This window comes from Macrosteles quadrilineatus, unplaced genomic scaffold, assembly GCF_028750875.1.
Source record: "Macrosteles quadrilineatus isolate MER2022 unplaced genomic scaffold, UCM_ALF_1.0 Scaffold_13__1_contigs__length_4303367, whole genome shotgun sequence".
Lineage (NCBI taxonomy): Eukaryota > Metazoa > Arthropoda > Insecta > Hemiptera > Cicadellidae > Macrosteles > Macrosteles quadrilineatus.
The window spans coordinates 3,699,233-3,768,735 of record NW_026542606.1 but is presented as its reverse complement, the minus strand read 5'-3'; the positions used below and the strand labels follow the sequence as shown (position 1 = coordinate 3,768,735).

Here is a 69,503-nt window from a genome sequence, read left to right as displayed (position 1 = left end):
CACATAATACAAAGTCAGTCATAATACAGATTCTGATAAGGGTAGGAATATATGGGGCCAATGAGACCCAGCTAAGATACTATACTTTAAATTGCTTTAACTATTTAAATGTCAATTGGGGTGGTGGAATTGTACCCCTCTGGAATTGTACCCCCTCGTGTACACAGGAGAAGATGTACGGCCCGGAATTGTACCCCCCCCCCCCCCAAATTGGCTCAGACCTCTTCATGCACTGAAATGAAAATGGACGTGGTAAATGTGATGTTTGATTTGAACTGAATATGAACTCAATTCAAAATAAAACAAATTAAATCCAATGTAGGCCTATATCGTCTGTCTTATCTGTTTGTCTGTTTTGAAAATAGTAAAGTAAATTTTAATAAAATTTAAAAAAAATATGAACTTGAATAATCAACTAGGAAAAGGTATAGGAATTTAAGGAGTATAGAGATCCATCACTTAAACATATTGTTGTCAATACTACAGTTAAAATATTAATAAACCAAACAAAACAATGACCTAACTTCCAAATATTTCTAACAGTATCCACTATCCCGCGAGGTGAAGGAAAAACACCTCTCACCAGGCTAGACCCGTTATATTGTTATATTTTTATCTGTTACATTGTATAGGATTCAAATAAGCCTTCCTACGACGTTTTGTAATTGACTTGGGGCTTGGTCATTTGAATTTTTGTCGTTTTAAGGTGAGAATAAGGTAAATATTGTGAACAAGTTTTATTGAATAACAATACTTTAAAAACAAACCATGCAATAATGTAATTGTGTAGTTTAAGGTTTATATATGGGGAATTCGCTAATACCAAAGTTCCATATCGTCCAAGGCAAATTAAGGTAGTGAATCCAAATCTTTGGACAATCTCTTTGCAATAATATTACCTTAGAACAATCACTATTTTCTGAACAGGCTTAAAACGCTCCAAAATTTTTCTTTTTAGAAGGCATTTCCTACCGTTTCATTAATTCTAGCCGGTAGACAAGCCAAACTACCAGTCCACCCAGTACATAAGTAATTTTATGTTGGCAGGGAGTACAATTCGGGGCCCCCCGTATTTAAATTTCTAATACAACTCTCCAGTTCACTGATCACTTACCTACATTAAGACCTACATTAGATCAGATTTCGTTAAAATCAAAATGTACGGGATGGAATTGCACCCCCTCCAGGTGTGATGTCAAAATTACGTCAACGATTGATAGGGGGCACAATTCTGGCGACCCTGTCAATTATAGTTTCAATTACAATTCCATTAGAATAAAATAAAATGAGGAACAAATCTGTAATGCATTCTGGTCTAAAACATGTTGTAAATTGTTAAATTCTCTGCGGCTCTTGCTTGGTTTGACGATTTCCAAATATTATTTCTGCCGAAGGTGTCACTCTACGTTCAGTGTGAGAATAATTACTTCAATCATTCCTTGAATCCCACTTTTGGAAACTATACCACCTATACTTGTTATAAAACTACATTACCATTAAAACCAAAATTTAGACTTAGTTGATGGGTTTTAGCTTACGCCTAGACTATCCTACTTGACTGATTGATGCTAGTTTATCAGCTTTAATATAAGTGGTTGTACATTGTACAGTGTTAGCACGGCTGTAGAGTAGCGTGTATGTATACGTTGTATCAAGTAAGTACCTTGTGTGTACGTTTGTGTCCAAAGACCAACTAATGATACTTCGCTCACTTTAACAGTTCCTTCTCTTGTAGGGTGGCCACTCAAAACAATAATCAATAGCATGTCAGTGCTACAATGAATAGAAACGCAATGCCTTTGTGAAAAATTCAGTCTAGAAATATTTGAATTTTCGATAGTTCCCACGGCTGCCACAAGATAGACTATTATGAGCGCGCTGCCATGCCAAGTCAGCTGACTAAGTGAGAGAGAATGAGACAAAGAATCTGCTTAGAAAGAGAGAGAAATAGAGTCACGCCTTTTGAAACTTATTATTTTTAAAATTGTATATTTTTTGGTGACAGGTCCAGATAATAATAATACAAAGTAAAGTTCTGCATTAAACGGTAAGCACTTGACTGTTGTTTGCTTTAGTTGTTGGTTTGCCAAGGATTGGAGCTGGGCAAAAACTAAGCAAATAAAGTTTTATAAAGAAATTTTCTTAAAATTGATTTCTAAATTAATCAGTTGTTGCATTCATTTGGATACCAAATATAGTTCAAAACTATACCAAAAGAATATTTTGATGTAAAAATTTAACAGAAGTTAATTTTATTTGTAATTTTGGTGGCGTTTATACAAGCCAGTAACTGCTTGTAACTTTAGCTAGCACACAACCTAATTGAGTTGTCAGGTTTTATAATCATTTGCAAACAACCCCTAGATATTGGCCTTCTACATGAAGTCTACTGGCCTCGTGTAGATGCAGCTTTATATAGTGGCCACCCTATGTTGCTCACTGACCCGTAGTTACCTTTCTGTGGCCTTTGGCACTCCAGACGATTCCATCAGAGTTATCGTACCAACACTTGTAAGGAATTGTAACCAAGCAATAATGTTAATCATGTACAAACCCAAAGTCCATTCTTCCATCTGTGGAGCAAACACTGCTAACTCCACTAACTATTATTTAGCTAATTTATTATTTTAATACCGTCCACAACTAATTAAGATGCACAATTCCTTGTGCGCATCCGTGATTTGTACTACCTAGGACTAGATTAAACACCAATTGTTGAATAACCATCTTATGGCTTGAATTTCTATATTCTATGATGAAAACGTACAATTTATATCAATAAAAATATGTGATACAGTTGCAGTAGTCTTTATTACCTTATTTATTGGAATCAGTTCTATATACAAAAAGTTACTAGTGGTAATGCATTGTACCACAGGGTCTGTATCCATTGTTTGTAGTAAGTGAATAATTTAATCCCCTGAAGAGAGGATTTCTTGCAGGTCTGTTGAAGACAATTTACAGTCCCCTTCAAATCAAATAAATTTATTTCAGAAATAAAAACATTACATGGAACCTCAATTACTCGAACCTTAATATCTTAAATTCCTTAATATCTTCAGTAATATTCAACCTCTGTTTAGCACGTAAAAGTCGAAATATAAAGGCCATGACGTAACATCACTGTCAGACACCAACACCACAGGATCTCAAACTTTTTCGTAGCCTTCATAACTCGAACCTCACTTACTTGAAAAACTTGATAACTCGAATTTTGATCATACCCCCTTCAGATTCCAGATATTGAAGTCCTACTGTATTATGTCAACAAACACTCTGAAATTAGGTCCCTGCAAAGTAAAAATTGAGTGCACGGACCGAGTCGCATCATTAAATGAGTAACACCTTCGGACTCTTTAACGTCTAATAAATTGTCATCTCTGTGTTAAATTGCACTTTGTGAAATGCTATTACATTATCAATATTGAAGTTCTCCCCTTAACTCACCAATGTTTGGCGAAGGTGCATTAACGGAACGGACAGGGCTCTTTAAGATAATAGGAGGATTTGTTCCTATTTATTGAATAGTTTAGCCTTGACGACGGGCTTATGACATTAAAGACGGTTTTGTTAAACAATACATGAGGTTTCGGATCCCTATGGCACCAGAAGAGAAGTTACTTAATCCTCAAGAGTTACATCTCATATACAGTAGAATCCCTAATATCTAGCCTCGGAATACTCACAGGATAGTAGCATGGTTCACTTTGATAGAGAAACTGACTTGGAAAACTTTAAAACTATACAATGCATGAGTTTTGTAAACCATATACAAGTATCTAACTTTTTCAATGAGGGGAAAGGTTTACTATTTATCCATTTAAATATTAGAAGTTACAGTAGGAACATTGATGCCGCATTGATTTTGTTACAAAGTCTAAATATTGAATTTGATTGTATTGCATTTACTGAGGCGTGGACCCATGATTTGAAGACATTGAATCACATCGACGGATACGATTTATTTAATACAGACATCAACTGGAACAGAAACGACGGTGTAATTGTGTACTTGAAAACGGAACTTTGCGGAACAATGCAACAGATAAGACTGGGTGAAGCGACTGGATTACGACTTGACTGTACTCTGGACTCCAAACATTACAGCATACTTACAGTTTACCGTAGCCCATCCATGAATATTGATTTGTTTTTAAATGATCTAGAAACCTACTGCATTACTACCAACAATTCAAATACTCACATTTTCATGGGTGATATAAACATTGACATTTTACCAGAGTCAAAACAAACAAATTTTAAAGAGATTTACTTAAATATAATGTATTCAGCTGGTTTTATTGAATTAATAAATAAACCTACAAGAGAAGTTAATAACTCTAAAACTTGCATTGATCACATTTTTGTCAAACACTATGACTGTAACAAGTTGACTTCGTGTGTACTTAAAACTGACATAACTGATCATTACACTCTTATAGCAAAAATTGAACTTGACAACATTACAGCTCAACCTGAAACCTGCAACATGTACTTGGACTCGGGTGTTCTGAGTGGCTTGATGGCGGTCCAGTCGTGGGATCACGTCCTTGCACATCAGTATGTTAATGATTGTTGTGACGCTTTTTTAAACACATTTTCTAGTTTGAAACTTAATGCAATGCGTGTGATAAAACCCACCCCTAGATTTAAGAAATTAAAGCCATGGATAAACACAGAGTTAATATTTGCTATTACAAAACGAGATAAAATGAGCAAACTGGTTAAAGCCCGACCTTTTGATGAGCAATTAAAATTTCAATTTCAAGCTTTTAGAAACCAGTTATCAAATAAAATAAAAACTACAAAACAAAACTTTTACAGAGAAAAAATAACAGCCTCTGTTGACAACCCCAGATTATTTTGGAAACATATAAATGAATTTAATGGAGCAAATATAAAGAAATGCAATTTTCCTGTTTCTCTTTCCAGCAACCGTCGGACTCAGGTGGAGGGGGTTTGGGGGCGGTGGCTAACTCGTTTAATGAATTTTTCTCTAGTGTTGGTAATAGGTTGGCGAGCGAGTTGCCACCGCCCGTGGGTCCGCCACTGGTCGACGATGCTTTGTTCAGTGTAGGACAGGGGCGTGAACTGCGACTGGAGCCTGTCTCTGACAGTCAGTTGGCCGAGTGTGTGAGGGAAATGCGAGGCGGTTCTGCTCCCGGGTTCGATGAATTTCCAGCCAAAATATTAAAAAATCATCTGCAAGACATTTTACTACCTCTCAAACATCTTATTAACTTGAGTATTACTTTAGGCATTTTTCCAAACAGATTTAAAATAGCTAAGGTAATTCCTCTTTATAAGTCCGGACAAAAAGATGACAAAAATAATTATAGACCAATCTCATTGTTAAGTGTATTATCTAAAGTGTTAGAGAAATGTGTCAAAATTCAACTCCAAAATTATTTAAATGAACATGGAATTCTATCAGAACAACAGTTTGGGTTTAGAAAAGGTAAAAATACTACCGACGCACTATTTCTTATCAATAAAACTTTAATCGAGTCAGTGAATAAAAATGAAAAAATACTAATTGCATTCATAGATCTTGCTAAAGCGTTTGACTCTATTGATAGGAAAATTCTTTTCAAAAAGTTAGAATATTTGGGAGTAAAGGGGTTAGCCCTGGCATGGTTTAAAAGTTATTTAAGCAACAGAACTCAAGTAGTATCAATTAATTACGTAATTAGTGATCAAATAAATGTAGATTTTGGAATTATTCAAGGTTCTACAATGGGGCCTTTACTATTTTCAATTTACATAAATAACATAGATAAAATTGATATTTCTGGAAAAATATTTTTGTTTGCAGATGACACAGCGGTAATCTTTAGGGCACGTACTTGGGAAGAGGTTTTCAATATTGCATCATCAGAATTACAAATAATATTAAAAAGATGGTTCTCAGAAAACATTTTTAACAATGAATGTCAGTAAAACAAAATGTTTGCCTATCGCACTTCGTCCCGCTAGCGAGCCGCCCGCCGAACTCAGACTAGCCTTGCACTCATGTGGCACCGCAGGCAGCAATTGCAACTGCCAAATTATTGAAACTGTGTCGCAGTATAAATACCTGGGCATTATAATGGATTCTAAATTGAAATGGGAAAGTCATATACATTTCTTAAAAACAAAACTTAGAAAAATGATTTATGTTTTTTACCAATTAGGTCAAATTTTACGACATGAAGAAATTAAAAGAATTTATTACGCCTACGTTCAATCTCATCTGCAGTATGGTTTAATAGCTTAGGGAGGGGCTTATTCATCAGTAATTGAACCTTTGTTCGTAATTCAAAAATCAATAATTAGAGCTGCGTTAAGAAAACCGAGACGTTATTCTACTGATCACCTGTTCAAAGAATCCCAGTTTTTATCAATAAGGCAGCTATATGTTAAAGATTTATTAGCTTATTCATACATTCATTTAGACCTTATCGCCTTGCCAGTAGTTCATAACTATTATACCAGAAACTCAGTGATGATAGGATTACGGGTCCCAAGAGTTCTCAAATCAACCAATTTAACAAATTCCTTTTACATTGCTAATTGCTTGTTGCGTAATATTCCTCCAGAAATTAGGGACCTGGAGTGTCACTGAGTGTATATAAGAGGGTTATCGCTAATTGGCTGATGGAGATAGGCCTTGACAATACAGAGTCACTTATCAGCCCAGAATATCTCGTTTAGACCTAACCATCTGATAACTGGACTATCTATTGTACCTTCCACAGCACTCTTACTTGACGGAATCCACGCCTCAGTAAAAAATTTGGTTTGAAAGAAAAAAGTTATGCTTTAATCGGATGTATTGCAAACAATGTGCACCCCTTGTTATTGATTGCACGTTGCATATGGTTTTTTAGGTTATTTTATAACTGTTATAGTATTAATTGTATAGTGTTATTTTACCAAGTTATTGTTAGTTCTTTTTTTTGTATAAGTGAAGTGTGAAGAACTTTTATTTTGACAGCAGACAGCTAAGGACTCTATCACACACAGGTCATTGTGACCCATGTGATATTTTTATTTTTTGTATTTATTGCTGCAAAACAGTGTGTAATAGATAAAGAATTTTCTCTCTCTCTCTCTCTCTCTCTCTCTCTCTCTCTCTCCCTCTCTCTCTCTCTCTCTCTCTCAGTTATCTGTTTCCTGTTCATATACATTTTAAGCTGGTTCACTACTCAGTTGAGCTAGTAGATTTCAAAAAGAGACTCAAACACTATTTAACCAACCACAAGTTGTTATTAGATACACAACATATCTTTTTAATAATAGGTTGGTTTATCCGGCCAGGGGCTCGGTCCCACTTAGGTATGAGGGGTTTTACTGTGCGCCCGCTTATTTCGTCGATGAAAATATCTGTATTTCAACTCTATTTATTTCCATGTTTTACGACCAGCAGGCCAAAACCAAAAAAGATATAAATGAAAAATGTGCAAAAAATGGGTGTGTGAGGGAGCGACTTGTGGCCAGTGCTGTAAGATAACATGGGGAGCGTAGCCCGTCGTTTATTTGTTGCTGCGACCAAAAACAGACCTGTAAACTCCTGTTTATAGGCTTTTTAGAGACAAGTTAAAGAGATTTTTCAATTGTAGAACAAATGTTTATAGGGACAATTCACGTTGTAAGATCAAGGGAGGTTCAAACCCCTGAACCCTACCCCTGGATATGCTACTGGCCGTCTTAATTTGATTTAATGTTGTGCACTTTTATTCTTTCTCGCAATGACCAAGTGGTCAAATGTCACCGTATCTTCTAATTTATAGGCTTGGTTCGACAAATCCATTGACAACTCCACTGTACTAAAACAAGTTATGCTACCAGAATACAGCAGCAGCCAGTTGGGCCAGTTGGGCTTTACAGTAATTTCAAAAACTTGATTGATCCTCAACCTCCCTCCTACTGTCGGGGAAATAAATATGTGCACTCGAGTTTGAGCCTAAATATCTCTGAGATGAATTATCCGATTTTGTTGAAACAAAAATTAAATGTAAGCTTGTTTAAATACATTTTACATGGTAACAATTTAAAAATTTTCCGTTTACCAGAAAAATTTATATAGTTGAAAGATCCTAAAAAGTACCGGTTTTTAAGGAACTCTGCACTAACACTGAACTTTAAAAATTAATTGTAAACAAACCACTGAGCCAATCTTTCTGAAATTTTTATGGCTTATTGGTAGGTTTATTGTTAACATTTCCATGCATTTTAAAATTTTTACTCACAAAAGTTTTTATGCTGCTGTTAATTTTTCAAACCTATGCTAACATCGTTAATAAGACGCTAAAAATTTCGTTCAAAATACCATCGTGTTTGTCGTGACACAAGAAATAACACCAATATGATAGATTTATAATGCGAACAAAGGCGTTTTTTAAACAGATTTATATTTGTAAACAAAAATTTCTCCCGCGACTGGCAGAACTTTATCCGGCCGCCTGGTGTGCGTACGATATTTCCCAGCCGGGCGGGAGCGCGGCGAATCTGCGACGTTGCCGATGTGTATCTGGCCAGTGGCCACCACACTGACATTGCATCGGTATTAACTCACGGCAAACAACTGTGTATATCAATATTTAGTTTGAAATTTACATAAATTTACTAACAAAATATTCTAATTAACTAGTCATGAAACAAATACATTATAATAAGTTAACTATGGTGGTATGAAAAATTAATTTTGTATTACAAGCAACAAGCCAACTGTTTTGTGTTGATTGAGCTAGTTAAAAAATTATAACAGCTAAATGCCAAGTAAATATTTTCCACCAGTATTTATTTTATGGTTTCTTTAATTTGCCACTTTTAAATATACAACTGAGAGTAGAAATCGGAGCGGTCATCACCCTTTCCGGGAAGTGTTGCGTTAAAGCTGGAATATCCGATGAGTAATGGAATGTAAACATTAGCTCCCACCTTTCTTGAACTATGGTCGCTATGAGAGATGACTAACCAAGCTAACCAGTTCGTCTTAGATTTTTAAACCGGTCGGTAACTTCTATTCGAAAATGGCTCCTCGCCGGAATTTTTTCGATGGTGAAATACAGATGATAGTTAGTGCGATTTGTTTCTTTCATGCGGAAAAAGAAAAGTGCGGTGACAAACGTTATCCCGTGTATGATCATGTGGCCAATTGTTTTAACATCGGAACAAGGATAAATGTGGACCAATTTACTGTGGGAGCGATACGAAGGTACTTATATGATTTTTACGTGCAAAAAATGTTTCCAACGATCGAAAAATTAAGGCAGAAGCTAAATATTGATTTTCAAAGTTGTTTGCCGTGAGTGAATAGGCTACCGATGCATGGTGGCCACTGGCCAGGTACACATCGGCAACGTCGCAGATTCGCCGCGCTCCCGCCCGGCTGGGAAATATCGTACGCATATTTTTTTTAGTTTTAGTTTTTTTTTTTTTTTAGTAGTTGTATTCCAAGAACGTTCAAAGTAAATATCAACTTAACAGTAGCAAAACCATGCCTAGCCAGATAAACAGGATATAAGATAGTAGTTAGCTCAGGGTATAAAATAACATGTTAACTGGGCGACACAAGTGTCACCCAGTGCTGAGATTTTGTCGCCCAGTGACTATGGGTGGTGCCGGCATATTTTTGTTATGATTCACATTTTAAATGTATCGGAATTTAAAAAATAACTATATGTAAATACTTTAGAGTATTGAGCTATGATTTTGGCCCAAGAGGTTGTGAAGGGAGCTTTGGCCTGTTACAACGTTCTAGAATACGTAATTAAGTGAGATTATATGGACTATTAACAAGCAAATATAATCGAAAAATGCATTAAAAGATACGTAGAAATGTGTGATTTTCACTTTAACTTTTGCAAAAATTTTCGGGTGGGGTATTCCATACCCCCCAGGCCCTCTGGTAAGTCCGGCGCCACTGTCGCCCAGTGAAAATCCCTTAAAATATGCTCTGAGTTAGCTAAAGAAAAAATACCATATTTTTGTATTGGTAAAGAATTGTGATATATATATATATAATCTACTTTCCTTATTTTGTTTAAAATGTCTGCCATGGCAGTGAACAAGTGCTTCACATTAGTGAGCAAAACCACATGAACATATATATGATTAGAAACTTGGGATTAAGAAGGAACTAATATTTAAGAGAAGCATGACTGTTTGTACAAAAATGTATTTACAAAAATAATATAAAATGCTTTGGTCTTATTTTCTATTTACACCAAACTTGTACAAGTCTAGCAGCAGGTCTACGAGATCGATTTGCTAAATAACAACTACGATTAGAATGCACACTGGTTAGTCTACTTAATAGTTACGATTAAGTAGTATTTAGATACAACATATAGACTATGCATATTTTGTTTAAGTAAAAGTTGTAGAGATACATTCAGGTCACATGATATTCGGAGTCTTAATATTTATCACTATTTTTACATTTAAAAAAAGGCAGAGGATACGCGTCCGGTAACCGGACGTGGATTAGACGTCCGGCAATTACTGTCATAACCTAACCTAACCAACCAAACTTGCTGATAGTGAAAAAATCGAATTAAGGTGAAATTCTTTCTCTATAAAAAAAATTATAAATGCCAAAAATTCTAATAAAAGATGTACAGTTAAGAATAAATGGTATTCAATGCAAAACTCTTCGACAAAAAGTTAAAGTCATCAATGGGATTCGAACCCTGGACCTCTTGCATATCAGCCGAGCACCTTATCCACTACACCACGAACACCGATGGCTGGTCATTGTATTGTTGTGGTAAAGGCGTTCCAGGCTCCCGCAACCCCATGACGTCATTGCCGTACGCCTTATCCACGTCCGGTTACCGGACGCGTATCCTCTATGTTAAAAAAAACTGTAATAATGAGTCTTTAATAATAATATTAATAAAATAATGCTATGCATCTCATCATAAAAAATATTGAACAATCAATAAATATTTTAAATACTTTGATAATTAATTGAAGACAAAAACAAAATTTAGAATATAGTATAGCCTATTTATATAGCCTAGTTAAATTATAATTTTAAAAAATATACATATTAACAAATAAACCTAATGACTTTGGCAGGAATTTGTATAATATTGCTTTACACGGCAACAATCTTGCTGGGGTCAACTTTGATTCTGATGTAGAGTGTATCGTCCCTCGTAAAGTTGCGTTTTCCCAGACTTTCATGAGACACAAACCTAGGGAATCCAAAGCCGAGGGTGTCAGGTTCGCTTGCTTTGCTTGGACGCTGAAAGTTTTCCCATGTTGGATCGGGGACAAAACTCTCCACTATGTTGCAAGCCTGTAAAGATAATACAGAATTTGTAAATAACATTTTTAACTAGTTCAAATGCAGAAACCTAAGGTGTTTAATAGCACATACAGTATTGAACAAATTGAAATAGTCCAATTTAGAGTTTAAAATCTCGGATGTAAGTTTCTCCAAATACGTATATTTGCTGAAATCTTTTTACTTTGTGAAATTTATAGGCTATATATAGAAAAATTAATTAGATTTAAAACACATAAATTAATATAATTACTAAACCTTTTTGTTTGATGTTCTGTTAATGCATCTATGGTGTTAATAACTCATAACAATTCATTTGGTTTATGATCTGTACAGGGGTACAGAAAGCCTAATAAATCAAATTTTCCTATTTATAATTTTAGTTTAGCCAACAAAAAGCTTTAGCAATCTATTTCAATTTAAAAATTCATCAGACAATATTCAAACAAGTTGTTTTTAGTTCAAATCATTGCCTTACTAAAGCAACTATTTAAGCAACTATTATCTGACACACTGTATAATTATGCAATTATTATGTCAAAAGATAAACAAATGGGTAGGTACACCAAAAACTTGAAGTGTTTTATATAGGCTAAAGTGTCATTAAAATAACTGGTCTAATAAACTGGGATTTTCTCTCATCATTCCAATTACTATTGTTACTTTATAATAATAATGGTTCAATTGTGAGAGATACTGGTATCCTACAACTTACTGGTATCCTGCAACTGTTAGTTTCATCAAAAGCCTAAAACTAGTAAAGTGAATGGAGGGATGCTACGAGAGACCTAAAGGTTAAAGTAGCAAAGAAATGATTGGCTATACAGTAACCCTCTTATCTGGACACCTTTTAACCGGACATCGGTTCAACCGGACTTCACTCAGTGGAAATGACATCTCTTTACCTGGACTATTTTTATCAGCACATCGGTCTAACCGTACTGAATCAGCAGGAAATGGGAGGTACTGAAACGACAGTTCTCGTAGGAAAGATTAGTGATCACATGTCTAAATATGTAATAATCATTATCGGCTTATACAGTATGCATTTAAATGGTCTGTTTTACCGAGTTTTGAGGGACGTCGGTTTAACCGGAAAACCCGCTATCCGGACTGGCCTCGGTCCCGAGGAGTCCGGATAAGAGGGAGTCTACTGTACCCTAAACTCACACTAAAACAATAAAATCTGTAGCCTACTTCTATGGAATTGTATTACTTTACAAGAACTCTGAATAAATCACAACGCACCTTCTCGCTCTGGTCAAAGAGTGTGAAGGCGACAGAGTGAGCGAACGGCCACCTGAGCAATGCATCGTACTCGCCAGGCAGCAACTTGATGTACAGAGACAGATGAGTGTTCTCTCCAGCGCCGTTGCCGTTCAGGAACAACGATGCTTGCAGCTTGTAGCCAAACTGAGAAGTGTAGAACGGAGGAGAGACCAGCTCCATACCCTCCTTGCAACGAGCCTCCGCCATCTTGGCACTGAACTCTGTGACTTTCCAGACCAGTGTACCTGTAAATGGATTGCATTACATTAGTTGTGCTTCATATTACCTTACCTAGATGCTAGATTTTTAATAGATTTTTTTCCAAGATTTTTAATATCATTACAAATTCTTTGAAAGCTGCAAGTTTGTTTAACGCTTGTCATAGCACCGCAGATTTGGGATAAAAACCCTTCATAAATTCACCTATTCAAACAGTACTTACTTCAGTTTGTGGCCGGGCTAAGGTGAAAATTTACATTTTAGTGTGAACTTAGTTTAATGTCAGCACAGAAAACATACTACTATAACCCAGAATGCTGACCGTGTGTTAAACAGTGTTAAGTACTCGGAGAGCACCACCAGCATACAATGCACCAGTATAGCAATGGTGGTGGCGCTGCCTACGAATTGACAGGCAAAGCTCTCGAGTACTTAATACTGTTTAACACGCGGTCAGCATTCTGGGTTATAGTAGTATGTTTCCTGTGGCGGCAGTAATGAAAGCAGGGCCGCTATTATAAATGGGCTAAGTGGCGCAATGGTTCAGTAGGAAGGGGGAAAAATTAACCCTCTAGGTAGGTGCAGAGGGGCACAATTATCTTTCGTCAGTTCAATCAGTTTTCTATTTATTATTTATGAATCTCTTGACAAGAGTTTGTAGGTTGTTAAAAGAAGTGTGCAGTGTAGCCGTACCTGTGTGGTTGAGAGACAGCCGGGACAGAGCACTCTTGAGACTGGTGATCTGGTGCTGCTGTCTGGTGACTAGACTGCACATCAGCGCCAGATGTTGTTGGCTGTTCTCCTCTAAATGTCTCTCCATCACCATTCCTCTCAAGCCCTGTGGATTATTTTGGTTAAAAATGTGTAGATTACTTACCATCTAAAGTATTTATCAAGTGGATTACCATTGTAAAATCTGAAGCTTGATTTTTAAGTGTGGTTATGTAACAAATTTTATAACAAATTTTAAACTGAAACACACCACTACATGAACCAGGTGGAACTAACATTAAGATTTTCTACTGCTGATCAATCCATAAGGATGACAAATCTATAAGGAAGTACTGCATGTTTAATGGTTTAAACAAAGATTATACTGTGTAAAATGAGCCAAGGTGAAAATTGCAACAATTAATTAGAATACCTTTTCCAACCCATTAGATTCGGGAATTTTTATATAGAGTATTGATCAGTTACATTGCTTGACTTTTAGGAATGCGGTACTGGATATGTCCAATCTGAAGCAATTTAACACAAATTAAAAACCAAATCCTTCATTATCAGTCATTCCTTGCCTCCCATTGACAATTGGGCATTAGTACATACAAGATTTTCTTTTTAAATGAAATTTAAAAGTGAAAGATTCTCTTCTACAATTCGGTGGAGATAATTAAAGTCAAAGCTTACCTTAAACCTGCAACCCGCCTCTTTGAATGTGCAAGGGGTAAGCAGGCTGGCACATTGGTCCTTGAGATGGCTGTCCAGGTCTTCCCTGGGAATAATCCCCATCTCACATCTGCAATGGGTACATTTTAATGTTACCATCTTTTGTTTGAATAAATCGTAATAATAATGAAATAAAATACAAAGGATTTAGTAATAAAAGATAGAAATCAGAAATTACTGGAAACAAACAAATTCTGGTACAAACAATTTTTTTCAAAATTCTAGAATTTGTGCATTTAGTGTTAATGAAGTACATGGTATCCACTATTCAATATGACTGTTTTAATACAAGAAGATGAAGTTAGTTTGATGCAGGTTGCAATAAAAATAAGTAGCTATTCACAAAAACAAAAAAAATATGTTTTTTGATAACATCTGAACTTTGCTCTTAACAACATTTTCTCTTAAATATTTCTCAGGTGGAAAAATAAGAAAAATTACTTTTAAACAATTATGACTAAACATTTTCTGCTTGATACCACTTCTTTTGGAGGGTTTGGTGAATTCAGATCTCAGTCAAGATTTTGGATACTTTCAAAAAGTAGTAAATCTAAAGACTCTCCTATCTAAAAAATTATAACGTACTTCTGTGACTAAGTAAGCTGAGATCCAAGCAATCGTATTATTATCATGTACCTGTTTGGGCAGGGGACTGGAGCGCGCAGACACGCAGAGTGGTGAGTCTGTAGTGTATCAGCGACGTAGCTCTGTGTACAGTAGCGACAAGCAACGAGCCTCTTGTTGCACTCACTCTGTTTGTGACGACCGAGCAGTCTTCGTTGAAGTTTCATTCCACACTGATACAAGAACAAAGCGTTAAACAATTAAATAGCACAGTTGAGTTTAATACAACAAGATGCAACAAGAGAGCATCAAGACTATAAGGTTGAATATGTTTTCCAGTTTAGCAAAAATTATTTTTTAGTTAAGTGTATTTTTTACTTTTTTAAATCATAGAATATGTATTTTGTTAATGTAGTATAAATTTATGTTGATGTGTAAGCAAACAAAATAACTAGAGAAACCCTTGTTACCAATCAAGCAATACCTTTTGTTTTGTGAGCAGTTCTATGATTTTATTCACATTTACTAAATAGTACGAGGTGATTTTGTACATAACAATTCAAATAGAAACCAACATTTTCAATGTATACTAATTCTATTTCAATTAACATGTTTTAGTGAAATGCAGCCACTGTGCACAACAATTTGCCTATTTCTAAAACAAGTCTTATTATACAATGTTTCAGTAGATGCCTCACCTTGTTCTCACAATAGAGTGGTTCCAGGGGACATGTTCCTGTGTGTTTATCGAGTGCAGCCCCCGGCAGGTCAGTTCCACAGAACTCACAGCGAGCCAAGCGCTCGGAACAGGTGAACTTGAGGTGGTCCTCCATAAGCACTCGCGGGATCTGAGCTCCACAGGCATTAGTGCAGGGGATGGCATCATGCTTACAGGTGTTGAGATGTGCCTGCGGATCAATGTGGCAATCAGTTATCATATCAAACAGTGAAAGATATAGTTGCAAATTTTCTGTTTCACATTCAATTTAAATCTATCAAAAGCGTACGGATATTTAATAGGGGTGTTGACCTAGTTTAGCTCTTGTGGTATTCAGTGGCGTTGCTTGGTAAAATCCCAGGGGGGGGGAGAAGCCTAAATTCTCCCAACTGCTAAACATAGATTTCCCAACAATTTTTTCATCCTATTAAAAAAATCTAATTATTATACTACACTGCAGTCACACTCGATTCAGTATTTATTAACTTGTATTAACAAAACATAGCTAGTTTCACATTTATACAAAATTACTCAATTTTAAAAACTTCTAAAAGTTCTATGGTATTGTTACACACTGCTGGTAGTTTGGCTCGTGCTTGGACCAGTGACCAAGTCGGCCACTACTGACTGAGGAAAAGCCTTCAAGAAACAGTATTGCATGAGAATTAGACAAGACAAGTATAAAGTAGTTGACCCTCTGAGACTATCTGCTTGTCTATTGGTCTCAGTTGTCCACAGTGTTGTTACAACTTTTCCTTTAACTGAGGTCAGGTGAAAGGACCATTTTTTTGTTGTTTTTTGTGTGTATTTGTTTTTACTTAAGTGCTAAAAATGTGTCCTCATCTACCTTTAGCTTGCGGAGTTGATCATTCCATTTACATCCTTCCTTGTGGTGAATGCAGTAAACCATAGAGCTCATGATATCCTTTTCACTGTCAGATATCTGAAACAAAATATGCATTTAGTTTTATTTAATTTATTCTGTGATCTTAACCATTTGTCTGAAAAATAAAATAGATTTTTTTATGACACGGTTTTTAAGAAAACCCCTATTGGCATTTTGGATTCTACAATCATTTTATAAATAGCATAGGCTAATCTGAAACTAGATGATGCTATTATAGCCTGCCTACTCATTTTAACCGTTTACTATTTAATACTATAACAAATACGAATTTAAGAACATCTTAAAGGTTTGTTTGTACTTGTGATCTCATATAATTTCATAAAAAAACACATAGAGACCGGAATGTCGGCAAGGAAGGCTGAGACCAGGACTTTACATTATCAATGCCACCTGTTAGGTCCAAAGGTCCTTGTTTATGAGCTACTTCCGTTCCCAGGTCCGCTGTTAGCATTCTATGCTAATCGCCATAACCTGTAAACACCCATTCCCTCGCTTTCTAGCATTGTAATTCAATCCTTTGTGACATTAATTGCCTTACGTCATATAATTGTTTTGATAAAAGAGCTTTCGAAGCTCGAGGATAATGCATAGGGGTGTTATTTTAACACAATCCCCATCTCTCATTGGTACCTGTGTTATAAAATATTGACATAGCCTACATAACAGGAATTTTAAATACTGAGATTACAAATTTTATAATTGCGATGTTGTGTTGGCTTTGTATTGTCTCGCGACATACTGTACATGTATTTGTACATGCTTCGTATAAATTACATTATTTGTATAAATGACATATAAATGACATACATTGTATAAATGTATTTGTACATGCTTTGTTGTGTTTTGTGTATGAATGACAAAACTGTTGAAGCTCTTTAAACAAATGCAGCATGTTGTTTAAGATCCGGTTCATAAATAAAATAATCAGTCAGCTGTCTTTCGTTGCTCTTTCTCGGAATAGTTGAACGTAATTGGTTATAAAACAGCTGGAAGTGCGGTGTGCGGCGAACTGTCGCCAGTTGTTATATGTATATGGTCAGCGACAGGCCATATGGCGAAGAACAGCTGATAAATACATTTAAGTGGTCACTATTGGTTTATTATCTCTGCGGAACATTAAAGAGGACCAGTCCTTTTTCTGGGTTAAAAGCCCACGCTTTTAGCTCAGTAAACGTTTACGATTGAACTGTATCAGTCCTTTTAGTCAGAAAACGGGAGTGAGAAGAGATTGGGCATACTGGGTGAAAATTGACGACATAAGTTGGTTTGAATAGAAGATGTTTTAAAACAGAATTAATTGTTCTATAGTCATAGTCATAGTCAAGAATCTTTATTCATAGTATACATAGTTGTACATGAATAGTGTCAAATATAGAAAGTTCTAAGTATAGTTTACACTATAGCGTGTCGTCTGCATCGTAAAAAGACGAGAAAAAACTAAAATTTGATAAATTTGTGCGCATGAAATTCACGTTACGATATACAAGGGGAACGTGATTAATAAGATAGTTTTTCGTTTATGTGCTATCTGGGTATCATAGTATACTATGTAGCGCAAAATTAATTGGAGGAATCAAGAAAACCAGTTTGCATATACTGTACGCTTTAGATTTGTACAGTGCAATACAGCCATTGACTATATAGATTAAAAATAGTCAGTTTTGATTAAATAATAGTCACGACCAACTTTGAATGCAATACTACATTTTACCTTGTTATTTTTTTATTTAAATAGTTAAAACAACATTTATTTTAATTTCACTTGGGTCTCGTAAGCATGCCAGTAGTTTTGTGCCCGGATTAAAGCAAACACAAGGACACATAGCTTTGTCTACTACGGCGACAACCCTCTCACAGTAAATGAGATCACTTGCCCGATAATCGCCTGTCCTCGATACCAAGAATAACTCTCCCTCACCGTAATGCTAATGCATAACTGCAATAGAGTAGCAATAGAAGCATAACTCAAAGTAACCTGAGCTGTTATAGAGTTATTTCATCTTCTGTGAACCTTATAGCCTGGTTCCAAAAAAGTGTAATTATATTTTTAGCGAATTTTCCAAATAGGGAATTAGCTATTACCGTCAGTCTCATTAGGCCTATATTAAGACAAGCCAAAGACGTCTTTACTTTTACGTTTGATGTATCCAGAGGCCAAAAACCCCCTTTAGCACGATAAGTCTACATCAAAATCGACCGATTTTGATGAAATTCGGTACAAAGGTGTAAACTAGGAGGATTAAAGGAGTAAACCTACCCTGATTTGAATAGATTCACGACCAGCATGATCGGACTATGGGGCAGGTTTTTATTGTGTAAAAATTGTTATTCCCATTTTGACCGTCAAAATATAACATTTCACAGTTCTTTGGTAGAGCTAAAAGAACATTAATTTAGTACTGTACTGTATTGTAGCGGTGTTTGTAATGTTGCGGAGAAAATTAAAAAAAAAAAACTATAAATTACAAATTCACACGTTAATATAATAGAAAATAAGTTAACTGTTGTCGTAGGTAGTTAACTTGTTTATGGATATATTTTGATAACATTTTACTGAGCTATTAAAATTGTAAAAAAAAACAACTATAGGTAAAATAAAATACCCCCGCCGCAGCAAACCTGCAGACTAAGCGAATTTCCATTTGACTGATTGGATTTACACTGAAATGTCTACTTAAAAATATAACATTTATTCTTGATTTAAATATAATTAGTTTAACAAGTACTTAGGTTTGCTGCATCAAGGAGGGTAAAACTTTTTTTTGTTTGTAAAATGTGAATAGGTAGTGAGAAATAAAAACATTTTCCAAATTTGATCAAAATATGTTCACAAACAAGCAAACTACAACAGTTTACTTATTCCCCATAAGAATAGCATGAGAATTTTAAATTTACAATTTTTTGGAATTTTCTCCGTAACTATTAGGCACATAATAACGCTTCAATATACTAAATTATTTGTTTTTTTAAGCTCTACAAAATGGTTTGGAAAGAAATTGCTAAATTTTATGTATTTTGGGCCAAAAATAGGAAAAACCTATTTTTACCCCATAAAACCCCCCGTAAACCCCCGTTCCCATGGTCCGATCATGCTGGATCGCGAACTCGTTCGAATAAACGTACGTTTACACATTTGTACCAAATTTCATCCAAATCGGATCATTTTTGCTCGAGTTATCGTGCTGACGGACACATATATATATATATATATATAAATATATAAATATATAAATATATAAATATATATATATATATATATGAATTTGAACGGATGGTGTTTTTGGCCTCTAGGGACCTCAAAACGAAAAAAAAAATCGGTCCCGCGTCCAGGTCTTACCATGAGTACTACGGTAATAGCTTATTCCCTATATGGGAAATTCGCTAAAAGGGATTTGAAGCATAATGATTGAATTAAGAAACAAAATCTGAATGGGATTGCCAGGGACCAGAAATACTAGACGCTGAACCGATTTATATTCATGATAAATGTAAAATATGCACAAGTAAAACTTTTTACACAAAATAAAAGTGTACAATTATTCGTTTAATGATCCTACAATACCTTGATGGAGCTGGAGCTTACATCGCGGGGTCGCACTCTGTACATGACGACGTACACAACAATCACAATCACACAACGTACGCAGACTGACTGTGCAGCAGACAGTTCGCACTTCCACCTCCAGGCGCGCCACAGCCACTGGACTGTGCGCTAATTACACCTTTACATCAGTGTTTCCATTCGCGGGATTATTATCCCGAAAACGGGATTTTTAGACCTTGAGCGGGATTAAAACGGGATGCGGGATAAAACGGGATTTTCGGCTGTGACGACTATTTTTATTTTTTTCTACTTAATTTTAGAGAAAAACTAACTAAAATTGATTAAAAACTGTAGCAAAATATAATAGTGATATACATGATACGTCAAGTATAATACTAGGTATTGTACAAAAAAATCATGCGGGATAAAACGGGATTTTTCACAAGTGAAAAGCGGGATAAAACGGGATTTCTCGACCCAGTAAGCGGGATTATTTTTTTGGTCGTGTGGAAGCACTGCTTTACATTGCACTACACTCACACTGTGCAGGTGCCGTCAAGGTGAACGGGTCTATTAATGTATCAGTCTATCCGTTTACTGTTTAGCCGTACAAAGCTAATAGCACATTATCTGTCAATAGCTGTTGTTCTAACAGTACTCAAGATCCGCACTAAAGGGAAGGGGAACATTATTGATAATTATATTGTAGAACGTTTGCTGCAGAACGTCTATCATAACCAACGATTGGTCTAATGTGATCGTTGATCATAACACGTAGCCTCCCGATTGCACCAAATAGGAGAATATGGACTTGTAATCCAAACAAGTCGGTAATATGTTTTGTCCCACATTGCCGAAAAAAGCTTCCTTTGACAGGTCTAAAATGTTCGTTCGTATTGTTGTAATGTGCAATTAGTAGTAATAACACTTGATCCCTAATTAGCTTTACCATTTAACTAAGTAAAGGTTAAAGTTTGCTTTTAAAACCAAAGTGCTGTAACTGGGCGGGGTGGCATGATAAGACAAAATGACGAATCTTTCTTCTAGATTCGTATTTCATATCAAACTGCGCAACAGGCATTGCAAAGTATCAAACAATGTCTTCTTTGATGCATGGATTATTTATCAGTTCTAAAAGCACAGTGTACACATTCACTTCACATTGCATGAACTGATAACAAATGTTTACGCTGTACATCCTATGTGAATTTCGATGTTTGATTTCATACGACCTCAGTATCGATGTGCTGTAATACCTGATCAATTGAATTTGTTGTTGATACTGTATCACGATTTGTTGTTTCCGTGACTCTAGAGAAGTCAATCAACTTCCTCCACGAGTTCACTGTCGAGTTGCGATGCTGGTGCACGTGTTGTCGCGAATGTTTACAAGAGGAATAAGAAACAGTGACCGGAAACAGCTGATCGACACGACGACACTTCCGTTACCGCTCGTGATCATGAGAGCGATCGATTGAACTTCCGGCGAGACGTGTGGGTGCCCGGACGTTGAAGGAGTGAGTACGAAGTTGTGAGACGACGGAGGAATCATTAATCAGCTACAGTATGAGGTAATGAGAATGATTATAGTGTAATCTCATTGTATTCATCCTCTGATAAACTAACTGTTGATAGTTCTATTGTTACCTATAGGTTAGTTTAAACACATTAATTTAAAAGACCTACAGAATACAGATAACTACAAGATGACGGAAATGCGACCTTATCTATGGTAATTTATGGTCCGGCCTTTGGTTATGACCAACGATTTAAAGAACTACTAACTGAGTTGTTGATATCGTTGGTTATGACTGATCATCTTGATTCTTGACTAGAACATGATTTTAAACTTGATGGTTTAATTATTGTAAATACAATACTTTAATACTTTTTAGTATACTTTAATTCTTTAAAATGATACAAACATATTTCCAGAATTCCGTTATTTTACTTTGAATCCATCATTATTAAAGAGCGGCCGTTTGCAATACAACAATTGATAATCACTGTGCCATAAACATTGTGTTGAACTCGTTACGCTCCAGGGAAAGTAATTAACCGGACAACGCACTTATTAATTATTATACAAAACCACGATTACATTTTTCTTAACTTATGCGTAGGTTGGCAAGAGTGTTTCCGGAGCTGACTTGGTCGGGTTAATTACTCTGTTGTGTTGTGCTTACTGTAGTGCACATCCTGGAAATGCCTTTTCTTCTTCTCACCGACCACTGCCACATAGCAGCGCCGTCAACCATGACGCTGCCACGGCCTTCCAGATCCACTCTAGACTTGATATGTACAGCAATGTAATCAAAGTAGCCCTGGATTCCTGGAATGCGGCCACCATTGTAGAATATTCCCATGAGATATCTTTTTATCTTATCGCGTCCAAGATTAATTGTTAATTTTTATGACACCAGCAACCTCCAAGGATGTCTGCCAGAAGGCGTGTGAATTCAAGTTGAGATAAGCGATAAATGCTGAAAGAGTTGTACTAACACAGTTCTGGTCTTAATTAAACCTAATTATAAAATTCCCAGTGCAGTCAATGATGCAGTATGCGGTGCGGTGACTAGAATAATAGACAATACGGCATATCTCTTGAATTATCTGAATTGTCAGTCAAGCCTGTGATCTGTTCATAGTCGACTCTCGTGTAGCCGGGGCGATTTTCTGTCCGGGTGAACCCGCACTGGTGTGAAGCTCCCATATGATTCAATAGTCTAAACAGCCTCGTCCGGTGCAGGTCCCGCACCGCGCTAGTATGAAAGAGGACTAATTGGTTGAATAAACCCAAGGTAGACTAATTAATAAATGCAGTGCTGGTGAAACTGTAATTTAGATGGAACCATAAAGTAGACCTTAAGGCACGGACATTAAGCTTTGGAAAACGCAAAAACCAAAAGATACAAATGACCACATTAATGAGTGAAGGGTTGCTGCAACGCAGTGTTGACTCAACAATAGATGAGAACAATAGAATGATGTACTTTCACCCATCGCAGCGCAAGTGTTCTACAGTTTCCTGGACCCTCCAGCAGCTTCACACCCAGCTGCCTCTCCGTGGCTCTTCTCACGGGTCTCGCCCTCGCCCTCGCCACTCGGGCTACTGTCCCATGAAAATACGTACGGCCTATTGAAATATACACTGTCAAACTTTAGTTTGGTTCAAGAGTATCACTTGTGAATTGCACATAACCTTTCTATCTTCTACCAGTTTTTAGATTTATTTTCTTGTTATTTCACTTCAACTCAATTCAGTTTCAGTTCGTTGTTGTTATAGGATTTCAACACAATTTTAACAAAATAAACCCATAATTAAAAACAACAGCTTGTTCTCTCTTTTTTTAATCGAACTGTAAAGCACAAATCAAATCATTAACCCTGAATAAGGGAAAAAGATCATTCTTCAACACTCGCGCTCAACGTCCTCAAACGCACATGAAAACACATAACAAATTTTTAGATCGAACAATAGGCCTACGTTTAGACGCTGGTCCCATGCAAGTTTACGTCTTCTTATGACAAATTGCGAGTACAGTATCATGAATGTTTTACTAACTTCAGGTTGTTATAGCCACAGGAGAGCTTTATTTGTTGTCATTTATCGAACACGTTAATAATAGTAGTGTCTACTAACTGCCCAAAATTTAATAAAATTATAGCTTTTGTATAGCCTATCTATTTTTGAAACTAGGAACAATACATTCTATTAGTTAGTTTGTTTGGATTAAATATTTTTAATTTCGCACCATCACTGTAGAGCCAATTAATATACGTAGCGATCGATGTTGTGAATATATAGCTTTTAAGCCAAAGAAGGTGGTAAAGAAAGATGTCACTTTTAAATAAAATCATAGATTAATGATTTCTTAGAAAATGTGCTACGGAACCCCAATTAAATCTACAGCTGTAACGAGTGTGATCATGGGACACCAATAGACCCATTAAACAATGAGAACTCTCAAAAGTGAATGATTGCTCTAATGAACTGAAACACTTGTTGAAATAATAACCATATCAACAAACAGTATACAAGTGTTTGCTTGCTGGAGTGATAATATACTGAACCAACCAGAACAAGTCTATTCGTTAGTGGCAACAGAGGTCTCTGTGAATCGGCTGTTCAAACAACTTATCAGCTGCTGTTATTTGTTCAGTTGGCAGGTTTTGTTTCTCAGAGGATATTAACCTCAAGATGAATGTACAGAATGCAGACTTATTGTCAATTGTTTCAATTTAGCAAAGTTTTTGCTCCTACGCTTTCAACTCTACACCTAAACTTTTTGAAATGCGAAAGGTAACCATTTTGTGTTATTAGTCGACCTCTCGTCCTCGTCGTTGACAATTTAGGCTTTAAGTAAAAGTGGTACTGTTTCGTTGCTTGACAATTTAACCGCGTACTCTTGAATAGCAGCAATCAGTCATCAGTCCAGTCGTTAAATTACAGGCTGTGTTACGCTTTGAGCAATAAAGCTCCGAGAGCTTTGTTCTAAAAGTATAATCAAAATTGTCCTTTTTATTTCATTGTGTATTTATTGTTTAATTATAAGAGGTCTACTATTCGCACTAGGCTGACTCGGTTGTTAAGATTTCCCGAGATAACTTATTCAGTAGTCTTGTTTCTCATGATTTTTGCTCACATTTAGTGTTTACAAAAACAAATACAGTAAACAAATACAGGCCACGGATATTTTGTAACATACTTTGCCTAGCAGTCGGGAGAATTTATTTAGTCTTATGCAAACTTAAAATCAACTCACCCGTCATCAACCAAAGGCGTTCGTTGAGCAAAGCTCGTCCCATTCTTGGCACTCGCGATTATTATAAGCGGAGCGAAACGTCCGTTATGACCGTGCTGCGCTCTGATAAGCAAACTGCTTAACTAACCATGAATCACTCGATTAAATTATAAACATTACACCCTTATTTCCTGCCTTCTATAGCTACACTAGAATTTAATCATGAGTTATCTGAATAGCATTATGGTTTGTAAAGACGATAGTCGATGAGCTTGGTTGATGTGTCAAATGGTAATGACATGGTGAGGTGTGAGCTGTGAGATGCATTTGACGAGACTCCACGTTGGTGGTCTGACAGCTGCTGACCGCTGCTCAGCATCTTTACAACTACTGTAAATAAATTGGCAATGTCCTAGGGTACACGACGTCCGACGCATACTGAGGCTGATATTTACGAATATTTTGTTATGTTAGTTGTAATAATTTTTTCGGTAGTTGAAGGATTTTACGAGACTATGGTTTTCGCTGTAAATGAATGATCATGGGTTAAACTATTATGATAATTGATCCTCGTACTTTTTAGTGTTCAAAGACAATATCTGTGGTTTATGTTTGTTTAGTTATATGAATAAGGCTTGGTGTGAATAAACGAAGAAATGATTAGCAAAACAAGCGTTTTGGAAGAAACCTTTCGTCATTAGATAAATCACAGTTTTTCTAAAGACGCGTAAATAATTGGAACGTAGCAATATAGGCCTACCTCTGGGTCTCCAAACAAAATAGACCACCAAAGTAGAATTGGTGTTTCAAAGTGGGAAAATATTGCTAGTTCCAGTAGGGTACAAAAGTCATCAGTTGTGTTCCTACCTGTGGACAAGGTTGACGGATGAGGACCGAGACTAACACCCAAACTAAAGTAACTCTCAATAGAATCATTGGTGGTGGGCATCACCGCTTTGTGAGACATCTTGACGTAGAGCAGCGATTTCACGGGGCGTTGGAGAAGATATTTTCCGCTCGGGACGTGCATTCCTTCGCGCGGAAATCGCTAAGGAGGTGGAAAACTGCCAGATACCGTGGCTTATGTGCTTACGTGCAAAACATGAAGTCTATATACAACGTTGACACGCATCAGCGAGTCCCGGAATGATGTAGTTTTCTAGCTGAACACATCCAAATTACTGTTTTGTGTGGTAAATTAGGATAAGCTGATGACTGTTCTAATTGCATTGCAGTCAGAATACTCAAAACCAAAAATAAAATATGTTTGACAGAGACATGTTAACACAAATGGCATGTTTGATATTGTCGTATTGCACTGCCCTACGTAAACGGCTATGTGCATATGTTTACAGAGTGTTTTTAAACGTAAATAATTACAACTACTGTAGGTCACTTAAAAAAAAACCGCTCATATGATAGTATCTATGATTTCTTTACTTCATTGTCGATCAGGTAATATGCATATAGTAATAGATATAGGGTTATTTGGTTATTTATAATGTGTTGAAAATAAGACGTAATATCGGGGTTTTTTTTATTTTTTCGAATCCTTAAACAGAGCTTGCGAAAACGCCAAGTTAAGACTTATCTATCTTTCTAATATATAAAATTCTCGTGTCACAGTGTTTGTCTGCAAACTCCTCCGGAACGACTTCACCGATCGTTATGAAATTTGGTGTGTAAATTCTGTAGGTATGCGAATCGGACGTAAACTATTTCCCGTTTCGAAATTCTTAAAAGGGCTCCGCCCCAGTGGCTCTGGAGTTTCCCATGTTAACCTTATGAGAAATGGAATTAATGAATCTTAACAGCTGTTTCAATTAAACAAGTTGGTTCTGTTCTATGATGTTCAATAGCATTAAAGTTACAAGGATTACCAACAGGGTGCAGCACTATTATTTCTTTTACATTTATGACAACAGCTAATTTGCAACCAAAAGGTGAGTGAGCGTAGCGAACGAACTTCAACCTGGAGGCGAGTTAGCGTAGCGAACGAGCTAACCTAAAGGCAAGTGAGCGCAGCGAACGAGCTCCAACCTAAAGGTGAGTGAGCGTAGCGAACGAGCTCCAACCCAAAGGTGAGTGAGCGTAGCGAACGAACTTCAACCAGGACGTGATTGAGCGATGCGAACGAGATCATCTTGAAAATTAAACGTAACGGTACTTTCTTTCCATCGGTCTGTTTTAGGGGAAACCTATAACTTAGGCGATACGAAGTTCGCCGGGTCAGCTAGTACTATTATAAAATTGAGGTAGTGTCTGGGCAGCTGTCACGACTAAAATGCTAAACCGATACAGCCAAAATTAAGCACAAAACCTAGGAATGTCATAGGCCTAGGCCTGAGTTCCTCTCGGGCTACGTCCCTTGATGTCTAAAGGCCCGTTGTCCAAGAACGCGTCTGTTGCGTCTGACGCTGAGTTAGACGCTAGCGATGGACGCTCAGTGACTGCTAAGCATTGATTTCAATGGACCCGTTGTCCAAGGGAGCGTCTCTAGCGTCTGACGCTTGAGACGCTGAGCGTCTGACGCGGGGCACTGCTCCGGGAGCAGACGGGATCGCTGACGGCCAGCGTCTATTGCGTCTATTGCATTGTTGTTTCTGTGTTCTCCCGTATACTCCATAATATACAGTATCTTAATGTAATGGCTATAGTCAAAGAAATATAGAATATGACGTAAAAAGATTGCAAGATAATGTTTTAGGGTTTTATTTTGTAGTGTTGAGTCTGCTGATTGATATACTAAAGGTTGCCAAAAATCGGTCCATGAGAAACCCCCTAAAATCATTATAAAAAATGGTGGCTTTTCCCAACATTGGAAAAATAATAAAAAATGATTCCACATGCATCTTTTATGCACATTTTCGAGATATTGACTTAAGATCACCACCAGTATTTATTGGGTGGTTAGTACTTCATTTCGATAGGAAACACGTTTATGGCCACCATCTTGGATCCGCCATATTGGATATACATATTGTTTTTATGTAATGATAGTTTTGTGACACATAATTTACAAAACTAGATTTTCATGCTAATTTCAATGCGGGAATCCGTTTTTATTTATTTTTCGTTTTAAAGAAATTCAAACGAAAACTCTTCCCTATACATTTCTTATAGACGTTTCGTACTTTTATCATTTTTTTTAAATATCTCCAGTTCTTATTAACGCTTGCAGTTCGTTTCAACCTTAAAATATTCAGTAATGTAAGGGCTTCCATTTGAGTTATTGATAATTGAAATCAGACGAGTTAGAGACCCGCTACGAACAAAAAAACAAAATTAAATCAAAATTAAATTAAAGTTATAGTCTAAAATAATTCACCAAAGTATTGACTTGTATTTTAGCTATGGATTACATATTGGGAGTTATTTAGAATAGGAGATATCTGTATTTAAGGAAAGAAAAATTTCAAAATAATAATAAATTAGTGTTAAATTAAATTATTACAACTTAAACTTTAAAGGATTTAACGGAACTTAAACTGTTGCCATTAAAAGTAAAAAAAAATCAATTAATGCACTCTTGTCTGCATTAAAGTGGTTTTTGATAGGTATTCTAAAATATCCTTCCTCACTTCTCTTTTTGAAAACACTGTGGGTACACAATCGAGGTTCACTAAAGGTCCAGAATTTCCTCGTTTTCTATCTCTTCGATGAATAGGATCTTCAACACTTGGCTCTTAACGCTAATAATAGTGAGAGCAAAATAAATTTTTACACAGTCAGCAACCAACTGTTGAACTGAATAGACGCGTTCTTGGACAACGGGCCTCCAAGCGATCGACGCCCAGCGATCATCGCTCGGCGATCATCGCTCTGCGTCAGACGCAACAGACGCGCCTTGGACAACGCAGCTTAAAGTGTTGAGGTTTTCAAATTTTGATTGATAGGTATGTATTTGGATGGTCATGTAGGCTACATGACCATCCAAATACATACCTATCAATCAAAATTGATGTAGGCTGTTAATTAGTTTTGTTATAAAATGTAACATATAACTATTAAATTCGCGATGTTTACCTTTGCTTTGACATTTAAATGTAAACAATAAAAAATACCAATTGCTTATTTTACAATTTCAGACAGCTGATCCAAAGAAATTAAATATACTTTACGCCACACTACATTATTTTGACGAACTTCCCACGCAAGGATTTAGTCCAGAAAACAGCTGTTTGCCGCCAGCTTATTCAAACGGGGTTTCATTGCGTAATACTGTTCTGCAATGAGTTTTACCGGACACCAATCAGCTGATTATACTGTATTTGCGTGGCAATGATTGGTTATAAACAAAAACATAACCTCTCATATAAGCCTGTGTCACACTACGCTACTTTACTAGCATCTAGCGAAATAGCAGCTACTAAGTAGCCAATGTGACATAGGCAGTAGCAGCTACTAAGAGTAGCGCGCTAGTGAAATTTTACTAGCATGGAAAGTTGAACATGTCCAACTTTCCGTGCTACTAAACTGCGCTAGTGAGTCACATGACCAACTAGCAGCTATCAAGTAGCGACTGTCGCCCAGTGTGACAGCTTCAATAGCAGACTAGCGGCTACTTGCACCACGTGCTGTCTGCCCGATTTGTTTATTATCGTTCATTTTGAATAATTTCTGAAGTAATCATGAGTGATCCGAAGTGGGGTGGGGGAGATGTGATTAATTTTTTGAACCTGTATAGAAAATATCCGTGTCTTTGGGACATAACCTCTCTTGAGCTAAACTAGTAGTAGCAGCTAGTGAATAGACGCTACCAAAATAAGTGTGACAGGAAAAGTAGTTTCTATTTCAGTAGCTGCTACTAGGTAGCTGCTAGTAAGTAGCCAAGTGTGACACAGGCTTTAGAGGTTATGACTGGTGATGTTTAGTCCTTTAGTTGGTGGAAATATATAAGGATTTGTACGAATTAAGTAGTATGGCGTAAACTATCGTACGTAACTCGTCCAAAATGTGTTTACCGGACTCGTATGGTAATCCCGTACTCGACTTCGTCTCGCACGGGAACGACCACACTCGTCCGGTAAACACTTATTTTCAGGACTAGTAACGTAATATACTATTACACAACTATGTGGTAGGATTATTTAATCTAAAACGTTGTGATGGATTGATTATTCATTAAACAATGTATAATATTTATTATATATCTATACTATTATATAAAAATCTAATGGTGTCTGTCTGTATGTGTGTTACTAATAGGTGCAAAAACTACTGAACCAACTGGGCTTAAATTTTACAAAAATATAGCTACCATACCAAGGACCATTATAGGACTATTCACATTTTGATACTGACCGTAGGCTTTGCCCCTTTGGCTTTAAAAGTTCTGAGGTGAGGATTTTAAAAGTAAATATTGATTGGTCTCCATGGCTGCGATGAGAACATTAACAATGTTTGTTTACCTTTGCTTTGACATTTAAATGTAAACAAGAAGAACTGCTAAACTGCATACATTTAACAATTTCAGACAGCTGATACAAAGAAATTAAATATAATATTTTCCATCACTATGAAGTAGGTTTATTTTAATCTAACCTTTTATCATGGATTATTTATTCTAAATCTATGTCAATGGTTATAGAAAAAAAAGATTCTATAACCGTTGCTGTATCAACTCCGGCTCTGCTTTGGATTTTTTTTAAAGCGTCTAAGTTATGAAAATAATGTTATTGATATGTTTTCATGGAAACAGTATGAAAATTACAATGTATGGATGTTTTGTATGAATTTTGAGGCTACTTTAAATAAATTCTAAATGCTTAACATGTGTTGGATTAACTTAACATAACTTGCACATCACATTGTGTTTTATATGTATATTTAGGTAAATTAAGTTTTTGTGTTTTGCTAAACCTATGCTTAAATTAAACTAAAGAATATCACCAATAACTAAATTGTAGTCGTTGATTTTTGTTTTCTAAAATCTGTTGTATATGTGTAACTATATTTAATTATCAAACGGTAATACAAAATACTCTTATTTTATCTTAACATAGCTTTCAGTTCACATTTCCTTTATTTGATACATTTATTATTTGTGTTTTGCCACACCACTGATTAAATTAAACTAAGGAAAATATAATAAAACTAAGCAGTACAGAGTGTTTTTTGTTTCTAAAATCAATGAAATATCTATTACTATGATTACTTAATGGTAAGTGTGAAAATTTAATGGCAATGGATGATGGAACTGCTTAAAAGACTTGGTTTGTATATTAAGTTGTTTGTTGATATTTTTGTAGAGTAGAATCAGAGATGCAATGAAACATATACTGTATTTGCTATTACATTTTTTACTCCTTGATTCTTTGATAATCATATTAGTTTTGTCTGCTGTCTTAAATGCTAAATTATTTGTTTAACATTTTTTATAGTACCTATAGATATAGTTTCTTTAATATTTCAAAAGACTGTATTGATAAGGCACAGCAATATTTCTAAAGTTTATAACAGCTGACTTAGTTTTGCTAATGATTTATTGTGAGTGAAGAAACTGAAGATGGAAGGATTTGTAATTTAATATAAAGAAATTAAGAAAAGAAAGAAATTTAAAAAATGTTCATTTAAATTCAATAATTAGTATTTTTGCAACTTCAAAATTGAAATTTAAAATGTCAATAATAAATTAAAAGATAAGTAATTAAGGGAGATGAAGGTAAATCATGTATGTCAAAGTTTTATTCGAAGATTTGTTCAGTTTTTCTCATATCAGTCTACACAACATTCAAAATTAATCAAAACCAAAATGGTGGTATCCACTACTTACCAGATATAAAAGTCATAACTTACACGTTTCTATTAAGGCTATAAAAGTTGAATTTTCTTTCTAAAAGCAATGGCGGATGTGTAACTATTATATGCAACAGATGTAAAGATTAAAATGTTTCTATTTTGTGTCCTCTTACCGTTGCAAAGCACGGGTACAACAGCTAGTGCATGTATATTTTAATGATCATGAAACAGATATTTCCCGTTTCGAAGCACGGGTACAGCAGATGGTCCACAATAAATTCCCAATAACACTACAACTATGCACTACGCAACAATGCATATCAGCTGATTGGCAATGGAATAAATAATAATATGGTGATTCCAAAATGTGAGCTGGTTTTGTCTTTAAACAGTGTCTATTGGTACTTGTAATTTGTTTTTCATAAAAAAAACACCCCGTATAATAAGTCATTGTAGTGTACCAGTGGCTGTAAGCAACGCACGCTAGCGGGAAGCCCAATTTAGTTATTTATGTTCTTGAGGCCAACACGCAAACTGCAGTGGGAACTTCAACTCCATAATGTTCAACGGTAGTATGCAGAAACAAACCAAACCGTTCGTCGTTCGTTGCACATTGTCGTAAAACCAAACAGAACAGCTGTATGATCACAACAATGGACAACGACAGCTGATAACTCCACAGGGCTTCCCTTCCCACGCCAACTGCTGACGAAGTGACATTCAAGTAAAGAGGTCGCCAATCAGCCATTACTAGCAGTGCGCGCGAAAATGTCAGTCATTATTGTACACTTATCACTTAAATTATTATCATCATCATCATACTACCTTGCATACTGTAAAAATACTGTTTATTTACTCTATGATTCTTTACTCTATTGCAATGTTTTTAAAGTGTCCGAATCCTGAGAGCAAATCACTGAAGTTAGATTTTAGTAGGGGATGGCCATAAGTACTACCGAAAACGTACAACCGCTCACTTAAAGCCATATTAATTGTCTCTTAGAAACTCCAAAAATGTATAAGAAATTGGGAAAGTGTTTATATAACATCATGTCACATAACGTCATCTCCGTCTGGGGGCTCAAATATAGACCCATTCGTTTCAAAGAGCATCAACTAATATTCCGTCCTGTTTCGGCCAATTAGTGATTGGAAGAGGTACAAGTTATTATCGTGGTGCCGGTCTTTGTGTGGTACGTATGTACGTGTGTGCGTGTGTGTGTGTGTGGTCGACGATCGTTTGACAGCCATAACATCTCTTTCTCCGCCTTGTGACGGTATTGCCGCCGCAGGTATTTCTGGCCGACCCGACAGTGACAGTTATACATAGACGGCCTCACCTGTTAAGTTTGCTTTCAAATCATCTATTGTTTCCACTTTTGTTCTTCCATCTTTGTGATGCCGTTTCTTCATTGACTTGAACGAGCGAATCAAAAATAAAATGTCAAAATGCAGGGTGCCGAGTGAAGTAACTCTTGGTGTTGTTGAATTGCCGATTTTTGCAAATACGCTGCAACGCCGACGCCGCAACATTATAGACTATTATGTATTCTTTTTTAATCAACTTCAAGCTCGAGCCCTTGTTTAATCTGGTTCGCGGTGAAACTGATTGAGCGCGAAGTTGTTGTATATGTCTACTACACTCTAGTCTACTCCAAGCATGTCCATGTTCTTCGTTCTTCGCCCGTATATCCGACGACGCGTGCCTTTCAGTTCCGCCGTTCCGCCCGTGCTCAGGACTTCCGGTCCAGGACCACCACTTCCGGCGGACACATGGCGTCTTGTTACACTACAGTAGCGACCCCTTCGCTCACATGGGAACATTATCGTCCAATCAAGCTCAATTAGATAAGGTCTGGGTTACCCCTCTGGCAGCAGATAATCAACTTAAGGTGAACGGCGCGGGAGAGTTCTGGCTCATTGGTTTGGTAGGATACTGTATATAGTTTATGACTTGGTCAATGAAACTGATCGATACGAGATTGAATGAACTGTCGCAACGTCACCAAAATCAAGAAAGTACACAATCTCCGTGGTAATAAAAGTGTCTGCAATATGTCCAACGTTTCAGTCGTAAAACGATTATAATAATTAGCTCATTGAACTAAATTAATGTCATAAAAACGTTATTACAAGATAAGCCATGAAAGCCCCCTCCCCTTGATCGCTCTAGTTTTATTCCTGTGTTTGTTTGGGCATCTAATAGATGAAAGCGAGATACCGTACTGTGTTGTTACTCATCCAATCCATTGTAAAATAACTTTGGTGTCAATAACAGTAGAGTTTTGTGTTGAATGTGTAGCCTGTATCCTATATTCACGTGTGTGACCAATTTCGCTAGATAGCGTCTGTAGTGCTTCAGTGCTTGCAACAATACTATTTGAAGTCCCATTAATTCTGAACACAAACACCGATTGAAATAATATACTGTAACGTCAAACACCGATAAATAACATATCTCAACTAGGCCATATCCTCAGTAAAACTAATGTTTTGCAGTGTTTAACTGATTCAATGTTCATAGAGAGTAACTTTAAAGAAGCATTTATGATAAAATTATTAAAAATAGTATTCTTAGAAAACCATGAATATCGTGCCATTATTTAGAATGATAAATATTCGAGTTGTGTGCCGTAGTAAACACAAAAACACATATTCCAAAACGATAAATGGTTAAAGTTTTACAGTACACCAAGGTGTATTCGCTCAAAATACCAAATTGGTAATTAGTGTGTCATGTAATTTTGTAATGAGCTGATAAAAGAGCTTACCATGCGGTGATATACAAGTGTAACAGCAAGATGTCATCATGGCCAGTTGACGATATTATTTCCGAACACTCCAAGATAGTCTCGAAGTACATAGATACACAGTCACGTCAGCGTCTTCTTACAACAAGAATTCGTCATACTGTAGTGTGCAGAGGCTCGACTTCTGCAGATTGTATTGCACATGATTGCGTCACTTCTGTAATGTCGTGAGGCTGAAGGCCTAGAGACTACCAGGAGAAAGTGCAAGTGTACAACGCTGTCCTGCCTGTACAGCTCGGCCAAAACTTCTGTGCGCGTGGACGGGTCGCTACTAGCCGAACTAAAACATACGGGTACCGGCTATTGGCAGTGCTGGGGGTAGTGGTGAGTGAGTAGCAAGACACAAATGTTTTCACAAAAGTACCCCCGCCAACCCCCTCGCCTACTCCGCCTAGACTCAACCAGATCTGGTCGCGCGCACAGAAACTTTGGCCGACCTGTACCCTCTAGTCCCTGTATCGGGTGTCTTCTTGCTACGGCCTGGTTGCTATGGCCGGATTCCGTTCTCAGGGAAGTGATACGGGATATGTGCGATAAACTGATAAAGGGTAGAATCGCCGGTGTTTAGAAGTGTTAGGTGTTTGGATATGTACATGTGTGACTCAGGCTTCTCAGAACAATTCAATGATAAATTACGTACTGCGGATTTCCGCATTTTTTAAATTTAATTTAACCATCTCATGTGAGCTTTTTAGTTTATAGAGTTAAGTAAAGTTAGGTGTGTCAGCTTCTCACGTAAGTTAGATAAGTTTAATTTTTTACATTGAAAATGTTTTCTCAATAATAAAGAGTCATGACATCTGTAAAGTAGTCAATATTACCATGTCATGCAATGTTTTTAAACCTTCCAGAAACGTTTATTAGGTGATATCAACATAGAAACGTTCTACTAACAAACGAGTGTTTTATTACATTGCATTAAAATGACACTTTGGTAAGTATAAACCAAATCTTTGGGTTCGAAAAACAAAATACCAATATGTACCAATTCATTAAATTTGGTTAACAAAATTAAATAAATTAAAATTATGTGAAAGTAATAAGTAAATGTAAACTCCCTTATACGACCCTATCCATTCGAACACACCCCCGTGGCCCCGGGATATAGGCTACTGCAACAGGGGTTTGGCACTAATTTTCACTTACGTACTATTTTATTGTATAAAAGTAAATAATATAATTACAATGTAACATAGTTAGCCTACTTACGTCTGGAGTTATTGAGATTGGGGTAGCATTTTTGTCCGGCAGAATACTCGGGGTAGATTGCTTCTGAGGAGACAAGCGAGCTGGAAAACTCAGAGTCTTCGTCCACTGCGCGAAACTACGAACCATTGTGCAACCAAAGTCACAAAACACTTAGTCAAAATTGCATAACCTCACAGGAAGATGTGGGTAAAACTAAGAGACGAAGAGGACGGACAATACACACTACGACGTTGTCGGCTCCCGAAGACAAGACTGACTGTTGGAAAAACAGAACAGCTGACTTGCCTGTCTCTGGTGCCCCTCTCCCCCCTCCACTAGCACGGCCTTTGTTGACCTTGCCTCCCCTACCTCGCCTCCCTTGATACAACAATGGGAACATAGCTCTTCTCTCCTAATGGCTAGTCTGCTATTCCTTTTTCGGCATAATTGTCGTCTGACACTTTTAACGCTTCAGAGCATGTCGGAACTTGCTCGTATCCCAGGTTTGACTTGACATCTATCTCGATATCTAGTCCTGGTTTCCAACTACGACTGAATCGGCGTAAAAAGCTGGACTTGTCGTACTTGTTCTGTACACAGCCAACGGGTTTGATCAACTGATACAAAAATATCTGTATGTATAGATGTTTGATATACGTTGGATAGTCTGTCAGTTCAGACAGATCAGTTAATCAGCACACAATCATTTTAACTATCAGGTAGCTATCAAACAAATCCTTTTATCTGTGAGGTAATTATTTGTAGAGGGAATGTTTTTTGTTCATTTCATTTTCGAGAGAGGTGAAAGAGCCTATTGTTTTCATTGTGCAGTACACTCTTCTTCATGCAAGAATTAAATACCGTAGTAATACGCAATGGTCAACGGGTCACATAAGACCTATGGTATACGCTCTGAAATCATCAAGTCAAATCAGTTTTATCGTAGATAAAACATAGTTTTATTTACACAAAGATTATGACAAAAAAATGTTTAATACCGTAAAATACTGTACAGTAAAAGTAACTTGAGAATTATTATTTCAATTATAAACCAAAACTATAAACTATCATAAAAGCTGGAAAAATAATGAATAAAGAATAAAAACATAGCCTACTGTATTGCTTCCCATAGCAACAAGTAGGGTACTGTGAGATAAGTCGAATGGACGTCAGTGGGTTGTGCTTGGACACGGAGTTATTAGAAATAGTTTTCAATTTCTTGCCCGGAACAATTTGAAACCTCCGTATTTATTGTCTTTTAAAATCATGTTGGATTTCTTCAAATAATTTGAAACATAAGAAAAACTATTTTAATTTTACAATAGAGAACGTGTAACGGAGATGCCAATAACCATATATAAACATTTTGTTTATTTGGGACATTTTCTCAAGTCCCTTGTCGCTTTTTAATTCAGTGCGTAATAGATAAAATTATACTTCAGAAGTAATAAATAATGAGAAGAAAAGTTCTCAATAATCAGGTCCCTTTTAAAAGGTTAATACTGCCAAATATTATACAAATCGCGAATGGTGTCGCTGCTATCTTTCTTTTAAATAATAAGATACAAAACTAGATTATTATACACAATTACTAAATAATAAGACAACTAGACCTCTCTATCGATTAGTCAAGAATAAAGCGAAGAAAATCCGGCCCAGAGGACCAAAACTGTGTCAAGGTCGGGTCTAATCTTAAGCTGTTGTAAATCAGAAGAGAAACGTTCAAACCCGTCGCCACCCGGGTAAGCACAAGCAGAGATGTCGGTTGACGACTTTCCCACAATGATCACGTGTATACACGTGTCTTCTGTACAACAGTAACAGTCTAGACCCGCTACCGGACACCTACTGTGATAGATACGCTCGTGCTTAGTGATAAGATATTTTAGAAAATATTCCTAGGTTATGCTGTTTTGTTACTTTACAGCGTAAGATACTATTTTATTGCAAATACTTGGATACTTTTTGCTATTGTAACAAAACAGCAGAAAAACTGCAACAATTAGCTACTTGTTATTTTGAAATGTCAAATAAAATTGGAATATTCTCGATTACTAAAATAGTTGAAACAGGAAAGTACTGTAAAGTATTTCTGTTTTGGAAACAAAAGCCCTACACGCTTGCTGGTTTGGTGCTGTGGACATAACCATGACTCACAGCACTTATCAGTATGAAAGTCCAGAGCTACGTCTTGGCAGTCGGACAAGCAGACCTGGGATGTTGACTCTGAGTCAGGATTCAAAACTCGAGTCTAGACAAGAATGCTTTGTGTTCGTGCGAACTGAGCACTTAAGAAAACAAAGATCACTTGGGAAAAAGAAGGTCTACACAAATTAAAAGACATGCATAAATAATTTAAATGCTATTCTTGTTATTTTATTATTTCCGTAGCAGTGATCCACAGATTACTACTTGTTTAATCCACAGACCACAAAGCATTGCTGTTTCAATACAATCATATCAGCGAAGCGTTCAGTGTATCGGGCATTAAAGTTTCTAGATCAGATGTCACATAAAGGTGTTCCAGTTCCATCACACAGAAGCGTTACTTGTTACGGAGATTCATATACTGTACTTCTATCATTTCTTCCAGGGATTGCGTGATTTGCGAGAGACTAAAACAATACGAACCCGAGCACGTGGGTCGTTGTTTTTGATGGTTATTAGTCAGGGAGACCATCTCGAACGCCGTGGGAACCCACTGGCTACAGGTTGGATACTGTCTGTAGCAGTGTCTGGACCACCGACCTTGTGAGCATCTCTGTCTCACCTACCAGACAAGCACAACACATGTGCATATAATAGTATACAATGCATTTTGTGTTGCAGAAAAAAGTGTGTATAAGCTATACTTACTCGAATATAAAAAGAGCGTTATCTGTGTGTTATCCTTGGATAAGTATGAGAGCGTAAATTAAACTTAAAGTACAGTAAAGCCTTATGTAATTTCAATCAGTATACTCTTGCATTTGAACAATGTGTAGGCATAATCTGTGTTAGTTGGTTGGAGGAAACTTCTATGATATTGTTAAATGATTGCGAACGTACGTATCAAAGGGGAAAAGGTCAAAATCCCTATAATTACTGTGTATCAACTGGAGATCAAACCCGCACAGAAGTCCGAGACTCAACCAGCAGATGTTTGGTTGCTAGCTTTACATATAAGCGAAGCAAATAACAACACACCCCAAGTGAATTCTTTTGATATTCACTTTAAGTTCCAGTAATGATGTCATGTTCATCAACAAATCTATTCGCTTATCTTCTATGTACTTTTGATTTTCTCAACCGAAACCTGGTGGCAGCTCGTCAATGCCACCTTCAATAATGGCTGTACAGTATACTATCACCTATCACCTGCACCTGGGTTTCGGTAAAATGCACTTTATACACCCATACCATCGGTAATCGGCGGCGTGGGAATAAAGGCGTGATATCAGCTGTTGATCCTGCACGATCCTGTCCAAGGACACCGCGCCGTCAGGTCACGTCCTGCCTGCATCCTGCGCTGCGTCTCATCTCCACATATCGTCCATCTCCAGGAATGTGGTCCACATGCCAGACAATACTGCACAGTGTGTGTACTGTACACTCTATACATTGATGTAGTCGATTGCACACCAGGACCTTGGCACATATCGACATTTTGGGTTGGTTAGTGTGTACTTGGTGGTTTGTTTACAAATGCAGTCAAACGTCATTAGCCTCGCACATTCCTGATTTCGGAGTAAAGAGAAACATTATACAATTATATTTGTTAAAGGATTATTTATTCTTTGGATACGACAGCAATAACCTATTACAAAACTTATGTAAGGACAGAAATACTATATTTGACTACCGATTATTGCAATTAATTTATAACCGTGTCAATTAGAATAATAAACTTTTACTTTCCGTTTATAGATACAATTTATGGAAATTATTAATCACAATGCAAACAACCAAAAAGATGTTGATAGTTGTTGTAAATTTTGAAATTTACTCTGTGGTCGTGAAAGGGGATAAAAAAAAACAAATTATTCTTGATATTTTCCTATAAGGCAAAATGCATTACTTCAAATGGTTAGCTTTATAGAAATAATATTTCGTGTTTATAACTAACAAATTCATTTATTTATACATTGATTTTCTAATTTGCCATAACAACTAGTTGGACGTTGTAACAACACAAGTTAAATTTAAATCACATAAAAAGGTGTCAATGCATGTAACGAAACGATCATTTAACAAACTCTAATTTAACACTCCAAATTGGTTTTGAACCCGTTGAAACACTACACTCAGTGTTAATAGAACAATCATGTTAATGACCTAAAGACGTAAGTGCATAGGTTGAACGGCCTGGGCCATAGAGGAACACCTCTAGCCACAACACAACAAAACGAGGCATAGAACATCCTCACGCTACGAGCTACTACACAACTGACACGCGAAGCATCAGCTGATAGCGTCATTAGATGTCGCAATGCCAGAAATAAGCATTGAAAGACTCCAACAGAGGGCCCGGGGCCGTAATGATGGGTTTGGAGCAATCGGCTCAAATGGATCCCCGGCTATTATTTACTGTACTTCCCATCCTTTGAGCATTTCAGATAAAAAAATAGTGGTATTTTTTCCCGAAGAACCAGCTTTGTATTGTTTTGTTTCCAGTCATTTGTCCCCAAATGAAAGACAAGAAGAAAATATATTATTTGGGTTTTTTGACTTGCCTTGAGATAGGAAAACCAAGTATCAAAGCAAATAACTTTTTGTACAGTGTTTAAATCTTTTTGACATTCAAATAGGAAACGTGTGAAATAGTTTTCACAAAACAAAATCATAGTTATCGTTATCATCATATTATGTAATAGCCTAATATAGGAAGAATAACAAGGTACAAACTAGAGGCTTACTATAATATAGTATCCCTCTCGTTTGTACCTAATAACTAGTTATGTTATCAGCTAAAACCCAAATATTGGACGAACATCGTCCACCAGTACGAACGTACCATGCCTTTACAGATACGTACAGAAAACGTTTAGGTTTACGAGACCCACGAAGTAGTACTGTAATAAGTTTCAGTAAACTATACATTATTGTACTGCACATAACAAAGACTACAATTTTGGAAAGTATTGTACTTAACTTAGTTGAGAATATGCTCAATTAATTAACCTAAACATAGCCGGATACGTGAGGAATGTGAGGAATCCAGCATATTAGCAAGTAATAATGATAATTGTGGGAACCTTGAGAGTTTGACGCCAAAATATCGTTAACGGTTTGTTATTGCTTGCTACAATGCTACACCATTAGCTATACTGTACAGTAGGTGCGATGTTAAATATATTAAGTAATGGTATGAAATACATAAGAGTAATTAGGTCATTAAGAGCTTACCAACGAACAAAAATGGAGATGTTAAAAATGTATTAATGTTAAACATATTTTTTTCTGCTTTGGTTCCTCCAGGGACAATATATATTGTACGTAATAAACAGTCTTAATAATGATTATTAAAAACTTAAAAGCAATACAGATCTGATTCATTTTCAGATTTACAAAGCCACACTAAATTTACAATATTTGTATTTGCAGAATTGTAGGTATTTCCATGCCTCCTAATTGCAGGTAATTAATTACTTTAATATCAATATTTTTGTCAAATTACTAAAGCAATGGTTTAAAGTATTGTACACACAGCATTGCAGCACCTGTCCAGCTATAGAATAAAGAGCGGGACTATACCAGAAACCCCACGGCAATATCTATTTCACCAGAGAGAAATAATTCACCAGCTGCTTTTTGAGACAAATATGCTGTCTCACTCCTTACTCTGATTTGAACGAACAATTTGCTCAACTGTACCTGCAGGTGTATAATCACGGATTGCCAAGATTTGCGTTGCACGTTGCATTGTTGGAATGTGTGAGTGGCGGTGAGGGGAGGGGAGGGGAGGTTGTACACTGTACAGTGGACAGTGGTTGTAGTTCAGCCTAGTCCACACATGGAGACTGAGTCGGCCGACTGTCTGCCGACTGTGCGCGGACAGTCGGCAGATAGTCTGTCAACACAGTTTCAGATACAAGTTTCCGATGTGTTTTGCGTCCACACTAGCCAGCCAGTGTTTCCATGTTTGTTGGTATGGTGACCGAGGAGGACGTAATTATATCCTATGCGGGCTTCATTTTTCTGAGCCATGGGCCTTCGCAATCTTCTATCAGACCTTCAGATTAGGTGGAGGATTTAGTAACTTCACGAGGTCGACTTCTAAAGATTTTGAAATTTTGCTGGGCTTTGTTGGTCTTAAGATTTTAAACTTGAAGAGATGAACAATTCAATAAAATGTCATTTAATGATATAAATCATTGAAAACTAATTCCAAAACTTTCAAGAAACTCAATCCAGCTCTTTTATTACCGCCCAAAAATCGTAATATTACCGCTTTGTAGTCTAACTAAATGGGCTGAATGTTGAACACCTTCGGCTTGTATCCAGTCTCCTATCTCCAGACACGTCCACACATGCAGACTTGAGACAAAAGTTGTCTCTTGTCTCCGTGTTTCCCATTCGAACGGGAAACAGAAAACACTGTATTTTGTCTCCAGAAACACCGAAATTTGTCTGCCTACAGTCGGCCGACATACTGGAGACAATATAGCAACATACTGGAGACAGTCGGCAGACCATGTTTCCGCAGACAAATCGCCATGTGTGGACGAGGCTTTAGTTCACACGGTGGTAGGAGAAGGAGGGAGTGGGAGTCAATTATAAAGACAAAAGGAACTCCTCAATTACATCTCACATTCCAATGTCGCACAAAAGACTAACAACCAACAATCCACGCAATGAGACTAGACTAGCGTCTACCGGGGTATCAGATACAGATATACTGTAAATTAATGTACGACAAATGGTTGCTTCGTAAAGTCCCAAATCCACTTACTATGCCTCCTTCTAGTACACATATAACATGATTGCCATTGTATTTTGCCAATTCGAAGTTCATCGTTTTTCCATTACTATTTTATTATTATTTTTTAGTGATGGTGCACAGGAAGCTTCTACAACCATTACGGTTTAACATAAACCAGTTTAACTTATATTACTGCAACACCCGTACCTCTCGATTAGTCGACTGAAGAACCGGTTACATTTAACAGGTGACTGAGTGCAACCACCTTATATTCCCTTTAATTTCTCTATCGTTAATCACGTTTTATGTGGACTTAGTAAAAACATATAAGTTTTTTGAGGTCTTGGTGAGTATATGTATAGTTCTATTTCAACACAAAAACAATATTCACAAAAGGGTGTTTTTGAAAGTATACGAAATACAATATCGCATTGAAATAAAATAAGTCACGATAGTGTGAAACTACGAGTATAATGTCTTTGGGCTCTAGTGAAATCATGCTCATAGTAATAAATATTGCGATTAACATAATATGTATGTAACTAATACTGTATGGTTGAACTTACTAAAATAGTTTCTACTATTATTCCTACGTAAAAAAAAAAACTCCTTTCTGAGACCTAAGAATCTGTATTCTAACTCAAGTATCCCTGTCGGCTTTAGTCTCGAACTTACGTAGCTTCTCCCTAATAAAGTAGACTTCAAATATTATTGGTATTGCTTGATCTGAAATCCAGCTTAGTTTGACCAGAACCAGTCCAACCCAAGACTCAGAAACCCACCCTTAACGCGGTGACACACTATCGATCTTTTCCCCGATCAAGACCCCGAACCGAGCAGGGAGAAGGGAGGTAGAGTCTTGTATACATTAGAAGTTAAGCCTACACGTAAGCATAATAAAAGCTAAAAGCACGCTGTTTTGTGTTGTTTGGTTGCAATACTGGTGTGTGCCAAATTTAAAAACTGTTTGCCAAAAAGGTTTTCTGTTTTATGATCCGTGCAAGGAAGCCCACTTTGTCGGGTGACTGTAGAAAAAATATATGATCCTTTCGAATTTGGTAAAACCAGTTGCGGTTGATTACACAGATTACAACCAATTATTTATTCAGTAGTATACGAGCTAACCGATGATCGGATGGCACCCCTTTGTCGTCTCGTCACATCCGCCTCACCATCTGCCAGGACCAGGATCAGGATGTGTTCGCCATCCGACCTTCTTGTAAACCCTCGGAGGACGACCCCAACACGTGGGCTTGTAAGGTGAACCTCACTGATTTATTCTATTTAGTTAACACAATAAGAGACATCTTCCCATTATGGACCCATTCAGTGGCTCCGCACACCACAGAGTAGTAAGGAACTTTCATCAAGCTGTCCATAGCTATTACGTGTTGTGTACGGCACGTATGTTTGAACTGCAGGTGTGTTAGTGTTTAGCGTGGTATTTAGTATGAATACTGTTTGAAAACAGAGAGAATGGTTAATCTGAACAGTAAATTTTTAAATATTCCTTATTTTGCAGGTAATTTCAAATACGAATGACAGGACTTTTATGTTAAAACTACCAAGATCTTTGACATGAATTTGAAGAGTTGGCGGAACTTAAATGAGTTCGTTTGCTTGTTTATACCTTGATCGAATTCGTCAGATTTATTTATTTCATCCTATGCGATTAATATTGAATAAAAACACTTTTCCCCTTCCCTGTAGCAGCAAACCTAACTACTCTTTAAATATAATATTATTTAAATGGGGAATGCATATGAGACTTATTTATTGTTCTAGCCTAAACATTATGAACCACCTTATGATTTTATTGAAAATACAGTATGTAAGAGGAAATTATTGAAAAATACAATTTCACGTTTAACTTTTTACTTACCGACATAAATTTGATTCGTGTTATTACATCGTTAATCCAATCATGAAATTGGGATATTAATCGGAAGAACCTGATATCCGAATGCTATATTAGTATGCAGCAACGGAGTTGGGTCTTCCAAGTTAGATAAACTTTGACGCTGCTTCTGTACCTAACGTACTACGTTCACCCGTGTTGTCAGCCAGGAACACTTTCCTGGCTGATAAATATTGCTTACCTGTAACCAACGAATTTGATGGGAAAAAATCTGGAATTATTATCTCTATGGTAGTAGTAATCTTTAATTTGATAACACTTATTTGATAAAACGGATCTTTAATTTGAGGTAGGTGGTTTTTATATTTCTAGTTTTTTTTTTTCAGGTAAATGCAAAAACTGCTCCTGACCGGGCTGAAATGTCAAACAGGTCACTGGCGTACGAGCTCGATCTGCATCTGCACGACTACCTAGGAGGATTAAACATTAGGCTACTCACTAAACTAAAACTAAATTTTTGGTCGTGGACTTCCAGGGTGTCCATGCGTAGCTTTTGGAAAAAAACAGTTGATTTGTCCCTACGATAAACCACGTATATGTGTCTATCTGAGCTGATTATATCTGAACTTTTTTTCTACAATAGGTTTCAAGAATCGCGTTACAGTAAATACTGTATTTATTATTGCTTCCAACCCCGTTGCGAGGAACCGGTTAAAAATAACTCTGAGTACTTAATAGTGTTTATTCATCACAGATAACTATACTCCTTCCTCCTATAACATTTCACACATGGTGTGAATGTCTGAAAGCCGTTACAGCCGGGTGTCCTGAATGACCTTGGAAGGTTATGATCCTGATGTTACTAACAGCAGATGTGTCCACCACCGCCACCTGTCTCTGCCTCAACCAACCCTTCCGAGGCATTCCATACAGACAGATGTGGAATGTTTTGTCGTCTCTGTATTCTGTGCCGGATTCAATGTAGGCCTATTGCCAAAGAATCTTAAAGACATTGTAAGCCATTGTGATCGCTTTAACAACTACAGCCTATGTGTTTACTATATTTCAAAAGGCTTGAGTTAATGTTTCCTATAAAGTCAAACCACGTATAATCCAATTATCACTCAATCCAAGATTGATTCAATCCTAAAGAAATTTTAATACAGGACATTTCTGTGTAAAGCGAGAATTACTTATGATAGCGTTTAGGTGCATAGTAATAACCATTATAAAATGTACAAGATTTCAATGAACAAGGATTCAACAGATCGTGGTCAATGGCTTGTGACAAATAACAAACAATTCGCAGTCGCAGCACCTGCGCCTTACTTCGCCTTGCCTTGGATTGATGACTTTGCTATAAAACCACCTCACATTGCATTGATTGTTATTGGCTGATAAATCACTGTAACTTGACAATGACCTACCTCAGGTATTCCGATTACTGAAATTATATATTATAGTGTAAATCCAGGATATAAAACGTAGCAACAACCAATTACTAATATAAAGAATAAACTTTCTGTTCGCCAAATAAATAATAATTTGTATCTTCCAAAAAGGGAACATTGGCTATTTTAAAAGCATGCACGTAGAAATACTGTTGTTTTGTAATTATATAATGAACAAAAGAGTAATATAGTTACCTACAATATATATGCAGAATATTTTAAAAATAAATTGAATACACTTATTCAACCTTATAACATTGTTTAATAAACACTGACCTGGTTTCGGCCCTTAGACCATTTCCAAAGTAAACATGTAATCATAATACAATATGTGAGTATTTGTATGGTTTTCAAAATTGTGTGTACTAATAGATTTATCAAATTCCATTGAAAAATATTCGTATACGAAAAAGTACAAAAATGTATAGTAACTGAGTTTATACGCTTCCGTTGGTGTCAACTTGTTATAGAGTATATTATAATAGATGATTTAATATACAGTACTTTAATTTTATGACGCTACAGTTGGTTTTGAACATGTCCATTGTATCAGAAGAGAAGCAAAACCTTCCTCTTTACAACACGCATATAGCGTAGGTCATATATTGAATGTTAAAAGTTGAACAAATACGCAGCTTTCAAAGTCCACGCGAAAGGTCGTCACTAACTTGGGTCTTTTCTTACCACAGTGAATATATTGTGCCTCAGTACACCTTTGGACACTATCAACAGTTTTGGAGTGTAAAAAGTGTACCGTAGGAAACACAATCGAACACCTTTAACACATTGATAAGTGCTTTGATATGGATTATGACACCAAGCTGCACCACAAATCTGCGGAACTAAAAATCGGAAATGGACTCTACAGCAAAATAACGTTCACAAACAGAATAGTGGAAGCACGAGGTCCACACCATAGAGTACAGAATCAATTTTACAAATTGGTGCATAGAGTAGTAAATTACAGGGGAGTGAACAATAAATAGAGGTATCGGACACGGCGGCGGCTGCGGCATGCTGCCAGTACTGTAATGAAACTGCCGCTGTCTTTGTGAATGTACTGTGACTAATAATTAACACAAAACACAACTCTGTAATTGTAGCCGTATATATATGCTGCGTTTGTTGAACGTTCGCGACGAACATGTACGTCACGACGTACATGTACGTTTGTACGCCAAACTAGGAAAAAACGTTCGCTGAACGTTTGCTGTACGTTCGCTGATCATTATTTAAGCTGTTCGACGGACAACACATGGTTTTCGCTCTAAACTCAGTTTTTAGGTTTTTCGAGTGAAGGGGGCTGTGCGTAGGTGTCGGCTTTTACTTGCTCCATACATCCTTCATACAAAATCAAGACATTATGTTGGCTATAAATTGAACAAAACCTATGAATGTTTGTGAGTGTAAAGTTTATTCTAAATATGAAAGTTTAAAATCATTGTTGTGGTACAACATGAAAGTTTAATGTCAAATTTAAACAACTCGTTTAGCCATTTGCTGTTTATAAATACTTTCAGCGTACTATAGTGTCGGTTATTAGATGTAGATGTTATTACTGTACAGGATGAAAGTCTACAGTAATACGTATCACTGTAGACTTTCATCTTGTACAGTAACATCTGAACCGTGAAAAGCTATAGTACGTTACACAATGAAAGTATTTCATTTATAAACAGCAAATGGCTAAATGAGTTTTTTAAATTTGACATTAAAACGTTGAGTTGATTTTGTATTGAGGGACAGACTGAACATACAGCACCAGATAGCTTCGATTCATTCGCAGTAAAAGCCCAAGGTCGAATAATAATTGATGTCACCAAACATATCACATTGCCTATAACCAGAACATTATTGCTCAAGAATATTGGGACCGTACAGTTACAAAAGTTTATATAGCCATTTATGTATAAATACTCCGAAATAAAACAATATATTTAAAATTGAACCCATTTCTACCCTACTGTATTTATACTGTTTTCAAATGCGGATTGTTTACGTTGGTAATTGGTGTTGGTTGTGTTAGTAGTGCGTGTTTATTTCCAGTAGTTTTAATTACCGTACTTAAGATGACAATATTGTAAACAAAAGTTTGTATAGCTCAATACTTAAGCACAATTAAATATTCTTATATAATTCGTGTCTTTACAAATTTTAGATGGCATTGAAAGGGGGAATCGGTTGGAAATCAATCATTGTTTGTTTTATATTTTTCAACTTCCCAAACAAATAAAATACCACCGAGCAATGCCAGGTCCCCTGGTACTAAATAAAAATACAGTAATATAATCTGTCTTACAGGGTCTGTGTTAATGGCAAATTTATGAATAATTCGGCACTTAAAGTAAAATACCCCCACCGCAGCAAACCTGCAGACTGAGCGAATTGCAATTTGTCTGATTGGATTTTTGCTCAAATATTTCCATAAAAAAGAGATATTTATTCCTCATTAAAACATTATGACGAGTACCTAGGTTTGCTGCTACAGGAAATTAAACAGTTGTTTAGCCAAATGTAATACTGTAGTATAGGATAAAATAAATAAATTTGCCAAATTTGATCAAGCATATATATATTTATAAGCAAGCAAATTACAACAGTTTTCTTTTTCTCCCTAAGAACAACATAATAATCTTAAATGTACAGTTTTTTTTTAATTTTCTCCGTAATTTTTGGTTTTACAACAACGCTTCAATATACAAAATAATTTGTTTTTTAAGCTCTACACGATGGATTCATTGGAAATGGCATTTCCATGTTCTAAGGGTTAAAATTTGGAAAACCCCATTTTTGAACATGTCAAGACCCCATAATACCCTGTTCCCATGACCCGAATCTTGCTGATTCGCAAACTCATTCAAGTTTATCCCGTCCTACACTTTCAAACAAAATTATTCGAGTTATAACTTTCACGATCACACACACACACATACAATATGGTTGTGATTATATTAAACACATATATTCAAATAAAATTATTACAAGCCAAGATATATAAATTTACTTATTAAGATTTACTCATTGTTGCAGATACTAACAATATGTAGAATTAATGTATATACATATATAATGATTTGAGCGAAAGGTGTTTTAGCCTCTAAAGACATCTAAATGAAAAAGTAAATCGGTCCCGGGCCCAGATCTTACGGTGCCAACTAGGGTAATAGCTACTTCCCTATAGGGAAACTCGCTAAAAGCAATAAACACAATTACAAATCATCTTGAACTACCTTGGGGGATACCTACCCAATTTAAATTATAGAATGTTATGTAACATGCAATAAAAATTCAAAATTATTCCATCAATAATTACTCAATAATTTAAAAAATAATGAACATAACGATATGCAATACCATGGTTGGTAAATTTTTTCTTGTAAGCCTAAACTTAATGCTCAAAAAATTATTAAAAGTTCTGTAATAAAAGACCCTTTTTAATAAAATTGATAGTTCATTGGTGATAATTATAATACATAAAACTAAAATTAGCTACAATGGATAAATGATACTAGATACGATACAATAGATAGATAATAGATACAAAGTTTATTTTGAAATAATAATTTCAATTTCACAAATAAGTTCAAAAAACATATCAAACTGCTGCTATGATTTGTGAAAAGGCATGTCCGGTATGGTCTAGTGGCTAGGATACCTGGCTCTCACCCAGGAGGCTCGGGTTCGATTCCCGGTACCGAAATTAAACTTTTGTTTCCACTCAACCAAACTTAGTTAGACTTACGACTGAGCAGAATAATGAGGTATAATTTTCTTTCCTAAAATTTCAACTAGAACTGTAATGTTTATATACTGTATCTGTATTTTGGGGTTTATGTTAAAGCCCAAACATTCAACAATGTGTTCAATGGGGGTAGGTACTCATTTTGTATTCGACGCCGAATACACTGCATACACTTTTCGTTGTACAGTACTGATTTAATTGTGTTTCTATCATTGAGTTAATTTTATTTACACTTCAATGCGTTGCACTCGTCAAATAAAAAAAATATATCGTAATTTGATGACATGGAAATATAGTAAACATTTTCTGAAGGTCTGACTAATAGCAAACCACTTAAATAGTTTGGGAAATTGTCTCATTAATGGTTTGATTGGTAAAAGAGGTAGGATTAATAACTGTCAATGCTACCAAAATATTACAAATACTTGTTATAATTGTACTTTTTGAACGTTCATCATTAGGATCCATAAAAATAACTCAACGCTGGGAAACCATATTACTAATGGAGGGTTGATCATGATAATTTAACTTTATCGTTTACAGTTCACCTTTTCGGCAATATGGTAGTTATTCGCTCTTTGGACAGTTTCTTAACAATTCCCACTACATACTGGAACTCCATAGTCGGCAAGAACCAGATCCGTTTAGGTAACTAGTAGTACTGTAGTAGGAAACCTGTTCCCCAGATGTCCCACCTTAGATGTTACCTGTTCCAAGAAATTCGTCCTTATAGTTCCATCAAACGTTATGCCATTAGTCAAAGGAATTTCTATGATGTAGAATGTGCAGGTTGAAAGCATTGGGGAGCTACCCAATGTTTGAAGACAAGACAAACTTATCACACGGGCGTATGAGAGTAACACCTGAATATCAATAACAAAATGTCCATATGATTATTTATCAGACCGGGACATGGACATGGACATGGTGGTGTGACTGGCCTACTGTAAACTACAGTACATCATCACTAACAGTACATCATCATCACAACAGTAGTTCATCACTGCTGTTTTGCAGTATTCAATCTTATGATCTTTGTCTTAAAGGTCATCCAGAGTTTGTTACATACAGTACCAATGGGTATTCCAGAGAATTTAGCAGTACAAAGCACTGCTCTGATTTTGCTCATATGGCGTACCCTTCCGCCTTCTGACCCCTATGAATATGTAGGGTGTTTGTTTATGATGTTAACGAACAAGGTAACAGCTGTAGAAGTCAGAAGTGAACAATAAAAACTCAGAGTGGTGGATGTCCATGATGTCATTAGAATTCGAGCACCCACAATCGTGAAGGTGCAGGTAAAAGTACCAACATCTTTTCAAGGTAGTTTAACCAATCTATACATAGTAACTAATTAGGGGCAATGGCTATTGGTCGTCAGCCAGGAAACCCTAAACACTCCGACCCATATTAGGACGAAATAATATCAATCCCAAATACAATTATGTTTTATCTAATGCATAGTTTAACAGCAAGACCAAAGTCAAGTTATTTCATGTGAAAATGCAATTAACTATTATTTGAAAAGGCATGTTTAACCCCACAAACATTAAAGTTTAAATTAATTTACTATACATTTAAAATATATTTAATTACGAGAGTTACAATTAAACATTATTTACGTCACAAAAGCTCTACTGTAATTAAATTCAATGTCAAAGGAAAAGTGGCCACCACTGCGCCGAGCAGCTCAGCCAAATAAGGTTTGAAGCACTTCAAATTAATTCAGCGACTTTAAAACCGCGTAGGTAATAATATTGAGTTACAAATGAGCCTTTTGGGTCCCAAGTAGCATTTAGCAGCGGTGGCAGTGTCTGGTTAATCAAGTTGACTTATAAACACGTGGGAAGAGGTGGGAGTCAGAGTGGAAACGGGAGGTCCAGCAGCTTAGCTCACATGTTAATTATACTTTGACAGTGTTGCAATGCTGACTTGACGCACTCATTGATTTTGTCTTCGATAATTATTATGTTCCATGCTAATTATATGTACAATTCTATGATCCATAATATATAACTAATTGGTGAGCGCCGATGAAACGAAACGGCAAAGCAACGTTAAAACCACAAGTACAAACCACGGAGTAGCAATCTAGACTGGCTAGTATTGAACAACTTGCTTCATTACTGTACTGTACATTGTTGTAGTCAGACAGTGGAGGTTGTATTGTGTTGTGTTGAAAATGTACCAAAATAATTCTTGTATTATAGTGTAAGCCCTAGATAACGTTTCTTTTTTTTAACCGATTTCCCCACTACCAACAAAAGGAGGAGGTTCTCAATTTGTTTGTGGCGATGTTTTTTTTTTCTATGTATGTTCACCAATTTCTCTGTGATTCTTTTACCGATCAGTGTGGTTCCACCACCAAAATAACCAGGAGAGTTTCTATTTGGTACCTTATATATTATGTTTAAGTATAATATTTGTTTCGGTGAAAAATTCTGAAAACCTTAGATATTCAACATTTATTTTGTTTACATTTGTGCAGATTGTTTACATTTGTGCAGAGAAGGCAATAAATAATAATAACATTCCTACAGCTGTTAGATAAAACCATTTAACACATTTAACTGAAGCTACAGACAATTCTTCATGACACAGTTGCTTCATATTGATCAATAAACTATTTCTTGCCATGGAGCCTAAATGAATTACACTGAGAAAAGTGCATTTTGTTTTGGTTACTATAAAAAATGTATTTTAACGTTTGACCTGATTTGTGTATACAGTAATTCTGTTTTTATTAGTATTGAATATTCTGACTTACAAAAACATATATGTTTCAGTGAATAGCTGTATGATATGGACAAATAAAGGTGTATTGTGAAAACCAAAGCATTCGTAAAACGGGTCTAAATATAAATTAAATGCAATTATTCCTTACACGACCTAAGAAGTGTGACAGTGCATAATCGTCAATTGTCTTAAAAGTGTTAATTACCTACTAAACATGCATTTGCAGATGTGGAATATTTATTGATATTCTCTACCCAGTTACTATATCATATCAATACTATTATGCCTGCTTCGGAAAGTCCTAGAGGAAGATGATTTGCAATTTCGACTAGGCTATATCTTGATCAAACAAAACCACCTACATGGCTTGCACCACTTTTAGCTGAACCAATCTTTCATATACATATTTCATTTGCAGATGTGGAATGTTTATTAATATTCTCTACCCAGTTACTATAACATATAAATACTATTATGCCTGCTTCGGAAAGTCCTAGAGGAAGATGATTTGCAATTTCGACTAGGCTATATATTGATCAAACAAAACCACCTACTTGCACCACTTTTAGCTGAACCAATCTTTCATATAATATTTTCCAAAGGTACTATACGTGTTAACGACCAATTTTCCACTTTTGAGAGATTTTTTAGTGCTGGTGGCTGAGGAATAACTTTCATATTGTTCCAAAAGGCTTGAGACGTTACTGTATTTCTTTTTATAATGTAGAAGTACACCGATTGCAGGAAACGATGATGTCTGACATTTCAATGTATCTAGAAGACAATTAGTTTTTCATTAGGCCTAATGTAATGGACAACTCTTTCTTTCTTAAGGAATGTCTAAAAATTTGTATTTTCATACCCATTGATTATGTAACCTGAACAGGTGACTCAAGCAGTTTTAAAATAATGATTGTTCTGTGTAACTTTTGATTGTTTCAAACAGTTTTGCTTATCAAAAAACCTCAAGTAATTAATACATAAAAAATTATACAGTCACTAAAAATCATGTAATAATTTATTTTTGCAAAAAAATACAACCGACTTTAAACGCTCTAAAAAGAATGAAATAATTTCAATAAAGTAAACTTTTGTATTAGGCAAGCTCACGCATTTCAAGTCGGTGCGGCTCAAACTGCAAATATGATTGAAATTAAATATTGTGTGTGTATTTTGAAAATCAATAAATTGTAGCTGTATAACATAAATATATAAAAAACATACTGAACTGTTTTGTTTATATATTAAAGGAAATATTTTCTAGTATTTTATGTTTACTTCAGAATAAATGCATTACGAAAATAACACACACAAATGTTCTATATGAATAGGAAAATAATTTAGTTTGATGTTATGATAGGGAAAAGAAGCTAGTTTAGTATTAACACGTTACTTTTCCAAGTTAGAAACATTTGCGTTGTAATCTTTTTAAAGATACTCGTTAAAACCACTATAATGCAGATCTCTGATTACGGTAATAAAATAACACTTAACGCATAACTATGAAAAAGACACCTTTAGTTATAGTCACCTGCAATATGGACACCCTCTTTCAATTTTGTATCAAAAATCATCATAGAGCCGCGCCGACTTAAAATACGTGAGCTTGCCTAATACAAAAGTTTACTTTATTGAAATTATTTCATTCTTTTTAGAGCGTTTAAAGTCGGTTGTATTTTTTTGCAAAAATAAATTATTAATTGTTCAAAAACATTTGAATTGCCCGTTGTCTGACGTAGTGGTGGTACTGTATGCGCGGCTATCTGAAGACCGTGTAATCGGCCATACGATCATGCCAGTGAGTACTGCTGTGGTAAGATAGTTCAGAAATCAGAACCAATAATTTCAGGTTTATCAGTAAGGGTTAGTTCGTACATGTGAAGTTTTTTTACAATTGTTAAATTTCAATTTCTTAGACAATATTGGAGAATGTGAGTTTCCATAACTTGTAGTATTTTTATTGTCCTGACTGTTACTAGACCCACCCTAAACACCATAAATTCATCTATGAGCAGGAGGATATAATGAGTAGCCAGACAGAGAGACACGTGCGACACACGTGTACTATGATACTAGAGTGTCCAAGGCGCCGTGTGTGCTGGGGTGCTGTGGTGCTGTGGTGCTGTGGTACTGGTGTGCTGGGGTGCTGGGGTGCTGTGGTGCTGGGGTGCTGGGGTGCTGTGGTGCTGGGGTGCTGGGGTGCTGGTCCGATGTATGAGGGTAGACCTTGTTTGGAGTGAAGAGGACTATTTAAACAATATCACAGCTTAACAATGATGTTTTAATTTAACTATTGTAACTATGAACATCATGCGCTTTGATAGTTTATAAAAGCTTAGTGTTATGTCCAAAGTACAAATATGTAGTCAATAATATTATCGTAGCAAGAAAAATAAAAATCCTTATTGTATATTCGAATTGGTAATAACGAGCAAAATGTTGGCTAAAGAACGCTCCTGGATGACGCTTACCCCAACAGTCTGACCATTAAAGAGGATTAATTTTGGTTATTGCAAAACGAAAGCAAAAATATACTGTACCCAACATTGTCAAGTTGGACGAACATGTTGGAATTCAACCGTAGGCCTACCGAATGGTTGAGCATGTTGGTTAGGCTTTTGGATGGAACGATGGAACTCACACTTTCTCGATGCTGTATACTGTATGAGACAAGAAGATCTTTATGCTCTTCCAAAATATCAGATTCCGTGTAGCATGTTCTAGCTAGGTAACGCTCTCAGTGAATCTATATCTTCGCTCCCTCCCAATGTGTAGTTAGGGGTAAAGTTCCATAGCTAGTGAGTGGCTATTCCTACCGACCCCCGCGAAGTATAGAGTACAGAATTACTCTACTAAGTTACCAAATATGTGTCAATGAACGTGCTAATGAAAAATATCCGCACCCTAATATTTCCTGAGACGCATAGAGTGAGGAAAATAAGGTAAAGTAATTAAAAAAAAATCGTATAAAAATAAATCCTTCATAAATCTAGAATCCACCACCGTGTAATTCAACTTTAACCTACCCATTATTCCAAAGCACCTTTAGTATCGGCGCAGGTGGTAAGTGGCTAGTGGCTGGACAGCTGACAGCTGGTGGTCCTCTGTCTGATGAATGGGCTCAGCCTGGGCAGGTGGAGAAGGAGATCACTGCTGATGTAAGTATTGCACAACACCTGAGATACAGTACCGTGGAGATTCATCTCAGTGTACGATATTCTGCAGTAAAGGCCCATGTGAAACGTTGGGGGTTTAGTGTTTCCGTCTGCAACATCTAGCTCATAATGTATAAATCCCAAAAATTGCGTTTGTTAAGAGTGGATCCTATTAGTTAACATGTCGTAGCAGTTCTACAGAAAAATCCCAGTCTACAACAGAGATTAGCAACTAGTATAGTATCTTTAAAATAGTAATTCTGGGAGGTTAGTGTCTGCGTCTAAACAAGTTTTAATGTCAACACCTTAATCGGTTGCATTTGGTATATCCTGTACGTTAAACAAAAGTGAATGTTGGGAAGTGTTGACAGGTAAACTCTAAAAAAGGCTAATATCAAATTGGAAACCCCTTAATTAACTGATATTTTCCAGGCAAAACTGTCAACTTGTTAAATAAATTAAACTCAAGAGTAAAGGTACTTGATATTAATGTACTTTAATAACTTTAAGGTACATGATCAACACCAACGATCAATGACATCCAAATCAAAACACCACTGCCGGCTGCAGTAATAAAAAAACACTTCCTTGTGGAACGTAGTAAACAATTGGTTGAAATGATCGAAAATTTAAATAAGTTAGTCTAGTAATTAGAATCACAAGCAGGTGCAATAACACCTGGATCAAATACAAGGTTGCTGCTCTCAATGGAAACCCAGGATCCAATGCAGGTGATCCAACACCTGCCCAATGTTGAGGCGCGCACAGTTCCTCTTATATTACGTAGCTGTTATTTCATTTCCGATACTTATAGTAAAGAATAATGCCATCACATGTTCAGAATTAACGACGATTTGTCCTGGTAGTTATACTGTGTGTTATATCATTTTAATATTTTATATTTGATGTCCAGTATTGATTTCTAGTTGCACGTTAATTGTTCAGTAATATACAACTACAACAAAGTAAGTCAACTAAAAAAAAACTTTTCTACAAGTGTTGTCTATCGCCCACCCACGACTCAAAGTTGCCCCAAAAGGTATAACCGCAGAATCAAACGGTCTAATTAGAGGTGCGCGTCGAGTAAGATGATCGGTGTCAATGCAATATAAGATTCACGAATGCGGTCTTGGTGTCACAAGTCACACTGTGCGGGTGCGGTCACTTGCCGTCATCAGATACCAACATATCACACACAACACACCCAGCACCCAGCCACATAAATATCATACGCCAAACACTAGACAACACATAACACACACACACAACACAACAATGCCACACTACAATCATACAAGACGCAAACAACAGACAACACACGAAACACCAATAACGCCACACTACAATCATACAAGACGCAAACAACAAATCCCATGGCATACACCAAACAACAGACAACACACGAAACACCAACAACGCCACACTAAAATCATACAAGACACACAACAAATATTATACACCAAACACCAGACAAAACACTACAACACAGTACAGTCCCACATGCTACGTACTACCATTGACTTTATTATAAAGTCAATGGTACTACACAAGCCATTCAATATACACCGGACCATACGTACCAGTCAACACACCCATTCAACACTAAACAAAAATAATCAAGTGAATATAACCTAACCTTTGATTATTGATTGACTAATGACATAAAAAATATGAATTTCAATGGTTCATAAATAGTCGCAATTTTCCAATATGGCGGCTAGCTTTAAAATTTTTAATGGTATTTTATGACGGCTTTAGATTCTAGATGCAATTTTAAGACTTTTCTACAGTTGGCATTTTCTCTCTAAACCTACTATTTAAGGAGCTACAGCGTGTTAAACTTTGAAAAAATGGCCAATGATATAATGACTATAATGACATAGCAAGCTAATTTGTCAAAGTTTAACACGCTGCAGTAGCTCCTAAACGAGTAGGTTTATTGAGAAAATTCTAATTTTAAAAAAGTCTTAAAATTGCATTTAGAATCTAAAACAACCATAAAATACAGGTTGTTCTATAAGAAATGTTAATGTTAGCGGCCTTATTGGAAAATAGCGGACATTTTTGAAACATTAATATTAAAACTTTTTATGTCATAAGAAACTATGTTCTCGATTTATTGTTCTCTCTAAATCTAATAGTTTCTGAGATACTAATGGCGGCACAGTTAAGTTGTTCACCCTGTATACTTGTATATACTTGATTACTGTACTCTGTGACAAGACTACTATTTACAGGTTGAATGTTAAATAGTTTTTGTATTTCTTTTTAATAAATCATTACTGTTGCCGTTGTATTGTGTTTAGTAAAAAAACACTGGTACGTTAATTTCAACAGGGGAAAATAATATATTTGTATATATCCTTACTCCTTAATATGTGGTAGGTTATAGTAGTATGTTTTCTGTGCTGGCGCGCGATTCCCCGAGATGCCTTTAATGCCTTACATGCAAATCAAATATATTTTATAAGAAGACTAATAAAGAACATGGCCTTTGTATTGAATGTAAGTTCTTGGTTGCGTTTTCGGCATTACAAAATCCAATTATTTGCTAATACAATACAAGTTTTATGCTATATGTGCACTTGGTTGTTTCCACCGCAAGTTCGACGGCGGCGTATGGACAGATTCGGGAACATCTCCGACAGGAAACAGTGGTGCGGACATCGGCTTTGTTCGCCCACGGATATTAGCATAACTATATTGCTTGTGTTTGTGTGCGTGCGTCCCGCGGCATAACTAATCGCGAACCATTCAATTCTTCTTGGTCTCCCACTCCCACGTGACTCGAGAATCTCTTCACACCCACGGAGTGTCATGGTGAAGATGTCACCGCGGGTTCAACATTAGCGGCAGACCAGAATCTTTCTGAACCGAACCGCCGCGCCGCATGGCTGAAGAGAACATACAGTAGTCCTAAAACATCCCCAGTAGGATTTCAGCTCTCTGGAATTTCACGATCATACAGATTTTACCATTTCAGATGGCAAGCTATAAAAAAATAAAAATTTAATAATTGGTTTTTTGTGAGGGTAAGCATGAGAAACGTCATCTACCTGATCCAAAACCAAACATATTTATAATGAAAAAACATAGTTTTGCAGTGGATTAATTAAAGTCATTTGATGCTTAAAATCCATAATAGTTGTTAGGCCTACTATATTGGGACACTATTTCGCCACTTAATAAATCCCAGCTTAATCATTCCTTTCTAATCGTTAGTAGAAATTAGTACGCTTAGTCTTAGTAAACATTTAATCCTGTTTTCTATATTCATACAGTAACAACAAAATATTTAAATGTTTCATTACGGAGGAATAATTTACTAAAAATGCTACAAGTAATTTATTCGAAATTGAAAAATCCTTGGTTATTTCAAATGAATTTGGAATTGTTAGTATCTAATATTTTTGAGCTGAAGAAAGTATGCAGAATATTGCATTTTAAATTACTATCCATATGGCTACAGTAAATTATTTGGTGCTAAACCAGTAAAATGTTCATTGTCCAATCATTAAAAGAGTCGGGTGAGGACGTAGTTTTTATGTGTCATCGGAAAAATGATGGTAGACTACGTTTTACTAGGTAAGTTAGATATAACTCGATAATTCAAGTCGAGCAAAAATATTCCGATTTTGATGAAATTTTGTACAAATGTGTAAACCTAAATTTATTCCAACGAGTTCGCGAACCAGCATGGCCGGACTATTGAAATAGGGGTTTATGGGGGTTTTATTGGGTAAAAATTGGCTTTTACCATTTTTGACCCTAAAATAGCATTTTCCAATTTTTTCAAACTATTTTGTAGAGCTTAAATAAACTAATTTGGTATATTAAAGAGTTGCTTTGCGTTTAATGATACAGAATAAATAAAATGTAAATTTAAATTTTCATGTTATTTTAATGGAGAGTAAATAAACTATTGCAGTTTGCTTGTTTATTGACATGTTTTGATAAAATATAGCAAATTAATTTATTTGATCTTATACTAGGCCTATTAACATTTGATCGAAAAACACCCTTCTCTTCTATGTAGCAGCGAACCTTAGTACTCCTTTAACTAATGCTATTTACTGTAGATTCTGTATAGAGAATAAATATATATTTTTTAAGATGATATTTTTATGAAAATTCATTCAGGCAAATGAAAATTCGCTTAGTCTGCAGGGTGGCTGCGGCGGGGGTATTTACTCTTTTTCCTGTGCTTATAACTAGATAAATGTTTGCGTAATCTTACATACGCAAAGTATTTTACTATCTGTACATTTTTTACAGAATAGGTTAAAGCATAGTGACACATGAAATTAGCAGGCTTACGCGGATTGAATACAACTTACAACTCTGCATGACTGTTAACTTGTTACGTTGGGACGTTAACGTATTTCCAACAATTCAACGATGTCAAGATTCAGTTACCCTAAGGAATTGGTAACGTAAAGTCAAGCGTACTCACGTTTCTATTCTTTGTCTCATCCAGTATTCAGTGGAGATTTGAGAAAATAACCGCTCATCAATTACAGTACCTCCAATATAAAAAATATAAAGAAGTATATAAAGAATATTTTTCCGTGATATTAGCCAGGAATGGCACATGAACCACCTAAGTAGCTGATTGCTCCGCTTACACAGTGGTATTTGATAATAAGACTGGAAGGTCAGGCCGCCCACCACCTGCTATGTAGCTGTAGTGTGACGGGGACAGAGCAAGGGCACCGTGGACTGTAGTTGTAGAGCATTATCATCTGTGAGATAGTGCAAGTATATACAATACAATACTATATGTACATTGGAGAAAGCAGGACAGCTTAAAGCTGTTGATACAACAAGAGAAGCTTTGCCTTATAGTGGTCATATGTAAACTGTACTTCGTAGCCTTCAAAGCGACAAAAATATTGGTGGCGACAAAAAGCTTGGTACAGTAGCAAGCAATTTCTAATGACTATATTATTTTTAGTATAACAACTCTACAATTATATGTGCTAGGTTAGTTAGAGTACTGTATAAATGGAATATTTTTTGGCTAAGCAGGCTATTATTGGATTTATGTTATGATAGTCTTTGGCTATATAATAATTACCTCATTGTGGTGACACTGCAGGTGAGGCGATCAAGCAAGCAGTGGCGGCATTCAAGACTCACTCAAGGAAGTCAAGGCCATCTACATAACCGGAAGTTCTGTGGACGGTGGACAAGCCACAGCCACCGTGTGAGAAACGCTCGTCTCCCACGATACAAGTGGCACTGATGATCTCATTACAACATTAAAATTTGCCCCTGTGTCGTCGGTGACTCGGTAGAGGACCCCACCTGTAGTTCAGCAGAACAGAACTGTACTATCTACACTCAATTCACTACAGTACAGTATATCAACAAGATTATTGTACCCATCCATGATCCATCCACGTTGTCATAAAAAGTATCGTTGAATGATTTTGGTCATCAATTGATTGTAACACAACAGAGATATTTTACCCAATAATAAGAGAAGGATAAGTATAAAATGGAGTGTATTGCATTGTATTTTACTTTGTGGGTAAACCAGTTGCTTTTAGCCGTAACCATTTATTTAGAGCTCAATGATCTAGGACAACTGTACGTTCATAATTTACATTATAATACAATCAGGAGGTAGTTGGAATCATTGTCCTGTTCCGGGGTTAATGATAAACTTTTACCTATATTGGGGAAAATGTTTTTCAATGAGAATACCTGTATGTATATTATTTTAATTAAAAAATCAGCCAAATAACGGATTTAGAAAATTGTTATAGTTAAGCATCTCGGATTTACGTTCAACTTACACTGCACATTCTGTGTAGGATGTTGCAAGTACTATACGAAGAACCTTTCACCCACAATGTGGGTCGCGCCTCTCGCGTCGCTCATACATTAACATTTCATCCACCAAACGTGACGAGGCCTGAGTGACGCAGTTTGGGACGAGTTTTGCAACCCAAGTACGACTTGGTCGGTTTCAAGGGGCTGTCAAAGCAAAATGGCGAAGCAATCTTATTACATCACGAACAAAATTGATAAAAGGTTGTTTGGCTGAAATTATTATTCTAATTCTATTCAAACGACTCGACTAGGAGCTCACCCGAGTGTGGGGGAACTGCCTACTGACTTGAGCTTGGGGCGTGCAAGATTTTGGAATTTGAAAACGAAAGTCGGCGGAATCTGAACACCTCCGCAACTTCACCAGCGGAATCAACGTCATTGGGTAGTAGACGGTACCAAGAGATGTATTGAGTTAGGTCTTCATGCAAACTCAATACATATTACTATAACGTAAGAATCTTTTGACACACATTAGAATTCCAACTCATCTGTAAACGGTAAAGTGTCTGACCGAACAAAGTCTGAACGGTGGTGACCTGACCAACTACTGAAAGTCTAGAACGGATGAAAGAGTCTCTAGATCGTTGTCTATCTTAATTTCAAACCAGGGTGGCAACATGCACATCTGATCCACAGCACATTCATTTTCTTTGAGTGGCTTTATTTAGCATTAAAAAAATATAGAATATTATTCTAGGCACTAAATTCAACCTACCTTGTTAACAATCATGAAATAATTTGACCATGAATCGTGACTAACAATCATGGTTTGATCGGAAAAAGATAGTCTCAAGTTTAAGTGAAGCCTCGTATAGATACTATGATAGCCTCGTCATCAAAGGTTTGACGGCAGTTGCTGCTCAACGATCGTGCTGCCATGGAACATTATGTGAATGACCCTGTATTAGAGTTTTCATTCTCCACAACAGTCTACAGCTATAACTCTCGATCTGTGGATTCTCCTGGAGCCCAGTCCAATTGGCTGGAAAGGTTTTGGCAACAGTCCGGGTTTCTTATTGGTATATATTTATTGTATGTAGCTCAAGCAAACGGTTTCATGTAAACAGCAGACCTTAGGGAAATTAAGAATCTTGCTCATTCGTTTTGGATCGGAAACACACGTTTTGATCCGTACTTTGGCAGAATGTGTCTCTGTACTAAGCTAAACAGTGTGCATACAATAACTTAAAGTGTTAATGAGTTGATGTACGTTACCTATTGCCCACCCATTATTCCGGCTCCTGTGTTGGGTCTACTTATCTTTCTGAGATCTACTTATGATTTCTTAGAATTTATAAATTAAATTGTGATTTAATTGATTATAAAAACAACAGTCTTAGCGAGTCTTTGTTTATTCCAACATTTTGAACTCTTCGCAATTTGCTTAGTTTTAACTTTGGATAAAAATAGGAATTCCAAATTTGGCTCTCTAGGCTTAACTGGAATGGAGTCCCCGAGATATATAATTTGACTAATCAGGCATAGCGCTAAGTGACAATTTCCCAACAACTATATCTGCGCCCACACGTTACGCCCACAGGTACAGGTGCAGGTAGTGGGGTGGGAGTTGGAGTTGCCCTTAACGCAAAGCATTCACCTGCACTCCACCATATTCTTATTTATTAGCATTGCACTGATCTATTATTTATATTAAACACAATATAAAGCGATGTGCGATGTGTTTTCATACAGCTCTTCCAGCAGATAAATTGGCTAATTACAATTACAAGAAATCAAACAAACATTTCTGGCAGTAAATCTCTTTTTAATTTAGTTATAACTTAATTATATGCTGTTTTTTGAGATTATACCCTAAATCAATTTTACATCCGCATTATAATGTAAGGATTCCCTGCAGCACCCCCGAAATCAAATGAGCAGTAGCGGTGATGACGGAAGTCAAGGATTCTAGAAGGCATTGGCCATCTGCTGCTCACATCCGGTCTTGGTTTTTGTAGCGATGCTCGCGCATCCGACATCCGTTGTAGGGCCATCAACGGAGCCACTCGATGGAGAATTACACCAATTATGTTTAGGAATGAGCTACAATTCTATACGCAAATTGCTACATATAGTTGGTTATAATTTGTTTTAAGTCCTAAACACCAGAAGCTCATCGTCTTTATACTTATAATTCTTTTTCTAAGGTTAGTATGGGACACTTGGGTTATTGGCAGATAGGAACAGGTTAACCAAAATGTATTAGTTTTTGATCAAACATATGTAGACAATCGCTCCAAATATTGGTTTAAAACACACTAAAAAAAAAAAAAAACAAGCCTATAATTCTTTTGAAATATACATAACATTTTTAGAGGTGGCTTAGTTAATCTCTTTTTAGATTAAAAGACGCGTGTTAAAGATTAGGCCTAATGTTAACCATGTTAACTACATAATAAAAATCTCGCTTGCCGTCTTATGTAGTCCCAGATAGGGTGCATGCGATAGATGAAGCTAATTTGACGAACCATTTAATTTACCAACTTATAGATACATGAACACCTTTTTTTTAAATACACATTTTAGAAAGAACAAAATTCAAAAGTTCGAAACACTTAGTAAAGTTATAGACAATCACTCTAATAATTTGTTAAAACAATTTTAGTGATTTGAAAAACAGTCACATAATGAACGTATAGTACTGTACAGTAGTTCACATAGGAATAAATAAGTTAAAAAGAGTTGAAATAAACAAATGTGTTTTTATAACATGTTATATTACATTTGTTTGTGGCAGTGGTTGTGTGATGGTCTTCTCCCAAACCCAGGAACCACATGCCGATCTCCTTTCATTCCGACAAAATTTTCTGAGGGAGTCCTTGTAACTCATTCGTAGCCTACATTTTATAACTGGCACCAAAGCATTTTCGGTGTGTGCATGAGACGATGCCGAGGGCAGGAATAATTTAAGCAAGTGACAGAAAATCACTTTTGCAATGGAACTGTTCAAATCATAATGTTAATGTTATTAAAATAGAATTCGGACCAGTTACATTATACGTTTGTGTTTATGATCCATGCCGTTTCTATTCTAAAATACGTTGGTACGAGGTACGAGCTATGATCGATTTTTTGAATCTTGACCCAAAAATGCTCACATATAGAATAACAGCTCTCGCTCTCAGTAAAATTTAAAATTTTATTTTACTTATTAACGTAGTTTCGATATAAAAATAAAAGAAAACAGTTATAGCACAGATTAAAGAGGATAGCAAACCTCCGAACGTAAAAAATTGTAAGTTCAAGTTCAAGGTTATGTACTCTGTGCAGTAAACACACACTACAAGCTAAAAAACAGCAAAAAGCGTTTTGCATTTCCATTTTTTTTTACAGCATCATTTATTTCTGGTTCAATGTAGACATTATACACAGAAGTGTTAACAAAATTAATAAGAAATTAACTATAATAACATCGTGGGTTCGCCCAAACCTGAGTCACCCTGTAACATAATTAATTTAGGGAAATAATTTAATCTTCTTTAGGCTTCATTCCTCCAATAGATCTTGAGGAAGCCTTCGACGTAGCCTCCTGTTCTCAGTTGCTTCACCAAGATGAAAAGTTAATGCACCAGGAACATTGTTTAAAGATTTTAGAAATTTTGAGGTGGTTTTTTCAATAAAGGCCGAGATAGACTCCACTCCTAGTTCTTCATGTATATGCCTGTTTATTAAAATTCATTTCCATTCTAGCTCCTGAGCTGTTGTATTCAATATAATAAATAGGTTACATACCTTATAAATCCGACAAACAGCTCATTTTAATTGAAGGTCGTTTACATGTTTCGGCTTGTATCGGCCATTGTCAAAACATCGCAGTTGGATGGTGAAATCCTTGTCATTGTTTTCTACTAAAAGTACATACACAAACACATACACACGGACGGGACGAAAACATTACGAAAAACGAATAATACTTTAAATAGGCCTATTAAATACACGGCCTATTACGAAAATGCGTGCGTGCGTCCTGCCCGTGTATTTAATAGGCCTATTTAAAGTTTTATTCGTTTTTCGTAATGTTTTCGTCCCGTCCGTGTGTATGTGTTTGTGTATGTACTTTTAGTAGAAAACAATGACAAGGATTTCACCATCCAACTGCGATGTTTTGACAATGGCCGATACAAGCCGAAACATGTAAACGACCTTCAATTAAAATGAGCTGTTTGTCGGATTTATAAGGTATGTAACCTATTTATTATATATGCCTGTTTCTAACAAACCAGGGAGCATCCACCACTATTCTTAGAATTTTGTTTTGAATCACTTGAATTTTTAAGAGTTTGTTTTTTGATATATCTAATCCCCAGATAGGTGATGCATATGTGACTTGAATAAAAAATTAAACTTTAATTTGCTTTAATTTAATAATTAAAAATTAAGTTGTTAACAAACACTAATGCGTGGAGTGGCCAAATAGGGAACTGTTTGAGAGCTAAAAGAAAAATCAGCTGATCGTTTTCCTCTCTGCTGTAAACTGAAGCTTGGGAAACAATTACTTTATTTAAAACTGTATCAGCTGTTATCGTAAATAGCTACTTTCTGTAAAGGGTAATGGAAACGTAATACCACAAGTATAATATAAATCACATTGCTTCCTCACAAATACAATTTTCCATCCCAATACGCTCAGCCTCAGAGTGTTTGTAATGGTCTCGTTCAGCCTCAGCCGTCCATAATCATCCCAAATTCTTTACGGTCCGCCCCTGTAGAGTGTCGAGCACCCAAGGAGCCCCACTTATACTTTTGTCCGTGGTTGGATACAGATTCAGCAGCTGTCAGCCCAACAGATGTCCGCCACGCGACAGCTGTGTCTAGCCTCACCTGGCCAGCTGTCTGTGTGTCTGTCCGGGCACTACGCTCTGTATATCCATCATAGGCACCCCCGCCTCGGACACAGTACTTGCCCACTGCAGCTGTCTGTGTGTCTGTCCGGGCACTACGCTCTGTATATCCATCATAGGCACCCCCGCCTCGGACACAGTACTTGCCCACTGCAGCTGTCTGTGTGTCTGTCCGGGCACTACGCTCTGTATATCCATCATAGGCACCCCCGCCTCGGACACAGTACTTGCCCACTGCAGCTGTCTGTGTGTCTGTCCGGGCACTACGCTCTGTATATCCATCATAGGCACCCCCGCCTCGGACACAGTACTTGCCCACTGCAGCTGTCTGTGTGTCTGTCCGGGCACTACGCTCTGTATATCCATCATAGGCACCCCCGCCTCGGACACAGTACTTGCCCACTGCAGCGACCGTGACGGCCTCTCAGTTGCGGCGCTTTCATCTATATGTTAACTTCCATAGCCCAATAAAGAGTGTTAGTATGTGAATTTCTTGTGTAACTACGTCTAATTTTACATTCACACAAAGTCTACATGTTTCCAAACTTAATTGAAATAGCTTTATCGCCAAAGAAGAATTGATAAGTTATTTTACACTCGTATGTGGCATAACTTGATACAGTACTCAGTCGTACAACCTCGATAACAAGACTCTCATGGGGATTTTAAAAAGCCTTTTAAGACTTGTTTGTGATTAGGGGTAAAATAAATCTAAAGTGATTTGACAATGAAACTTGTTATCCAGGGTGACTTGTTATCGAGGGTCTTGTTATCAAGGTTCCACTGTATTATGATTGTATTTGTTGATTGACCTTAATTATTTAGGCGCATTGGGGCGGGTACACCTAATGACCTAATGGGCATATTTAATGTTGAAGAAAATAAATAGATTTGATTTTCATATATTTTTTATTTTGAACACGGACCACTGTTTGCAACATATTCAGGTGATAGATTGATAGTCAAAGATAGTATCAAACAACCACCCACGACAGACAGTACATATTATAATAGGAAGTAATTTCGCCTCTTATTGGTATACAGTACTAACGGATAGTAACCAAATAATGTGGCTCACGTAAACAGGCGATCGCAGATCTTTCGAAACCACAGGATTGAAAATCGTCGTCATCCCCAAACTCATTATCATCACTGATATTGTCATCGTTGAAGTCGTAAAATAAGAAATGTGAAAGTGTTTAATAAAATGCAAAGTTATTTGAATTCATTGGTTATAACAATAACAATAAAATCTAAACACAACCCCACTATTACACGATTCAAGCCACAATACTACGAGCAAATTGTTTCTTAGCCTCTTTTCACTTCCACCGTGATAATTTTTCCCCTCTAGCGCTATCTCTCAACTTTGTGATACCAGCTGTCGCAGAATGTACATTGCAAGCTCTGACCATCGATCTCTGATTTCTGTAGTTATAATAGAGATCGATGGCTCTGACAAGACGTATGCCATGTTCGTTCACTTTAGCTGCTTTAGAGTGGAACGACAGAATAAGAAATAGAATGAAACATCTCTTTCTTATGTGGTACCGTAGTGTAAGTGTAGTATCCAAAAGACAATGGTAGGTAGCTGGAACGATCCCATACGAACTAACAACTTTATTGGTGTTTGTCACAGTATTGTACAAACCTAGTTTAAATAATTAATTATGGAATGATTACGAAATGCATAGTTTCATTTATCAAAAGTATTAATCTTTGCAGTCTGTCTCCTGGAGCAAGGGTTGATGTCCAGTATTTCGCTCAAAAGCTTCATAGGTAGGCCCCATATTACTTCTCTGAGGGTATGGTAAGGAATAAAAAAAATAACATGATAGACGGATTTAGTTATATTGACATAACGATTATTTTAATCTTGTATTTCAGTTTCACCCCTTAAGACCCCATAAAAGTGGCTGTTTTATACAGATTATAAATGTCCCTGCATATATCCGATGGACAAAGTCATGTTAGGCGTTTCCCCTTTGTCTTCGGGGGCGGAAGTGGTCAGCTCAGCGTATCAGCCGGCTCTGAGGAATGCGACGCCGCCACCTGGACATCAGGATGGCGGATATCCTCCAGTAATAGACAACACCACCTGTCTCTCTCACACACACACGCTAGCAGCGTAATTGTTGTTGCGAGGGTGGCAAGGCCGTGTGAAGTTGAGACAATAGTCCCAGGAATGTCAGGAGGAGGGACCGTTTTATGTGGGAGTTTCAGTTGGAATTTGGCTTTTCTGTTAACATTTCCTTTGTTGACTCCCAGGTTTCTCTTGGGCGAGTCCCAGCATTCAGCGAAAGCTCTGGAAGCTACTACGTTGATGAGAGTAAACATGGTTTATAAAGACAATCTCTAACCTAATATACGACCCCATGAGGTCTGAAGTCGCGACCGTCCGTGAGCTAGCTCCACGACGAAATCGCTCAGTGGACGATTCAGTGCAGACGTCTGTGGCTGGACGAGGACGACTCCCCTCTCCCATCCTAGTAGTGGGAATAGGAAAAAAGCCTGAGATGAGGTCAAAAACGAAAACGGTATGGGAATAAAGAGAAAGTAATTGATTTTTATGACCGATTCGTGTGTTGACAGCCTCCGCCCGCCTGACGTCAGTCGGACGACCGGCGTGTTTGCGTGTGTTGGAATTATTTTGGAGATGTAATTTTGAAATATCTTTAGCAAGACGATACTGCTTTGCTGCTTTGATATGGCGGACTGCCGACAATATCGCGTTGGAAACTATACTGTCGACAACAGACTTTGGCTATTGTATGATTTCCAACATTTTCTCTAATTATTGAATAACAACAATCTATTGGAACTTAGGAACAATGTGTAACTCTGTTTCTTTGCTTCTTTCCATAAAACACTACCCCGTTTCCATAATCCGATTTCGGTGGTTGGAATGAAATGCATGTTTACACGTTTGTACCAAATTGATCAAAATCAGATCAGTTTTGCTTGAGTTATCGTGCCGGACACATATATCGAGCTAGACACATCGGTATATCGTAGTATTTGAATGTAGCAAATCGCGTTCCGCTCCACTGATTGGTTCTGCAACAATATCAACAATGGAGTCGCAGTCGCATCGCGTCCTGGTCCTGGTTATCACAGAACGATAATGGACATGACGTGATTGGCATTCAAACGAGGCTGCGATCGACTGGATTGGAATAATCTTAACTTGACTCCTTCCAATTGCTAGTTTAGATTTACAAATAATTTCCAATACATTTTTAATTGTGAACATTCCAAAAGTCTACATTTTACTAAGGCATATACAGTATTTTATAGTATTTATCTGATGCCTATACGATTGAAAAAGGTTTATAATAATAAAATATTGAAGATAAAAACTTACCTCCATAAGAAAATATTTAAAAGATGACATTATTGTTTTTGTGTTAGACAAACACTGAGATTTCTATCTTTATCAACATTTTGATATTGTCTGAAAGCTGTAGGCCTATATAATACGAACTTTACGCGCAACACATATGTGTACTCTGCAGTATCACAGTAGATGAAGGCGCTATAACAGCAACGGTT

The 69,503-nt window shown here is 36.5% G+C and overlaps 1 protein-coding gene and 1 non-coding gene across 3 annotated transcripts; one reads left to right on the top strand and one right to left on the bottom strand.

Annotated features, from left to right (window-relative positions):
- Positions 1–10,146: 10,146 nt before the first annotated feature.
- Positions 10,147–35,673, bottom strand: LOC129004941 (TNF receptor-associated factor 4-like). 2 transcript variants are annotated; one of them, XM_054433659.1, is made up of 8 exons: positions 35,451–35,673; positions 16,342–16,437; positions 15,475–15,684; positions 14,849–15,009; positions 14,174–14,282; positions 13,460–13,604; positions 12,527–12,792; positions 10,147–11,290 (listed from the first exon to the last, which is right to left on the bottom strand). In XM_054433659.1, the coding sequence occupies exons 1-8, from the start codon at positions 35,574–35,576 to the stop codon at positions 11,087–11,089; spliced, it is 1,317 nt and encodes a 438-aa protein (XP_054289634.1). In that variant the 5' UTR covers positions 35,577–35,673; the 3' UTR covers positions 10,147–11,086. The 2 variants fall into 2 exon arrangements, with proteins under 2 accessions (XP_054289634.1, XP_054289635.1); XM_054433660.1 differs by lacking the exon at positions 35,451–35,673 and adding an exon at positions 19,964–20,068.
- Positions 35,674–49,267: 13,594 nt separating this feature from the next.
- Positions 49,268–49,339, top strand: Trnae-cuc (transfer RNA glutamic acid (anticodon CUC)). Its single transcript has one exon. It is a non-coding gene; the product is annotated as a tRNA-Glu (tRNA).
- Positions 49,340–69,503: the final 20,164 nt, after the last annotated feature.

Excerpts from the sequence above, each read along its gene's own strand:
- LOC129004941 (XM_054433659.1), bottom strand. The coding sequence starts at position 35,576 with ATGGTTCGTAGTTTCGCGCAGTGGACGAAGACTCTGAGTTTTCCAGCT. Across the intron at positions 16,438-35,450 it reads CAATCTCAATAACTCCAGAC|ATATCTGACAGTGAAAAGGA; the intron begins GTAAGTAGGCTA and ends ATTTTGTTTCAG. Across the intron at positions 14,283-14,848 it reads CCAGTCCCCTGCCCAAACAG|ATGTGAGATGGGGATTATTC; the intron begins GTACATGATAAT and ends TACCCATTGCAG.